The sequence below is a fragment of the Prunus mume genome, linkage group LG8 (assembly GCF_029339155.1).
Source record: "Prunus mume cultivar Tortuosa linkage group LG8, ASM2933915v1, whole genome shotgun sequence".
In the NCBI taxonomy this organism is placed as follows: domain Eukaryota; kingdom Viridiplantae; phylum Streptophyta; class Magnoliopsida; order Rosales; family Rosaceae; genus Prunus; species Prunus mume.
In genome coordinates this window covers 16,544,010-16,616,098 of record NC_142705.1, presented here as the reverse complement: position 1 = coordinate 16,616,098, position 72,089 = coordinate 16,544,010, and the positions used below count along the sequence as shown (strand labels likewise).

General features: G+C 36.4%; 1 protein-coding gene and 2 pseudogenes across 3 annotated transcripts in view; all 3 read right to left on the bottom strand.

The window, feature by feature from the left end:
• LOC148914865 (condensin-1 complex subunit CAP-D2-like) overlaps window positions 1-5,938 on the bottom strand; it is an 8,877-nt pseudogene extending 2,939 nt beyond the window's left edge. Inside the window, exons 1-10 of the transcript XR_016122949.1 lie at window positions 5,753-5,938; window positions 4,683-5,005; window positions 4,342-4,502; window positions 3,053-4,235; window positions 2,701-2,892; window positions 1,348-1,986; window positions 1,032-1,207; window positions 502-569; window positions 184-406; window positions 3-102 (exon numbers count right to left, since the gene is read on the bottom strand). The product of XR_016122949.1 is annotated as a condensin-1 complex subunit CAP-D2-like (transcript). The remainder of the gene's footprint in view (window positions 1-2; window positions 103-183; window positions 407-501; window positions 570-1,031; window positions 1,208-1,347; window positions 1,987-2,700; window positions 2,893-3,052; window positions 4,236-4,341; window positions 4,503-4,682; window positions 5,006-5,752) is intronic.
• Window positions 5,939-26,024: 20,086 nt separating this feature from the next.
• On the bottom strand, window positions 26,025-31,086 carry LOC103339320 (condensin-1 complex subunit CAP-D2-like; annotated as a pseudogene).
• Window positions 31,087-31,876: 790 nt separating this feature from the next.
• LOC103339311 (uncharacterized) lies at window positions 31,877-50,291 on the bottom strand. Of its 2 annotated transcripts, XM_089042842.1 has the most exons (27): window positions 50,022-50,291; window positions 49,614-49,928; window positions 49,449-49,508; window positions 49,257-49,349; window positions 48,325-48,553; window positions 47,891-47,997; window positions 47,193-47,255; window positions 46,071-46,171; window positions 45,570-45,664; window positions 45,435-45,455; window positions 44,137-44,232; window positions 43,906-44,026; window positions 43,575-43,718; window positions 43,162-43,358; window positions 42,113-42,384; window positions 40,796-40,897; window positions 39,683-39,859; window positions 39,390-39,578; window positions 38,649-38,890; window positions 38,430-38,576; window positions 36,861-37,077; window positions 34,957-35,085; window positions 34,740-34,856; window positions 33,379-33,453; window positions 33,117-33,296; window positions 32,819-32,878; window positions 31,877-32,521 (listed from the first exon to the last, which is right to left on the bottom strand). In XM_089042842.1, exons 1-27 carry the CDS (start codon window positions 50,025-50,027, stop codon window positions 32,447-32,449), a joined length of 3,630 nt encoding a protein of 1,209 aa, XP_088898968.1. In that variant the 5' UTR covers window positions 50,028-50,291; the 3' UTR covers window positions 31,877-32,446. The 2 variants fall into 2 exon arrangements, with proteins under 2 accessions (XP_088898968.1, XP_016651852.2); XM_016796366.2 differs by lacking the exons at window positions 49,614-49,928; window positions 50,022-50,291 and having other exon boundaries at window positions 49,257-49,344.
• Window positions 50,292-72,089: the final 21,798 nt, after the last annotated feature.

The following is a 72,089-nucleotide window of genomic DNA, read 5'->3' as shown; positions in this document are numbered from 1 at the left end:
ACCTTTCTTAGATAACTCATTAAAAAACAGTTTTGCCAGGTTTGAAATCCTCTCATCTTCATCTTCTAATCGTACAGCCATTTCATTTATGTAGCCTTTAACCTGATCAAGAAATAGCCAAAATTAGAGACCACCTATCATAGCAAAATAAAAGAAGAAGCAGTATTGCCAAGCCCTTCAAACCTTCATCATGTCATTTAGTATAAGGTGTGAAAGCACCAAAACAGCATTCTTCCTAACAGAAGCTGAAGGGTCTTGTAGCCTGGAATACATATTCTCTGTCCATGGTTCTAACAGATTAGGGAACCGAACAGCCAAGTCTCCAAGACAAATAGTGCAATTAGAACGAACAATTTCTGATGGCGCACTCTCCACGACTGTGAAGAGAAGCTGAAGATTTGCATCACTGGAAATTACACTTACAAGTCAGAGACCATGTTTGAATGTTCTAAATGAATCCATGCCCACCAACAGAGAGAGAGAGAGAGAGAGAGATCTCACCAGAAATTTGCATCAATAATCATAAACCGACATAAAGCAAGCATTGCAGACACTTGTAGTTCTGGGTACTGAAAGGATATGGCAGTTAGTCAATCTATTGAATTAGTTATAAATGAAAAAAAGAAGAAGAAGATATAACTAGGAACATACAAACTATACAGAAGTGCACTTTGTACTGTCTAAATTTTAATAATAATAATAATAATAGATACACACATACTATATTGTAACTATATACAGGACATCCATCCAAAGTTTTGGAATTAAAAATAAAAATTAATACATATGATCTTATATGTTCAATCACCTCCAGAAAGGTATTTTTCTAATATTGACTAAACATTAAAGGATGAATTCATTAGCATAATTCAAATGTCGTAGAAAACAAAAGAAATTTCCATTTCCACGTACACTACTAGCCAATCCTCTGTTTTTCTTTTTGGGTAGGAGTGAGGGTAATGACTGAATTATAAAGAATTTGATCATAAATTCAAGTGTTGTGGAAAAGCAAAGAAAAGCAGGGGAATCACCTTTTGCATTAAACTAAAATTTCTACAAAGTTTTGACAAGAATTGTGAACAATGTCCAATCAAATTCTTGTCAGTGGAACCCCACAAACTATTTCCTTTTCTGCTTTTTCAGAGAGTGTGTCAAGTAGTGCATCTTCAGAAGCAGCAAGTCCAAGCTCAGCATTGATACCATTTTCCTGTAGGATGGCACCAAAGAAGAAAAACATTTAAATGTACAATATATGTTATAGCACCAATCAATTTGGAAAAGAATACTGAATAGTTGCTAATAACAGTACCCTATTTCATTGATGATTCTAATCAAAACCAATCTCACCTTAGGGGTACCGTTACCGTGCTGATCAGTATCTGTCTTCTCTTTCCGAATTTTCTGTTTCTGAACTTTCCGAAGGCATGATTCAATGTATACCAGATGGTTCATGGCAATATGACTTATGACAAAGAGATATCTACTAAGTTTTGCAACCTGAACTGTGGTAAGTATGCCAGCACTACCACTGGTGATTTCACTCTGCAACTCCTCACCTCCACTACATTCAAATACAGAACTTAGGGATTTCTTCACTAGATTGGAAGCTAAAGTTTCCGGAGTTGGATGAATTGCATATATAGCAGCTATGGCTTTGTCAGCAGCAGCATACCATATGTTTTCTGGAAGCCAAAACCCAGTAACTAAGCTCTCTAAAATACTAAAAACCCGGCTTCCATTACTAGACAACAACTTTTTCCTATCTTCTTCAGACAATCTCTGGAGAGCAATGCATGCTGTCCTAGCAAGTAAAGGTTCCATCTTAGCCCAACGACCAAACCCAATATCAATAATGTCCTGTAAATGAGAGCCAAGAACTATACTGGATGATTTTGCTGCCATGCAAAGGACAGACAACGCACCACGACTTTGCTCGGCAGTAGTTCCACTTACGTTGAAGCAAAAGAAATCCCACAATGCTGATATCTGCAAAAACAAACACCTTGTAAGAAAGTTGGCTCTTTAAATAATGGGGAGACAGAATAAGAGATTTCAACACTGAGAGGAGATTTTTGGCTTTTAAAAATTGGTGAAAGATTTCAAAACTGAGTTGACTGAGAAGCACCACTGAAACATGTGAAAAAATAACATAGACCCATATTCTAAAATAGATACTGAGGTTGCCTTTTGGTATGAATCTTTTTTTCCTCATCTGTACTAACTGTGGAAATCACAATCGGATTCCATTTTATGTGTATGCATATACTTGCTTGTTTAGACTAAACCATGCAGGGAAAATATAGCTGCACATGATAGCAAGCCTACTACAAAGTTTTTATAAGAACCCACTTGGTAAAGGGGAATGGAAAACCCTTTTTTCTTTATTAAAATAACTTTATTTAAAATGTCAACCGAGTCATAAAGTTTTACATATTTAATATTTGGGTTAGTAGACATTTTATATTAACCCAGGTATTACAAACATGCCACCAAAACAATTTTATAATTTACTTGAAAATACTTGGCTTGGCTTCTACTTGCCTAAACTGATCTTTTTAGACCCATAGTAGAGTCAATTCTGGCAAGCTGAAAACATCAAGAACATGCGTATCTTTTCATGCAAAATAAAAAAATTATTATCACATAAATAGAAGCTTTCAACAAACTTAAGCAAGACTGTGAGAACTGAAAAGGACATACCGCACCAGTGGATATATCACCTTTAGACACCAAGGCACCAACTATAAACTCAAGAGCAGCTAGGTCTCCAATATTTGATTCTGTGGCAAGATTCATAAGATTCTTGGCTGTTTCTACTGGGCTTTTCTTAATATAAATTGTAATGAAAGCATTTTCCACAGCTTCATAGATGGATTTGTCCTGAGAAAATACCTGCAAAGCCGAGACACATTTAGGATCCTATACATCTCACGAACCAGCCAACAATCAAATCTAGAGTTTGTTAATCGAGATTGAACAAATAGGAAAATTATTGACCCAAATAAAACATTGCATCATTATTTCTAGAGCTTGAGTTAAAATAAAAACATACCAGTGGCAGCATCTTACGGAGACATGCTTCTGAGGCATCAATTTGAAACTGCTTGCACCTCATTAGCAAATGTATTGTGTTCTCAACATCAGTCGCAGAAGACGATGCCATCAATTGAACAAGTGTTGGTATTGTGGCAGATATACACTTTGAAAACCTTAATCCAGCCTCAAGTGATGCTACCAAGGCCCTAGTCTGCTCTAAGTTCCCTACATCTGGCACAGAGCCATCTTTCTGCACTATATTTTGTTCCATATCAGGCAAGCAACTATCAGGCAAACTGTCCTGCTGCTCCTTAGTCACATCTGCATCTGCATCATCAACCTCGCTATCTCCAGTAGTACAATCATCAGATGGTAACCTGTTCTTTTCACTTTCTGAAGATATATCTGGTTCAAGCTCTTTCAGCTTGTTCTTGTACTGTTGTAAGGTTGCTTCAAACGAAGCTATTCGAAGTTGTGGACCAAATGGGTTATGCTGTAACATCATAATAAGCAAATTTAGTGCAGATTTTCTAACCATTGCACTCTTATCCTCCAACCTCCCAGAAGCAACTTCTGCAAGCTCATTCCACAAGCCAATTGAAACAGAATGCTCTTCACATAGTTCAGTCCAAACCTGAAGAACCCGACTCCTTGTATAAGCTGAAACATCTCGACACCGCTCAAGCAAAATTTCCAACATGGCATGCTTGGTTCGAAGACGAACAGATTTAGAACTCACTTCACCTTCAACATCCTGAAAAGCCTTTGCAACAAGCTTTCCCAAGACCCCAACAAGAGCATTCCTTATCTTATAAGATTCCCCACCAAAATGTGGGACAATGAGGCCAATGTTGGTAGACACCAGTTTAGGTAGCCGATCAGAAAGTTCCACCAAAAACCGACCAACATTTTCAGCCCCAACAGTATCCTTGATGTAGTCTTTTGGATTCGTCCTCCCTATTTCTCTGATAAGAGAACTGGCTAGACTTCCATCTGCATACTTCTTCTCTGCCCCAGCAACCGCATCAGCAATGTGGGTAACAACAAAATCATATTTGTGAACTAGATGCATGATCGATGCACATGATTGTGCCATGTACTGGTATTTTGTGGCACAAGTCCCAATTATACGACACAAAGCATCTTTTGTGTCGGTGTCTTTCAAAAGTGCAGCATTCTCAAACAGAGAAAATGCATTTCTACAAAACCCCAAATCAAGAAGGAAAAAAAAATCAATTTGTAATTAACCAGAAAGAAAATCTATAAAACTAAATCTGATTGAATTGTAGCAGTTATCCAACTTACTTGGCAATGAACGAAATAAAATTTTCTTCCAAGCCTGATGAACCAAAGAGCAAGGCAAGCTTGATCTCTAATGAATTAGCAATCAAATTAAGTATGCGGCCTCTTTGTGGCTCCCAATTCCATGTGTTCTTAGGATGCTTCTTCCTGGTACTTGCTGTGACCTAAGTCCAAGCAAAAGGCTTCAACATCTTGGCACAAAAACTGGCAATATCGCACTCAATATATACATGTTTATAACATTTAAATTTATGTGTGCATGCTTGCACACAACATATACCGTGTTAAAGTAGTAGAAACAAATAGAGAGCGAGATAAAGAGATCTGTAGGAAAAAGAAAACACCTTCACATTGTTGTTGGAAGTGATGTTGGACTCCTCTGTGAGAACAACAGTAAGGAGGAAGAATGTGTAGATTTTAAAAGCATTACGATGTGATGCAACCCGATCCAGCACTGGAGTGACATCATCCTGACCTTGAGAAACCCGTGATAGTGAATCAACATTTGGGAGGAGAACACTGAGATTGGACCGAAGACTGTCTAGAAGATTAACCTTACAAGATGGGGGTAGATTATTGTAACCCCGAATCAATGAGTACACACGATCAAACACATCTTGCTCTTCAATACAAAATAGCTCCTTATCGGAGAGATCAAAGGATATGCCTGTTGGTGCCACAAAGGAAGACAAATTCAAAAACTGCAAAATTTTTAATCTCCTCATACTTAGTTGTTCTTGTAATTAGAGTATTTCATTTAAATCAGATAATACAGTTGACTGTTTGTCCTCTTATATTTGGGATCAGAATACGCGCATTCTCAGTCCTGCTTCCCTATTAGAATTTAAAAAAGAAAAAAGAAAAAAGAAGCCATGCATACATGGTTTTGCAAGCAGATACATCAATTTTCCATATAGCCAAAAAATGTGAATTTCCAACTCCAGGAAGCCAATAGTAGTTACAATGATTCTTGCTTAAAACCCAGGAAAAAAATGTATTTGTTAGAATAAATAAATTCAGCAAATAAACACAAAATTCAGCTAAATCCATTCTCGTTGGTTCAATGTTCTTGAATTCAGTTTGAATTTCAAATGTTTCTGCTTTTCTTACTAATCCCCACCACACTTTACCTTTTTCTATGGTTTCCTTAACAATAAAATCAGCATCTACTTGGTTGACTTGACACTTGAGGTGACCAAATGCTAAACATTCAGAATTAACTGAACCAGAAAATTATAGGACAGGGATCCACTTCTTATGCACATCAATTTCTTTAAAAATCAGGACTAGTGAAACAGTATAATTTGGAACTCGGAAGGTGAATTTTCTAGGCAACCAAACGGATGTTAAAATTGGAAAATGCGGTAGATTTAGTGAAACTGCGTGAGAGAGAGAGAGAGAGAGAGGGAGATACCTTTGACGAACTCTTCGAGTTGAGAGGGACGAAGAGAAGCGATGTCGAGCGGGTTCCGAGCGTAGAGGCGATTGTCTTCGTGTTCTTCTTCTAAGGCTCTCAGGCTTTGGGGAAACACAAAGGAAGGAGCCATAACACACAGCCTGAGAAGGTCTCTACGCTATTTGCTTCTTCTAATTTGCTCCCTCTCTCTCTTCATAGATTTCAAATGCAAATGAAAATTTTTGAACGAGCGGAATTTTTCGAAGAGAAAAAACCACAAATACCCCCGCGGCTGCGCCACGTGGCATACCCGTTTTGGGCATGGTAAGGAGCCCAATGCTTAGCTGCCACATGGCATACCAGCTCAATTTGGGTGATGACTTATTTTTCTTTTTCTTTTTTTCAATTTCAAATTGTGAAATTACCCTATGCATAGGATTAGGGCTGGCAATGGGTCGGGTCGTATCGTGTTCGTGTAGTGTCGGGATATTAAAGCGTGTCAAGAATGCTCAATTCAGACCCAACCCATTTAATAAGCGTGTAAATGTCGGGTTCGGGTCGTCTTTTTATCGTGCGGGTTTCGAGTCGTGTATGGGTTGATAAATAATAACATGCATGTTACAAAAGTCACAACTGAAAAAATTTAAATAAAAAAAACAGAGAGAGAAGATAAAATATAAGGAAAAGAAAGAAAAAAAAGGATAGAGAGAGGAGAGAAGAAAGAAGGAAAACAAAAAAATAGAGAGAGAGAGAGAGAAGAGAGAAGGAAAGAAATAAAAATAAAAAAGAGAGGAGAGAAAACTAAAGAGAAGGAAAAGAAAGAAAAAAAATAAGAGAGGAGAGATAACTAAAGAGAAGTAAAAAAAAAAGAGGAGAAAAGAGAGAGGAGGAGATAGACGGAAAAGAAAGAAAAAAAAAAGAAAAAAAAACATTATAAATATCAAAAAGCATAGTATATAATCACAAAGTTGTATCTAGCATGGTGGATAAGGTGTTGGAGAGTAGTGAGGATGGAGGGGGTTCAAAACCCCATATGTGTGTTTTTTGAAGTCTCTATTTTCCTACATTTTTTCGCGAGTTGGTGTGTCTTATACAGGTTGACACGACCCGTTTAATAAACGGGTTGACCCGAAAATTACCCAATTATTAATCGTGCGGGTTCGAGTCGTGTTTTTCCGTGCGGGTTTTGAGTCGTGTAACGGTCGTGTAGGAAATTACCACCCTATGATAGGATTACGAATAAAATCATTCCACCACCTCCGGTAACTTCCGGTTTCTTGAAACTCCATTGGAAGTTGGAATCTTGGCGAAGTCAGTTTTCCAGGCCAATTGTGAAACACCTAGAGGTTAATCTAGTCAATGGGATAGAAGATAATATTAATTACTTTATGTGACAGATAAATTCGATTTTTATATTTTTATATTCGAACTTTGTACTTTAATTACCTTTTTAGTAAATATATTTCAGATATAAATTTAGCAAACTTATATACTTAAACAAAATTTAATTTGATTAATTCCAAGACAGATTGAAAGCATGAGTAACAACATAACATGTTTCAGAGGAGAGAAATTTCTTCCGAGTGTCCATGATGCCGATGTGTCCTTGCAAAGCCTCAGGTTTCATGAGAAGTCGTGAAGATTAAAAACACCATACACGGGCAAATAATATGCAATTCACGACTGATTAACATAGAGGATTTGGGACCAGACCATTTTCCATCCCTCCCGGTCGTTTCTTCTTCACATGTAAAAGAGTGAAAATGTCTTATATTAGCAACTGACGTGAATAATCAGTTGCTAATGTAAGGCTTTGGGGTTTGGGTGTTCTGACTTTGGGCAGCTCAGACGAGGATAGGAAAAACGAAAGCCACCTAAGTTTTTTCACTAAATTTGAACGCATTTTAAACAAGGTTCCTTGAACCTCTTTCCTTTGAACTTTAGTTGATGAGTCTTTTGTTTTTGTTTAATTGTAAAACTTTATTCAAATTTTTTCTTATTTGCGAGCAAATCAATAAAAAGAAATACATTTTTAGTAACTAGATGTTTAACCTCGACTTTATAACCTTACAATTTATTTGATGTTGTTTGATTAAACAATAAATGAAGTTAATGTATAAGCGTCAAGAGTATAAACTAAATGGTTAGAATTTTTCTTCTTGATTACATGTTAAATAGAGAACAAAGGCCTTGTTTGGTGATATTGGATTTTCTAAATAATCATGCACCCTTGCTAGAGCATATGAGATTTTACCACCATAACCCAGCTAGAGCATATTGAATTTTACCACAAGATATGGGAAACTTAAGCTCCCATACCAACACTAGCGAAAACATTCTGCTATACTATTGCCCCCGAACCCTTTACCCTGCCCCAATAGTCTTTGGTTCTTTCCCTCACAAAACCAAAACCAATGGGGAAGATTTTTGAGAGCTTGGAAAAGCACTCCATCGGTTGTGGTTAGGGTTCAGGTGTTATAGCTTTGGGCAGCTCAGACGAGGAGAGGAAAAAGGAAAGCCACTTAGGTTTTTTCCCTACATTCGAACGTATTTTCAACAAGGTTCTTTGAGCCTCTTTCCTTTGAACTTTAGTTGATGAGTCTTTTGTTTTTGTTTATTTGTGAAACTTTATTCAAAAAATTTCTTATTTGCGAGCAAATCAATAAAAAGAAATATATTTTTAGTAACTAGATGTTTAACCTCGACTTTATAACCTTACAATTTATTTGATGTTGTTTGATTAAACAATAAATGAAGTTAATGTATAAGCATCAAGAGTATAAACTAAATAGTTAGTATTTTTCTTCTTGATCACGTGTTAAATAGAGAACAAGGCCTTGTTTGGTGATATTGGATTTTCTAAATAATCATGCACCCTTGCTAGAGCATATGAGATTTTACCACCATAACCCAGCTAGAGCATATTGAATTTTACCACAAGATATGGGAAACTTGAGCTCCCATACCAACACTAGCGAAAACATTCTGCTATACTATTGCCCCCGAACCCTTTACCCTGCCCCAATAGTCTTTGGTTCTTTCCCTTACAAAATCAAAACCAGTGGGGAAGATTTTTGAGAGCTTGGAAAAGCACTCCATCGGTTGTGGTTAGGGTTCGGGTGTTATAGCTTTGGGCAGCTCAGACGAGGAGAGGAAAAAGGAAAGCCACTTAGGTTTTTTCCCTAAATTCGAACGTATTTTAAACAAGATTCTTTGAGCCTCTTTCCTTTGAACTTTAGTTGACGAGTTTTTTGTTTTTGTTTATTTGTGAAACTTTATTCAAAAATTTTCTTATTTGCGAGCAAATCAATAAAAAGAAATATATTTTTAGTAACTAGATGTTTAACCTCAACTTTATAACCTTACAATTTATTTGATGTTGTTTGATTAAACAATAAATGAAGTTAATGTATAAGCATCAAGAGTATAAACTAAATGGTTAGTATTTTTCTTCTTGATCACGTGTTAAATAGAGAACAAGGCCTTGTTTGGTGATATTGGATTTTCTAAATAATCATGCACCCTTGCTAGAGCATATGGGATTTTACCAATATAACCCAGCTAGAGCATATTGAATTTTACCACAAGATATGGGAAACTTGAGCTCCCATACCAACACTAGCGAAAACATTCTGCTATACTATTGCCCCCGAACCCTTTACCCTGCCCCAATAGTCTTTGGTTCTTTCCCTTACAAAACCAAAACCAGTGGGGAAGATTTTTGAGAGCTTGGAAAAGCACTCCATCAGTTGTGGTTAGGGTTCGGGTGTTATAGCTTTGGGCAGCTCAGACGAGGAGAGGAAAAAGGAAAGCCACTTAGGTTTTTCCCTAAATTCGAACGTATTTTAAACAAGGTTCTTTGAGCTCCTTTCCTTTGAACTTTAGTTGATGAGTCTTTTGTTTTTGTTTATTTGTGAAACTTTATTCAAATTTTTTCTTATTTGCGAGCAAATCAATAAAAAGAAATATATTTTTAGTAACTAGATGTTTAACCTCAACTTTATAACCTTACAATTTATTTGATGTTGTTTGATTAAACAATAAATGAAGTTAATGTATAAGCGTCAAGAGTATAAACTAAATGGTTAGTATTTTTCTTCTTGATTACGTGTTAAATAGAGAACAAAGGCCTTGTTTGATGATATTGGATTTTCTAAATAATCATGCACCCTTGCTAGAGCATATGAGATTTTACCACCATAACCCAGCTAGAGCATATTGAATTTTACCACAAGATATGGGAAACTTGAGCTACAATACCAACACTAGCGAAAACATTCTGCTATACTATTGCCCCCGAACCCTTTACCCTGCCCCAATAGTCTTTGGTTCTTTCCCTCACAAAACCAAAACTAGTGGGGAAGATTTTTGAGAGCTTGGAAAAGCACTCCATCGGTTGTGGTTAGGGTTCGGGTGTTATAGCTTTGGGCAGCTCAGACGAGGAGAGGAAAAAGGAAAGCCACTTAGGTTTTTTCCCTAAATTCGAACGTATTTTAAACAAGGTTCTTTGAGCCTCTTTCCTTTGAACTTTAGTTGACGAGTCTTTTGTTTTTGTTTATTTGTGAAACTTTATTCAAATTTTTTCTTATTTGCGAGCAAATCAATAAAAAGAAATATATTTTTAGTAACTAGATGTTTAACCTCAACTTTATAACCTTACAATTTATTTGATGTTGTTTGATTGAACAATAAATGAAGTTAATGTATAAGCATCAAGAGTATAAACTAAATGGTTAGTATTTTTCTTCTTGATCACGTGTTAAATAGAGAACAAAGGCCTTGTTTGGTGATATTGGATTTTCTAAATAATCATGCACCCTTGCCAGAGCATATGGGATTTTACCACCATAACCCAGCTAGAGCATATTGAATTTTACCATAAGATATGGGAAACTTGAGCTCCCATACCAACACTAGCGAAAACATTCTGCTATACTATGGCCCCCGAACCCTTTACCCTGCCCCAATAGTCTTTGGTTCTTTCCCTTACAAAACCAAAACCAGTGGGGAAGATTTTTGAGAGCTTGGAAAAGCACTCCATCGGTTGTGGTTAGGGTTCGGGTGTTATAGCTTTGGGCAGCTCAGACGAGGAGAGGAAAAAGAAAGCCACTTAGGTTTTTTCCCTAAATTCGAACGTATTTTAAACAAGGTTCTTTGAGCCTCTTTCCTTTGAACTTTAGTTGATGAGTCTTTTGTTTTTGTTTATTTGTGAAACTTTATTCAAATTTTTTCTTATTTGCGAGCAAATCAATAAAAAGAAATATATTTTTAGTAACTAGATGTTTAACCTCAACTTTATAACCTTACAATTTATTTGATGTTGTTTGATTAAACAATAAATGAAGTTAATGTATAAGCGTCAAGAGTATAAACTAAATGGTTAGTATTTTTCTTCTTGATTACATGTTAAATAGAGAACAAAGGCCTTGTTTGGTGATGTTGGATTTTCTAAATAATCATGCACCCTTGCTAGAGCATATGAGATTTTACCACCATAACCCAGCTAGAGCATATTGAATTTTACCACAAGATATGGGAAACTTGAGCTCCCATACCAACACTAGCGAAAACATTTTGCTATACTATTGCCCCCAACCCTTTTACCCTGCCCTAATAGTGTTTGGTTCTTTCCCTTACAAAACCAAAACCAATGGGGAAAATTTTTGAGAGTTTGGAAAAGCACTCCATCGGTTGTGGTTGGGGTTCGGTTGTTATAGCTTTGGGCAGCTCAGACGAGGAGAGGAAAAACGAAAGCCACTTAGGTTTTTTCCCTAAATTCGAACGCATTTTAAACAATGTTCTTTGACCCTCTTTCCTTTGAACTTTAGTTGACGAGTCTTTTGTTTTTGTTTATTCGTGAAACTTTATTCAAATTTTTTCTTATTTGCGAGCAAATCAATAAAAAGAAATACATTTTTAGTAACTAGACGTTTAACATCGACTTTATAACCTTACAATTTATTTGATGTTGTTTGTTTAAACAATAAATGAAGTTAATGTAGAAGCGTCAAGAGTATAAACTAAATGGTTAGTATTTTTTTTCTTGATTACGTGTTAAATAGAGAACAAAGGCCTTGTTTGGTGATATTGGATTTTCTAAATAATCATGCACCCTTGCTAGAGCATATGGGATTTTACCACCATAACCCAGCTAGAACATATTGAATTTTACCACAAGATATGGGAAACTTGAGCTCCCATAACAAAACTAGCGAAAACATTCTGCTATACTATTGCCCCCGAACCCTTTACCCTACCCCAATAGTCTTTGGTTCTTTCCCTTACAAAACCAAAACCAGTGGGGAAGATTTTTGAGAGTTTGGAAAAGCGCTTCATCGGTTGTGGTTGGGGTTGTTATTCTGACTTTGGGCAGCTCAGACGAGGATAGGAAAAATGAAAGCCACTTAGGTTTTTTCCCTAAATTCGAACTCATTTTAAACAAGGTTCCTTGAGCCTCTTTCCTTTGAACTTTAGTTGATGAGTCTTTTGTTTTTGTTTATTTGTGAAACTTTATTCAAAAAATTTCTTATTTGCGAGCAAATCAATAAAAAGTTTAAATAAAAAGAAATACATTTTTAGTAACGTTTAACCTCGACTTTATAACCTTACAATTTATTTGATATTATTTGATTAAACAATAAATGAAGTTAATGTATAAGCGTAAGAGTATAAACTAAATGGTTAGTATTTTCTTCTTGATTACGTGTTAAATAGAGAACAAAGGCCTTGTTTGGTGATGTCGGGAAAGTAACCAGGAGATTTCACTTTGTTTCCTTGCCCATGTTTGTTTTGAGTAGGAATGGAAAACAAAGCTTGTATAATTTTCCAATTATACCCATATTAAATCAAAATAAAAAATAATGCATTTAATGATACATTGTAATTCCAAATTGTTCATGGGGACAAAATAGTCATGAAAATTGTGCATTGAATGTTGACTCATTTTCCCAAACTTTCCCATGATGAGGGAAAACAAAACCCAAGTTGAGAGGAGGGTTTCACCTTCCCCCGTACTTTCCCATGTGCCAGGCAACCATTTCCCACTTAACAAACATGAGAAAGCAATTGAATTTCCATTCCCAAGCCTCCTTTCCCATGAACCAAATGGGGCCCAAGTGTTATTGAACTTTGCTAAAGTGAAGATATTTATAGAGCAGGAAAAAAATTGAAGTTCTGTTTGTAGTCGATGTGGGACTGGCACCACTTGCAAAAAAACTCCAAAAGCCATAACATCACGCAGCAACACCCAATTGACCCTGGCATCAATACCACTATACCACCCATATCCAATCAAATCACCATCACCATAGAGAGAGAGAGAGAGAGAGAGAGAGAAGAAGAAGAAGAAGAAGAAGAAGGGAAAAAAAGAAGAAAATATTTTCACAAAGAGAGGAAGAAAGTGGAAAAAAAAAATACTTAGGGGACAGAGAGGAAGAAGAGGGAGGAAAAAAGAGACAGAGGGAGGGATTGAGAGATGGAGAGAAAAAGTAAAAGAGAGAAAAAAAGAGAAAGAGACGGAGACAGATAAAGAGAGGAAGAAGAAGGAAAAAGATAAAGAAAATGAGAGAGGGGAGAGATGGAGGTAGGGCCCAACAAAAGGAAAATGTTTTTATTTTTATTTTTTACTTCCTATATAGTATATATTTTATGTTACTTATAATTATATGTGTGTTTAGTTAATATAGGGAGCGAGAGTTTTTGTCTCATATAATTAAATGTTTGTTTAATTTTGGGTTGTATAAATATAACTTGGGATACACATATATAGAATATATAAGAATATATAAGTATACATGCATTTTTGTTATATAGTATGTTACCCCACATGCATTTTTGTAATATTCAAACAAGCATGTTATCCAAAAATACATAGTCTTAAAGTAATATATACTCCTATGTTTAGTATACTCCTAGTGTATGATTAAATGTTACCCTTTGAACCATGATCAATTTTATTGGATCAATTATTAATCTAGTGTGTGACCATGACATTTACCCTTAGTGTGTGACCATGGAATTTTTACCCTTTGAACCATGATCAATTTTATTGGATCAACTATTAATCTAGTGTATGATTTAATGTTACCCTTTGAACCATGATCAATTTTATTGGATCAACTATTAATCTAGCGTGTGACCATGACATTTACCCATGGAATTGTTACCCTTTGAACCATATTATATAAACAATTGTTATTATCCCCAAACCCTTTACTCTGCCCCAATAGAGTTTGGTTTTTTCCCTTACAAAACCAAAACTAGTGGGGAAGACTTATAAGAGATTGGAAAAGCGCTCTATCGGTTGGGGTTGGGGTTGGGTATTACGGCTTGGCAGCTCGGACGAGGAGAGGAAAAACGAAAGCAACTTGGGTTTTTTCCTCAAATTCGATCGCATTTTAAACAAGGTGCGTTGAGTCTCTTTTCTTTGAACTTTAGTTGATGAGTCTTTTGTTTTTGTTTATTTGTGAAACTTTCTTCAAATTTTTTCTTATTTACAAACAAATCAATAAAAAAATTTAAATAAAAAGAAATACATTTCTAGTGAATAGATGTCTAACCTCGACTTTATAATCTTACAATTTATTTGATGTTTTTTGATTAAATAATAAATGAAGTCAATGTATAAGCGTCAATAGTATATACTAAATGGTTAGTATTTTTATTCTTGATTATGTGTTAAATAGAGAACAAAGGCTTTGTTTGGTGATATAAATAATTGTTATTATTCCCGAACCCTTTACCCTCCCCTAATAGAGTTTGGTTCTTTCCCTTACAAAACCAAAACCAGTGAGGAAATTTTTTGAGAGATTGGAAAAGCGCTCCATCAGTTGGAGTTGGGGTTCGGGTGTTATGGCTTTGGGCAGCTCAGACGAGGAGAGGAAAAACAAAAGCGACTTGGGTTTTTTTCCCTAAATTCGATCGCATTTTAAACAAGGTTCGTTGAGCATCTTTCCTTTGAACTTTAGTTTACGAGTCTTTTGTTTTTGTTTATTTGTGAAACTTTCTTCAAATTTTTCTTATTTACAAGCAAATTAATAAAAAGTTTAAATAAAAAGAAATACATTTCTAGTAACTAGATGTTTAACCTCAACTTTATAACCTTACAATTTATTTGATGTTGTTTGATTAAACAATAAATGAAGTCAATGTATAAGCGTCAAGAGTATAAACTAAATGGTTAGTATTTTTCTTCTTGATTATGTGTTAAATAGAGAACAAAGGCCTTGTTTAGTGATATAAACAATTGTTATTATCCCCGAACCCTTTACCCTGCCCCAATAGTGTTTGGTTCTTTCCCTTACAAAACTAAAACAAGTGGGGAAGATTTTTGAGAGATTGGAAAAGCACTCCATCGGTTGGGGTTGGGGTTCGGGTGTTACGGCTTTGGGCAGCTCAGATAAGGAGAGGGAAAAACGAAAGCAACTTGGGTTTTTTCCCTAAATTCGATCGCATTTTAAATAAGGTGCATTGAGCCTCTTTCCTTTGAACTTTAGTTGACAAGTCTTTTGTTTTTGTTTATTTGTGAAACTTTCTTCAAATTTTTTCTTCTTTACAAGCAAATCAATAAAAAGTTTAAATAAAAAGAAATACATTTCTAGTAACTAGATGTTTAACCTCGACTTTATAATCTTACAATTTATTTGATGTTGTTTGATTAAACAATAAATGAAGTCAATATATAAGCTTTAAGAGTATAAACTAAATGGTTAGTATTTTTCTTCTTGATTATGTGTTAAATAGAGAACAAAGACCTTGTTTAGTGATATAAACAATTGTCATTATCCCCGAACCCTTTACCCTGCCCCAATAATGTTTGGTTCTTTCCCTTACAAATCCGAAACAAGTGGGCAGGGGCGGAGCCACAGAGGCGCAAGGAGGTGCAGGTGCACCTCCTCTCGTAGGAAAATGCGTTGGAGATGCAGGAATTTGCCCCTTTGCTTGTGCCCTCCAAGTGTTCGATTAAAAGCCTCAAAGATGCTGTTTTGTTGCTGCTGTGTGAGACCCTGAATATTTACCTTAGATTGTTGAGCTCAATCTCACGATCACGTAGGAGAAAAAGGTTCATCAATTGGACCTCCACAACCAAAGTTATAGATTTTAGAAGATTTTGAAAAAATTTCACTTAAGTTGCAGACACAACCAGCCGAAGAAGAAGATGACTTGTGTTTGTAGTTAGAATCCTGTGCTTCTCAACTTGCATTCCTTTTTAATGTGGTCCACTATCAGGGCGCCATGTGTCAAATTTTAATTAGACCAAATTTAGAAATTCATTAAAAATTCATATGTTCTCCAAAAAATTCACCGAAAAATACCCCAAACTCATAATCACATCTACTTTTATCTTGTGACCTCCAAATCACATGTACTTTGGGTTAGATTAATTGGTATTGATTTTGGTTAGATTAATGGATGATTTCATATGAATTTTGATAGACTAATTGTGTAATTGACATGCATTTTGTTCATATTTGATATTAATTTTGGTAAATAATTGTGTAACATGAATTTTGTGCATTTATTTTATATAGAAAATAGATTATAGTCAATTAGGCTTAGACGTAAAAGTCTTATTTATTTTAATTATGGATAATATTAGTGTTGTTTAAATTGTAAGGCTATTTGGTTATTATTATTATTTTTTCGGATGTTTTAGCCTTTTAACATTGTCCCTTCCCTGAAAAATTCCTAGATCCGCCACTGCAAGTGGGGAAGATTTTTGAGAGATTGGAAAAGCGCTTCATCGGTTGGGGTTGGGGTTGGGGTGTTACGGCTTTGGGCAGCTCAGACGAGGAGAGGAAAAACGAAAGCGACTTGGGTTCTTTCCCTAAATTCGATCGCATTTTAAATAAGGTGCGTTGAGCCTCTTTCTTTTGAACTTTAGTTGACGAGTCTTTTGTTTTTGTTCATTTGTGAAAATTTATTCAAAATTTTTCTTATTTACAAGCAAATCAATAAAAAGTTTAAATAAAAAGAAATACATTTATAGTATCTAGATGTTTAACCTCGACTTTATAACCTTACAATTTATTTGATGTTGTTTGATTAAACAATAAATAAAGTCAATATATAAGCGTCAACAATATAAACTAAATGGTTAGTATTTTCCTTCTTGATTATGTGTTAAATAGAGAACAAATGCCTCATTTGGTGATATAAACAATTGTTAACCTAAACCCTAAACCCTCTTCCCGCTCTAGTCGTGCTCATCTCATCGCCCTCATTTCCTCAGTCTGCCCTCGTCTACGTAATCGCGTTCAGTACAACGTCAACCTCTCTCTAGTCTGTCATCGCTGTGACTCTTCCCATTTTTCGGGTTCTGGTTCGATCACTTTCGGATTTCCCCCCTTGTTGTTTAGTGATTTGTTTCCTTGTGTTTGAGCCTCATCTCCTATGGTCTCTACCATGTATGCGGCCATTTCTAATGATGATTCCTTGGTTTCTAGGGTAGACTTCATGGTTCCTAGCATGTGCACTTATGCCTATTCTGACAAGCCTATGGGGATCGGTCCAGTGGGGTCTCGTGGGAGCCTTCCTTAATGTGTAATTGGAGCATTCGTGGGCTTGGCATCCTACGAATGATTTTGTGCATAAGACTTGGTTTTAGGCTAAGTGGATGAGGCCAATTTTCATATTGTCCCCGAACCCTTTACCCTGCCCCAATAGTGTTTGGTTATTTCCCTTACAAAACCAAAACCAGTGGGGAAGATTTTTGAGAGATTGAAAAAGCGCTCCATTGGTTGGGGTTGGGGTTAACAAGAGAGTGAATCCACTGAATGCGAACAACTAAAGATCTTGTATGGAAGTTTTACCTACATGTCAAACAAGATCTCCATAGTTGCAATAATGTAAATTAGTTCTCAACCTGAGTCATCACAGTTGACTTATGGAAGCATCGTGGAACTTCGATCATGCTAAAGTGTTGTGCTCCTCAAGGGCATGACCACATGTCATGATCATGACTTATGATCAATCCATGGAGGCAAGTGAGTGTACAACAAGGGATCTTTGTCCTTAATAAAGGTCAAGAATGCTATGACAATATGATTCGGCAGTCTACGACCGAAGCACTAGGTATGATTGGAAATCATACTTGTATAAGTCATATAAACTTGGAGTTTACATTAGGGGCTTGACATGTTTTTCTTGCCCTAATAATTTGAACAAGAGCATCGAGTTAAAGAATGCCCGTATTAGATTGTAGTTGCAATTGTATAGGTTCTCCACTTGAAACTACATTGGAATGTCACTCATAGTTTGTGAAACCCTGAGTATATGCCATAACTATGTCCTTATAATAGGGAAAACTAAAATTGGGTTTTAATTCACAATCGATTAAGGAAGAGTCTGAATCGCCCACTGCCATTAGAACCTAACAGATTGCACACCCATAAAAGTGAGAGATGGAAAATTAATTAGAAGATGATAAGCAAGGATCAATTAACTAATCAAGGCTCGAAATTTGTATCAGGCCTAAAATTCTCTTTAGAGGTGTGATGAGTTGTACAGGACAACTTAAAATAAGAAACACAAGAGGCCCAATAAGTAATGAATTTCGGCCATAGGGGAGCGTTGGTGGGTTTTGACCCACTTGATGACTCACATGGGTCATATTAAGTGAATGGGTCATGGGTGACCCAACTTGAATTCCTAATCTATAGTGATGGTCACTATCTATCTCTATGGTTTTGGGTGATGAAAGGAGAAAGAGGCAACACCATGCCCTATCTCCCTCCACCATGGCCGGCCACCACTAGAAAGGTGCTAGCACCCTAACCTCCTTGTGGTTCTTCATCTCCTTCTCCATTTTCTTCCTTTGGTGTGTATGAAGTTAGAGGCCATGTACTTGGACGGCTCTTTTTTGGAGAATCATTTGGTGAATGGCCTCCATAAGTGAACAACCTTTAGCAATGACCTCCATGAGTGATCAACCTTGAGCTTTGCTCAAGGAAGTTCCTCAAAGGTATAAACAATCCCTCCCTCCCTCCCTTCCCCCACCCCCCTCTCCCCCTCTCTCTCTCTCTCTCTCTCTCTCTCTCTCTCTCTCTCTCTCTCTCTCTCTCTCTCTTGACAAAGATAACCTTCAAGGATGACGTTTCCAGCTTAGTACTACAATCACAAGAGTGTTGAAATGAATTGCATATGTACTAAAGCTGAATCCCTTTCTCACAATCTTCCAGATTGTAGCACATCCCAAGAAAAACGTAAAATGTTACTTTGAACTTGTTAGCAAAAGAGTTTCGTAATTGACGCTTCAAAAGAACAGTTGCATCACAATTGTTTGTAAAGTTGTCAAGACCAAAACAATCTTAGGGGTCAATAGTCCATGATAAACTAAGAATGATTTGGATCATTAAAGAGTTTGAGAACTTATGCACTCAACTAGAAAGGAAACTAGCCTAAGACTTATTCCTTACCTCCCTTCCTGATGAATTCACAAAGTTCATGGTAAACTAGAAGCTACACTTTCTTCAAAGTTTTTATAGCAAGCATGATAGCAAGCATACAACAAAGTTTTTATAAAAACCAACTTGGTAGTGGGGAATGGAAAACCTTTTTTTCTTTATTAAAATCACCATTTAAAATGTCAACCAAGTCATAAAGTTTTACATATTTAATATTTGGCTTAGTTGACATTTTATATTAACCCAGGTATTAGAGCTACTCCAGCGGTAAGCCCAGCCCGAGGCTAGGGAATTTTTTTGCGTTCCAGTGAGCAGCCCGAGCCCCTGGAAGTGGGACCCACCAAGCGGTGGCGAAGGCAACTTCCGCCGAGGTCCAAAATGCGGGGTGACGTCACTCGGCGTCGACACGCGATAATCAAATTTTTTACCGTTTGCACGCCCTAGTGCTCCGATTTGATTCCACAGTCTTCATCCAACGGCTGGCGATTTTCTAGTAATAAAATTATGAAAAAAAATCGAAATTTTTTTAAAAAAAATACTTTAAAATTCTGATTTTTTTTTCCTATAAATACCTATAAATACCCTTCACTTTCAACTCCAATTCTCATACATTTTATTCTACTTCTACAATTACTCAACATTTTTTTCACTCTTCACTCAGCATTTTCATCTCTTTCACCTTGTATTTTTATTTCTTATTTTTATGGCTTCTTCTATTGAAACCGGAGGGGCGTGGAGCACCATGGAAGATGTTTCTTTGTGTGAGGCTTGGCTCCGAGTTCGTCATTGTCCCGTGACAGGCAATGAGATGAAAATTTTCCATATGTGGAAAAAAATCATGCCGAATTTTGCAAAAAATTCGGAGTCGCCTCGTACGGAAATGACATTGTCAGTAGGTAGAAACTTCTCAACAAGGAGATGGCAAAATGGAGAGATGCCTTGGCAAAAGCGATGAACTTGTATAGAAGTGGGGAAAATCGTACTAACGAGGTAAGTATTTTGTAATTTTCGTTTTATTAAGTTTAATGTCCTAATATATATATGTTGTTAATATTTATTGCATTTTCAATATTTTGTTAATATTTCTTGCATTTCAAATATTTTGTTAATATTTATTGCATTTTCAATATGTTGTTAATAATTATTGCATTTCCAATTGTTTCTTCATATTTCTTGCACTTCCAATTTATTTGTAAGGTTAATTGCATTTCCATTATTTTTATTTTGTTACTTGCATATCCAATATATTTTAAATATTTATTGCATTTCTATTTTTTTTGTTAAATAGCTCATTCAAGCACAGATGTGGTTCGGTGCAACCGGGGGTGGCAAAAAAAGTTTCACCCATCATGAATGTTGGGAGGTGGTAAAATATTGTAACCGCTTCATAATTATTCCCACGGGTCCCGACGTTGTGTTAAACGAGACGCCTCTCCGTGATTCAACGACATCGGATTCACCTCTTGATTCCCCTATGGTGAAGACTCACCCATCCAAAAGGAACCGAGGCCCATTGGCGAAAGGCTGCGAAGGCAAAGCGGGTAATTCAAGCAATCATAATTCAAAGTTTTGGAGGAAATTGCAAGGCAAAACACCATAAGAATTGAAATGGGCGAAGCTCCAAGATATGGAGTTGGCAATTCAAGCCGAGTGTGCGAGAAAAGGAGTATTTGCAAAAAAGATATGGAGAAGACGGATCGGGAAACCATGGTGATGGATACAAGTCATATGTCCCCTGAAACAAAACAATATTGGAAGCTAGAACGAAGGGATGTTATGAGAAGAAGACTTTTCCAGGATGATGGGCCTAGCAACACGAATTGGTTAAATGATCAAAACCATTAAATTAGTTGGCATACCTTTTATGTATTTTTATTTTTCATGTTTTCTATTAAAGTTGGTGTACTTCATGTATTTTATTTTAGTAGTAGTAATTCTTAGGGCTCGTCAATGGGCCGGGCCGGGCTAGCCACTCAAATTTAACGGGCTTAGGGGTGGGCAGTTTTTAGAAAATTAAAGCCAAGCCCGACCCATAGGTCGGGCTTGAGAAAGCCCATTGGGCGGGCTGGGCTAAGCCCAATGGGCGGGCCGAAACGGGCCTACTTCATTCGAAAAAAATCATAAACTTAATCATAAGGGCATTTTAGTCTAAATTTGAGATTAAACTCACTTAATTCCAATATTTTCACATCAAACCAAATTCATAAAATACTCAATAAAGTCACACAACTTAATAAGATTTTCCACAAAAATAATAAAACAAAGTATTATTTTTGAGGTTATTACATAATTAGACCATAATACGTTTTAAGAAATAATTTTAAAAAATAATAAGTATCAAAAAGATATTTTTTTTAAAGGATGGTATAAATAAATATGTAAATGTTTGGTGATGTGTTCAAGAAAAACATGATTATATTTGGTGGTAGTAGTACGATTATGTTTCGTGATATGATTATGTTTAGTGATATGATATATTGTTCATCTTATTTATATATATATATATATATAATTGTTGTATTAATAATTGACACAAATTAATGTGCTAATCATCCAATTATAAACTAGGAATGAGTAAAGAAAAGTAAATGAAATGAAACAAATTATATATGTGATTTAAGTGATATAATCATAATCCTAAACTCTTATTTATATATAATTATATATATATGCGGGCCTAACGGGCCGGGCTTTTGTGGGTGGGCGGCCGGGCTTTCTTGGGCTTAATCGGGCCGGGCCTATGGGCGGGCGGGCTTGCAAGCCCAAGCCTAGCCCGACCCAAGCGGGCGGGCCATCTCAAAGCCCATAACGGGCGGGCGGGCTTTTTCCAATGGGCGGGCGGGCCCCCATCGGCCCATGAGCCCGCGGGCCAAATGATGAGGCCTAGTAATTCTTATTGACTTGTATTGGATTTCTTTATTTAATAAACAAAACATTCAATAAAAGACCATTTTATTCAACATATTCCATACATCAAACAAAACATAATTAAAATTAAAACAAAAACTACAAACTAGGCACAATAATAAATAAAAAAACAACACAACCAAACGGTCAAGTTGATACGATCATCCATCATTCATCTTCATTCCCTCTCACCGCCCATATATGCTCCATCAAGTTAAGTTGACGCCTTTCATGAATATACGAAGATTGCATCTCTGTATATCGATCTATCATCCAGGTCATGATACGATCGTCCCTTACCAATTGTTCCGGCTCAAACGGTTCTCCATTTGGCCCCATGGGCCTTTCATAAATCCGGGTCAAGGCCGTGTTTATTGGATCCGGTTCATAGACCTCTCCAGCATCATAATCGTACTCATCCTCCACAATCATATTATGGAGGATGATGCAAGTCATCATAATGCTTCAGAGGATTTCCTCATCAAACATATGGGCCGCACCTCGAACAATCAACCATCGAGCTTGAAGGATGCCAAGACACCTTTCGACATCTTTCCTGTATCCTTCTTGATAGGTAGCAAATAATTTTTGCTTATGGGATTGGGGATTCGGAATGGATTTGACAAATGTGGTCCACCTTGGGTAGATACTATCAGCTAGATAATACCCCGTCTGGTAGACTGTATTGTTGACTTGATAGGTAATATTGGAGTCTTGGCCGCTCAAAACATCGTTGAAGACCGGAGATTAACCCAGGACGTTGAGGTCATTTTGGGCTCCGGCAACTCCGAAGAAAGCATGCCAAACCCATGTGTCGAAGCCAGCAACGGCTTCAGGATGATATTTTTTGGCCTTTTCTATTTCGTAATCACCTTGCCGGCGGTTGTGCAATTCTTCCATTGCCAATGCATGCATCAATGCTACCAATCATTCTTGAAATCCTCGAGCTTCGACCTTTTGTAGAAGCCGTTGGAGGTCCCAGGAGTAGGTCTCATAAGTAGTCCCTAGTGTCTGATTTTCAAGCTGCATCACAAAATCTTACCAAAGCCTCCAACGTAGTGGACTTCCCCATTCGGGCAACCTCATCCACTGATCAGCAGATACTCCATACGCCAACATTCGTATAACATTTGTAAGCTTTTGATCCATAAGAAGGCCCAAAACCCCAGTAGCATCATACTTTTGAACAAAGTATGCATCATAATTGCAAATATCATGCATGACTTTATTGAACAAATGAGGTTGCATTCTAAATCGCCTTCGAAAATCAACATTAGAGTACAAAGCAGTTGGGATAAAATAATCTTCCAAAAGATTCTTACACCGAGAATGCCTATGTCTGTCCACATTCCGGAGACGGCCAACTTGTGAACCACGGCGGTGACCTTGGTTCTCTTCCTCTTCCATTGCCACTGCTATGAAAACTTGTTCATCGACTTGTCTCTGCAACTCATTGATTTCATCGGCTCTACGGTTTCTCTCCTTTCTTTCTCTCTCTTGCCTCTCCAAGCATCTCCTATATTCTTCCATTGAGAATGAATGGAGTATGAATTCTAAACTCTAGGAAATGAAAATATTGAAAGATGTGGTGTGAGAGGTATGAGGTGAGCCTCTGGTTTTATAGAAAAATTTGGCAAGATAGAGATGCCACGTGGCTTTATTTGATTGGATGAAAATCTTATCTGAAATTTGAAATTCATCCGAAATTTGAACCCAAATTTATTTGAAATTTGAAATTTGAAATTCATCCGAAATTTGAACACAAAAATTTATCTAAAATTTTAATTTTGAAATTCATCCGAAATTTGAATTCAAAAATCTTATCCGGAAATTTTATCCGATTATGAATAGTCTTGACACGTAGGAATCCGGAAATCTTATCCGAAAATATTATCCAAATTAATTATTGAGGTAAAAAAATTTGTGAATAAAACAAAAAAATGAATAATGCGCCCTTAGCAAGGGCAACGGGTGAAAACACAAAATTCTGATTTGCAAGGGCAACCACTATTCACGTGAATAGTGGCTGCCCTAGCTCCCCCCTTGCCATGGCTAAGGGCAAATGGGTGGAGTTGCTACGTGTCAAGATTTACAATTTTATTCACAATTTTTTTGCCTTGACATGGCTGCCCTAGCTCCCCCCTTTGTTTTATTCACAATTTTTTTTACCTCAATAATTAATTTGGATAATATTTTCGGATAAGATTTACGGGTTCCTACGTGTCAAGACTATTCATAATCGGATAAAATTTCGGGATAAGATTTTTTGGTTCAAATTTCGGATGAATTTCAAAATTCAAATTTCAGATAAATTTTTGGGTTCAAATTTCGAATAATTTCAAAATTCAAATTTCGGATGAATTTCAAAAATCAAATTTCAGATAAATTTGGGTTCAAATTTCGGATGAATTTCAAATTTCAGATAAGATTTTCATCCAATCAAATACTCCTTTTCTCGTGCACACTCGGCTTGAATTGCCACCTCCATATCTTGGCGTTTCTGCTCCATTTCAATTCTTATGGAGTTTTGCCTTGCAATTTCCTCCAAAAACTTTGAATTATGATTGCTTGAATTACCCGCTTTCTTTGCCTTCACAGCCTTTCGGCCAATGGGCCTCGGTTCCTTTTGGATGGGTGAGTCTTCACTCATAGGGGAATCGAGAGGTGAATCCGATGTCGTTGCATCACGGAGAGGCGTCTCGTTTAACACAACGTCGGGACCCGTGGGAATAATATTGAAGCGTTTACAATATTTCACCACCTCCCAACATTCATGATGGGTGAATTTTTTTTTGCCACCCCCGGTTGCACCGAACCACATCTGTGCTTGAATGAGCTATTTAACAAAAAAATGGAAATGCAATAAATATTTAAAATATATTGGATATGCAAGTAACAAAATAAAAATAATGGAAATGCAATTAACCTTACAAATAAATTGGAAGTGCAAGAAATATGAAGAAACAATTGGAAATGCAAGAAATATTAACAACATATTGAAAATGCAAGAAATATTAACAAAATATTTGAAATGCAAGAAATATTAACAAAATATTTGAAATGCAATATATATTAGGTAAATATTGAAAATGAAATAAATATTAACAACATATATATATTAGGACATTAAACTTAATATAACGAAAATTACAAACTACTTACCTCGTTAGTACGATTTTCCCCACTTCTATACAAGTTCATCGCTTTTGCCAAGGCATCTCTCCATTTTGCCATCTCTTTGTTGAGAAGTTTCCACCTACTCGACAATGCCATTTCCGTACGAGGTGAGTTTAGAATTTTTTCGCAAAATTCGGCATGAATTTTTTTCCACATATAGAAAAATTTCATCTCATTGCCTGTCAAGGGACAATGACAAACTCGGAGCCAAGCCTCACACAAAGAAACATCTTCTGTGGTGCTCCACGCCCCTCCGGTTTCAATAGAAGAAGCCATAAAAATAAGAAATAAAATTACAAGGTGAAAGAGATGAAAGTGTTGAGTGAAGAGTGAAGAAAATGTTGAGTGAAGAGTGAAAAAAATGTTGAGTAATTGTAGAAGTAGAATAAAATGTATGAGAATTGGTGTTGAAAGTGAAGGGTATTTATAGGTATTTATAGGAAAAAAAATCAGAATTTTTTAGTATTTTTTTAAAAAATTTCGATTTTTTTTCATAATTTTATTGCTGAAAAATCGCCACCGTTGGATGAAGTGTGGAATCAAATCGGAGCGAGGCGTGCCGCGTGTCTTCCACCCGTTGGTTGGCGTCGGCGTCGCTGCAGTTCAAATTTTTTACCGTTGCGGTAAAAAAATTGAAATCGCGTGTCGGCGTCGACTGGCGTCACCCAGCGTTTTGGACTCGGCGGAACTTGCCGGCCAGCCCGAGTTGGTGGGTCCCACACCCCGGGCCTGGCTCTGCTGAACGCAATTTTTTTCCCCACCCTCGGGCTGGGCTGATGGATGGACTTGGCCTTACAAGCATGCCACCAAAACAATTTTATAATTTAATTGAAAATACTTGGCTTGGCTTCTACTTGCCTAAACTGATCTTTTTAGACCCATAGTAGAGTCAATTTTGGCAAGCTGAAAACATCAAGAACATGTGTATCTTTTCAAGCAAAATAAAAAAATAATTATCACATAAATAGAAGCTTTCAACTAACTTAAGGAAGACCGTGACAACTGAAAAGGACATACCGCACCAGTTGATATATCACCTTTAGACACCAAGGCACCAACTATAAACTCAAGAGCAGCTAGGTCTCCAATATTTGATTTTGTGGCAAGATTCATAAGATTCTTGGCTGTGGGCTTTTCTTTATGTAAATTGTAATGAAAGCATTTTCCACAGTTTCATAGATGGATTTGTCCTGAGAAAATACCTACAAACCCGAGACACATTTAGGATCCTACACATCTCATAAACCAGACAACAATCAAATCTAGAGTTTGTTAATCGAGATTGAACAAATAGGAAAATTATTGACCCAAATAAAACATTGCATCATTATTTCTAGAGCTTGAGTTAAAATAAAAACATACCAGTGGCAGCATCTTACGGAGACATGCTTCTGAGGCATCAATTTGAAACTGCTTGCACCTCATTAGCAAATGTATCGTGTTCTCAACATCAGTCGCAGAAGATGATGCCATCAATTGAACAAGTGTTGGTATATTGTGGCAGATATACACTTCGAAAACCTTAATCCAGCCTCAAGTGATGCTACCAAGGTCCTAGTCTGCTCTAAGTTCCCTACGTCTGGCACAGAGCCATCTTTCTGCACTATATTCTGTTCCATATCAGGCAAGCAACTCACAGGCAAACTGTCCTGCTGCTCCTTAGTCACGTGCATTTGCATCGTAAACCTCACTATCTCCAGTAGTACAATCATCAGATGGTAACCTGTTCTTTTCACTTTCTGAAGATTCTGGTTCAAGCTCTTTCAGCTTGTTCTTGTACTGTTGTAAGGTTGCTTCAAACGAAGCTATTCAAAGTTGTGGACCAAATGGGTTATGCTCTAACATCATAATAAGCAAATTTAGTGCAGATTTTCTAACAATTGCACTCTTATCCTCCAACCTCCCAGAAGCAACTTCTGCAAGCTCATTCCACAAGCCAATTGAAACAGAATGCTCTTCACATAGTTCAGCCCAAACCTGAAGAACTCGACTCCTTGTATAAGCTGAAACATCTCGACACCGCACAAGCAAAATTTCCAACATGGCATGCTTAGTTCGAAGACGAACAGATTTAGAACTCACTTCACCTTCAACATCCTGAAAAGCCTTTGCAACAAGCTTTCCCAAGACCCCAACAACAGCATTCCTTATCTTATAAGATTCTCCACGAAAATGTGGGACAATGAGGCCAATGTTGGTAGACACTAGTTTAGGTAGTCGATCAGAAAGTTCCACCAAAAACCTCGACCAACATTTTCAGCCCCAACAGTATCCTTGATGTAGTCTTTTGGATTCATCCTACCTATTTCTCTAATAAGAGAACTGGCTAGACTTTCATCTGCATACTTCTTCTCTGCCCCAGCAACCGCATCAGCAATGTGGGTAACAACAAAATCATATTTGTGAACTCGATGCATGATCGATGCACATGATTCCGCCATGCACTAGTATTTTGTGGCACAAGCCCCAATTATACGGCACAAAACATCTTTTAAAAGTGCAGCCTTCTCAAAGAGAGAAAATGCATTTCTACAAACCCCAAAGCAGGAAGGGAAAAAAAAATTGTAATTAACCCGAAGGAAAAGATATAAAACTAAATCTGATTGAATTGTAGTAGTTATCCAACTTACTTGGCAACGAACGAAATAAAATTTTCTTCCAAGCCTGATGAACCAAAGAGCGAGGCAAGCTTGATCTCTAAGAGTAGTTCCACCGCTGCAGCCCAGCCCAAGGCTGGGGGGGAAAAAAAAAAAATGGAGTTCCAGCGGAGCAGCCCAGGCCGGGGTGTGGGATCCACCTCCTCGGCTGGCCCGAAGGCAAGTTCTGCCGAGGTCCAAAAGCGAAGTCAAGCGCTTACTGATCGCTACGACTTCTGATGCATCGATTTGATTTTTTTCCTGTTGCCACGTGGCGTCGGGCTCTCCGATCGATTTTTCCTCCAATCCAACGAGCCAATTTTTTGCCATAAAATACTGGAAAAAATTCAGAAATTTTTTAAAAAATACCCAAAAATTAATGAATTTTTTTCTATAAATACCAGCCTTTTTTTAATTTATCGAAATTTGAAATTGAAAATTTTATCCGATTATGAGATATGAATAGTATTGACACGTAGGAACCCGAAAATCTTATCCAAAATATTATCCAAATTAATTATTGAGGTAAAAAGTTGTGAATAAAACAAAAAATGAATAGTAATCGCCCTTAGCAAGGGCAACGGTGAAACACAAAATTCGGATTTTGCAAGGGCAACCACTATTCACGTGAATAGTGGTGCCTAACTCCCCCTGCCATGGCTAAGGCAAATGGGTGGAGTTGCTCTAAGAGTAGTTCCATCATGCATGACCCAAGTGGGGAAAAAAATGGAGTTCGGAGCGGCCAGCCCGGGTGTGGGACCCACCTCCTGGCCGCCCAAGGCAAGTTACCAAGTCCAAAACGAGAAGTCTGTGGCGCTACAAGAATCGCTGATCGCTACGACTTCTGATGCATCGATTTGATTTTTCCTGTTGCCACGTGGCGTCGTCTGGGCTCTCCGATCGATTTTTTCCTCCAATCCAACGCAGCCAATTTTTTGCCATAAAATCTGGAAAAATTCAGAAATTTTTTTAAAAATACCCAAAAATTAATGAATTTTTTTCTATAAATACCAGCCTTTTTTTTTAATTTATCTGAAATTTGAAATTGAAAATTTTATCCGATTATGAGATATGAATAGTATTGACACGTAGGAACCCGAAAATCTTATCCGAAAATATTATCCAAATTAATTATTGAGGTAAAAAGTTGTGAATAAAACAAAAAAATGAATATAACTTGCCCTTAGCAAGGGCAAGGTGAAACACAAAATTCGGATTTTGCAAGGGCAACCACTATTCACGTGAATAGTGGCTGCCCTAGCTCCCCCCTTGCCATGGCTAAGGGCAAATGGGTGGAATTGCTCTAATGAATTAGCAATCAAATTAAGTATGCAACCTCTTTGTGGCTCCCAATTCCCTGTGTTCTTAGGATGCTTCTTCCTGGTACTTGCTGTGACCTAAATCCAAGCAAAAGGCTTCAACATCTTGGCAAAAAAACTGGCAATATCACACTCAATATATACATGTTTATAACGTTTAAATTTAGTGTGCATGCTTGCACACAACATATACCGTGATTAAGTAGTAGAAGCAAATAGAAAGCGAGATAAAGAGATATGTAGGAAAAAGAAAACACTTTCACATTGTTGTTGGAAGCGATGTTGGACTCCTCAATGAGAACAACAGTACGGAGGAAGAATGTGTAGATTGTAAAAGCATTACGATGTGATGCAACCCGATCCAGCACTGGAGTGATATCATCCTGACCTTGAGAAACCTGTGATAGTGAATCAACATTTGGGAGGAGAACACTGAGATTGGACCGAAGACTCTCTAGAAGATTAATCTTACAAGATGGGGAATCAATGAGTACACACGATCAAACACATCTTGCTCTTGAATACAAAATAGCTCCTTATCGGAGAGATCAGAGGATATCCCTGTTGGTGCCGCAAAGGAAGACAAATTCAAAAACTGCAAATTTTTTAGTATCCTCATACTTAGATGTTATCCTCATACTTAGTTGTTCTTGTAATTAGAGTATTTCATTTTAAATCAGATAATACAGTTGAGTGTTTGTCCTCTTATATTTGGGATCAGAATACACGCATTCTCAGTACTGCTTCCCTATTAGAATTAAAATTAAAAGAAAAAAGAAGCAATGCATGCAATGGTTTTTCAAGCAGATACATCAATTTTCCATAAAGCCAAAAAAATGTGAAGTTCCAACTCCAGGAAGCCAATACTTACAATGATTCTTGCTTAAAACCCAGGAAAAAAATGTATTTGTTAGAATAAATAAATTCAGCTAAATACATTATCATTGGTTCAATGTTCTTGAACTCAGTTTGAATTTCAAATGTTTCTGCTTTACTTACTAATCCCCAGCCACACTTTACGTTTTTCTAGGGAATCAGCATCTACTTGGTTGACTTGACACTTGAGGTGACCAAATGCTAAACATTCAGAATTAACTGAACCAGAAAATTATAGGAGAGGGATCCACTTCTTATGCACATCAATTTCTTTAAAAAGCAGGACCAGTGACACAGTATAATATGGAACTTGGAAGGTGAATTTTCTCGGCAACCAAACGGATGTTAGAATTGGATAATGTGGTAGATTTAGTGAAACTGCGTGAGAGAGAGAGAGAGAGAGGGAGATACCTTTTCTTGATGCTCAAAAATGGTTCGACACTTTTGAGCCCAACTTAGTGGTGAGGTGTGATGGATGATGGGTGAAGGTGAGGACTATCACCAAGTGTGTGAAGATTTGGGCAAGCGTGTACAAAGAAGTATATTCTCATTCTCATAATAATGTGTATTTACATTTGTACAAGGGATTGGACCCAAATACAAAGAGAAGAAGGCAGAGACTCATGATTAAAGATAAAGCCCAACCAAGGGGATCCAAGACCCAAGACCAAACGATCCAAAGATCAAACCCCCAAGACCCCTTTTTCTGGGAGAAGAGTAGTCTTCTTTTATAGGTGAAGGGGAGTCTTCACTTCTTATAGTCTTCTAATGTGGGACTCCTTGCCTTGCCTAGATTTGTGACTTGTGGTAAGGCTTCTTTAGCTAAGATGATGACCTCTTATGGCATGACACGTGGCTGATCTTGACTAGTTAGTTGCTCGATTAGTCACGATATCAACACCTGTGACGAACTCTTCGAGTTCGGAGGGACGAAGAGAAGCGATGTCAAGCGGGTTCCAAGCGTAGAGGCGGTTGTCTTCGTGTTCTTCTTCTAAGGCTCTCAGGCTTTGGGGAAACACAAAGAAAGGAGCCATAACACGAGAAGTTCTCTATGCGTTTTGCTTTTTCTAAAGGACATTTTGGAAAAGCAAAAGGATAGAGAAAATTTTAAAAGAAGCAAAAATGGAGAAAAATGCCTTATTTATTTTTAGATTTCTAAGGAATCCAATACATTTGCATGTCTTTGATTTGAAAGTTGAGTGGTTTTTGTCTTTTTGAAAAAGCTTTGGCTTTTTCCAAAAGTGAAAAAAAATTTATGTTTAAAACCTAAAAAACCTTTTTTCTTTTCTAATATGCTCCCTTTCTCTCTCTCCACAGATTTTTCAAATGGAAATGAAAATTTTTGAAGAAAAAAACTACAAATACCCCCACTGCTGCGCCACGTGTCATAACCGTTTTGGGCACGGTAAGTAGCCCAATGCTTAGCTGCCACATGGCATACCAGTTCAGTTTCGGTTATCATCTGGCGTTTGTGTAAATTTCTCTTAATTTGACTTCCGGTTACTTATTTTTCTTTTCTTTTTTTCAATTTCAAATTGTGATATTACCCTCATGCATAGGATTACTGAATAAAATTCGTTCCACTACCTATAGTAACTTCCGGTTTTACTGAGACTCCATTGGAAGTTGGAACCTAGGCGAAGTCAGTTTTCCAGGCCAATTGTGAAACACCTAATGGTTGGTCTAGTCAATGTGACAGAAGATAATATTAATTACTATATGAGACAGATAAATTCGGTTTTTATTTATTTTTATATTCTAACTTTGTATTTTAATTATCCTTTTTAGTAAATATATTTCAGATATAAATTTAGCAAACATATATTCTTAAAAACAAAATTAAATTTGAGTAATTTCCAAGACAGATTGAAAGCATGAGTAACATCATAACATGTTTCAGAGGAGAGAGTTCTTCCGAGTGTCCATGATGCCGATGTGTCCTTGCAAAGCCTCAGGTTTCATGAGAAGTCGTGAAGATTAAAAACACTATACACGGGCAAATAATCAGCCAAAATAAACAAAATGTTGCCCGTACATTCGATCTAATACTGGCTAAATTTCATGGAGCTGCGACATCAAAACCACAAGTGAACGGAGGAGAACAAACATAATATAATACAAACAAGAATTGTAAACGAATGACTAATACACACACTGGTTGATTCTTCAGGAACTCCCGCTGCTCTTAAAATATTGACCTACTTGGAGCTTCCAGAATGTAGCATCAAAGTAGGGATTGAAACTTCAAAGTCATATAGACAAGCCTACGGCCAATATGAGAACTTGAAGCTTTAAATATTGGAGCAGCTCTGATACTTTACGAAACCAGATAACCTTATAAGACAGTGCAGAACGTAGAATAGAGGATCAAAACTTTCTTGTACAATCTGCAATTCACGACTGATTAACATAGAGGACTGGGACCAGCCCAGCCATTTTTCCATCCCTCCCAGGGCGTTTCTTCTTCACCTGTAAAAAGAGTGAAAATGCCTTACATTAGCAACTGACGTGAATAAATATGCTGCCTCATCGGCAACAACGCAAGAGAATGACCATTCAAAGGGGAAAAAGAGGTCAAGATGAAAAATATAAATTCCTCTCTCATGGGACAAAAATGAGTAATCAAAAATAAGAAAATAAGGTTATCCAAAAATACAGTAATTGGCTGATTCTTGCTTCACAGATATTGGAGGACTAAAAAGCAGGAATGAGAATTTTCCTCTTTCTTTTTGTGTTTATTCAGTCCTATTCTCTCTATATACTTACATAAAACCAGCCATCCACTTCGTACTCGATTTCAACGTCTTCACCCGCTGTTAAATTTAACTGCACGGACAGAACCATATTAATCACCTCCATGTTTCAACTGAAACTGCCAGACAAGTCTGACTGAGACAAGACAGCAATAGTTCACACAGAGCAAAAGGCAAGACACTCTATCCAGTAAACTTCTTATCATTTAAAATGCAAATACCTGCTCAACTTTGGAGTGAGACACCTTTGGATCATAAAAATAAAATAAAAACTTTTAAGTCCAGATTGAATTGCTAGGAGTTAGACTTACTTCATCATCTCCACCAGCCGTGAAGTCATAAAGTGCCGTTCCATGTTGAGGATTTCCAGAAGAAACGCGTTCGTCATCTTGAGATTCAAAACTTTGGGATCCACGCCCAGCTAAAGGATTATCAAATGATTCAAATCTTTGTGCGGCAGGTGACGAGTATGGCGGAGGCTCTTCTCTAATCTGGAAACGAATTAGAAGAATTAAAATTCTGATAGAATCATAAGACTAAAACCTAGCTAGATGAGAGGCAATGAGCACTAACTGGAGATCCTAAACCCTCACTGAATGAGGGAACCCCCGTAGATGGATTGGTATATCTGTTTCCTCCAGACCTCTCCTGTTGCAAATAATTAATTCATCAAACAATTCAATCCTATATAGCAGATGACAGTGTATGCAAGTAAAAATCTATAATCCCCAGTAATATTTGGGGCATCAATCAGGCAATGAGTTAGTACAGGTAAAGAAAATGCTTTGATCTTAGCTCTTTTAAGATCTAACACAGGGTGTTTCTTTCTTTCATATATATATATATATATATTTTTTTTGTTCTTGAAAAACTGAAAGCACATTTTTGCACAGATTATAACATTATACAGCTTCAACCAAATTCCATAATCAAAAGTCCATGGACACATTTCTTCCCTCGTATCTAGGGTTCCGTATATGCCTCACATTTAGACCCTAAGTCAAGTCTTCATTAGCTCCAACTACCATTTAATCCTATCTATAGAACCTGTGGTCCATGATACTAAAAATTCTTTTCTCATTTTCCTCATAAAATTTTATATCAACAACATGTGCAGACAATAAAGGGTCCCCCGGCTAGAAGAGCAGGGGCTTAGAGTCTGGTTCTCCAACTAGGGAAGGTGATGGTCAACAGAGGTTGGATTTAATCCAACGGTAGTCTTGAGCCTTAAGCAAACAATAGAACTAATAACTTTTAATAGAACTTGACACATTCCAACAAAAATAGAAAAGACAAAAAGTTAATCGGTACAGACTCATTTTTAACTGTGCAGGCCCTCCCCTTCCCTTTGTCGCTCTCCTACATTTCCCTATCTCCCTTATCCATTTCTCTTTCCCTTGATTACTTTCCAAGACAAAAACAACTGTTTAGGTTATTTCATGTATATTATCAAAAATTGCTCGAAAATGAACTTCATCGGCAGTTTATGTGGAAGAGGGTAAATTTGAGAAATGAAAAATTCCAATGTTATATCCCACCAGTCTGATTCAAAAATTAAATCTTAAAGACATAAATACTACATTTCCATCAAGTCATGGTTGCACCAACTTCATGGTGCGTACATGCCATGGACTGTAACAGAATATTAGAAAAAGAATAACATATTTAGCATATATTCATGGTACAAAATTACTTGGTTTAAATTACTGATGAACCTTAACATGGTCATCTTCAGTATCTGGATCCTAGTGCTCATATTGTTAAAACCTAAGAACTTGGCACTGTATTAAAGTTCTAGAGCCTAAATACGCAGTCTTAGTACTAGAACCTGGGCAAAGATTTGTAGATGTTTAAAATACTGTAAAAACATAAGTAGAAGTTTATTAAAGGAAACCCCCAAAAAAAAAATTGAAATTGATCAATGCATCTCTTACCGGCTGTGAACTGAAAAGTGAAGGGTAGTTCATTCCACCAAAGTGGGATGATATGGAAGTTTCAACTGATCCCGTTGATTCTGGGGAAGATGTCCCAGATGACCTCCCATCATCCTCCTACAATCCAAATGAATACAATTAGTGACAACCTTCTCAATGTAAAAATGAACGCACCAGCTCTATTGCATGCAATGCCAACTCAGTCAGGAACACATACCTCTAGCTCAGAAGTCTCTAAAAGAGTCTTTGCCCACAGATCATCATAACTAACTGAAGGCCTAGAGATTATGTTTTCTTCATCAACATCAGGAGCATCGGTTCCAGCACCAGCAAGAAATTCATTAACCTAACAGGAAGTAGAGGTGAAATAATCATCCATTTGAAATGGATCAAGAGTAGCAAATGAATGGTGCATACAAGTTAAATACAAAATTTAACGACAATAGTCCAAAATCTACTTTCTTAAATCAATAAGTAACAACTCTGCAAACTATTACAAGAAATCAAGACTGGAAACAAATTGAGGAAGCCATTCTTTGAACTATAGAACAAACAGCCAGCCTGTGTCGGGGATCAAAGCAGAAGGCATCTGCCCCAACCATGTAACAATATAATATCTAACTAAAGACTAGATGACTCTATATTTTCAGCAGAAGAAAGGATAAATTGTGCGTTTCTATTAAACAGTTACATCCATTCACCAATTAGTATGTGATGGAGAAGCCAAGCTCTAAGTACCATGAATAAGCTCATCCAAGCACCGCATAATCTAGTCTTTGCACCTTTTGTGTAATTAATGCAATTTAGACGTGGATTTCAGGCCTATTGTTTTGGAGGCTTATGTCGTAGAGTCTTTCTATGCCTCATGATCAATGTCTTAGATGTCCTAAACTATGTCGGTTAGAATTCCCACGCATATTATTCTTTCCATTATTAACAGACCAAAAGCTCCTACATTACAAAATTATTTAAAAACTTCATATCTTTAGGTTTAAATAATTCAATAATATACTATAAGTTGTGATTATTTAATGATAGATGCCTTCTCATTTACAGATTTAAAGAAAATAAAGGATCATTCACTTAGTTGTCGGGTACTTACAAGACATTTTCACAAACAAGTTGATGTAGAACAGCCCATAGGTATTAGATTAAACACTTAAACGATAGAATAGAGAAGAATATTGGAGGTTGAGGAGACGAAAATATAGATCGAGAGGACGAAAGAAAGGACCGAAATCAGAGAACCGCGAAGGACAGAAATCACATAGTTTTAAGAGAAGATTTACTCAATATCCGAATCTGAATTTTAAAGAGCGACAAGGGGGTATTTATTGCAAACTAAAACCTAGAAATAATAGGGTAAAAATCCCTTGCTTAAACAGAAATCCTAACCCAAATAAAATAGGAAACTTAAAACTAGAAATCTGGAAAAGTAGAAATCCTACTAGAAATTGGAAAACTAGAGAATTCAGGAAACTAACAAATACATTAGGAAACTAATAAATTTAGGTCCTACACATCCTGCATCACAAGTCCAGCTGAATTATGGGTTTAAAGATGAGTGCAACTACCAGAAAACATAAACTTTGGACTATATGATAAACAAGGGTAGAAACTTATAATCTCTCAAATCTGAATTACAAATACTATTAATTGTCAAATTCAGCATGTGTATAGACAAAAAAGGGCTATCTAGAAAAGGTGATCAAGCCTGATTGTCTAGCAATCAAACAAAAAAGGACTTGCAAGAAATGGCCCAGATCCCTGAATAGCCCAAAGTCATAACTCTCCAAGTACAATAAAAGACATAAATTCAGAAAATTCTACAAATACCCTCACTCAAACTCCTAAAAGTTAGATTATAAGATACAACATGGGAAAGAACTTACAGTAATATGTTTATAGAACTCTCAATCGGAATTATATAATTACTGTTAATTTTCAAATTCAGCTTTAGTATAGAAACATAAGAGGGTAACATGTTCATAAATGTCTAAATATCAGTCAGGACTAAATGTATTTTAAAATAACAGGGTGATAGTGTTCTGTTTTTAGATTCATACTTCTATAAACAAACCAAAAGTTAAACTTTAATGTTAAATCAATTAAACTTGTTACCCTGCTCATTGCCGGTGCATTATTTCCTAGCAGTCCATCATCACCAAGATTTGCTGCCCAAGCATTTACAAGGTCATCATCAAGCATGTCAGACTCTTCAGCTGCTGGTTTAGATTCATAAATAAGATCAGAAATTCCAGTAGCAACAGCTGGATCACTCAGACCGGTTGATGCACTAATATTGTGCCGTGTGCGGTAGATGTCGATCAGTTTTGCACTGTCATAAGATTATGAAGGGGAACTAAATAAGAAATGCAGAGAAAAAAAAAGGGGGGTAAAACCCATGTTAACAAGAAATCTCACTTGAAGTTCAACTGGAAATAGAGTTCTAGTATGTATGAATCATCTCATAATATTTTAGACCAACGATGTTGACATAGTCAATCCTTCATTAATATGATTTGTAGGCAGAAATTAGTTGTAAATTACCCCCTTACTATTGAATCATGCTCATAATAAACAGGACATCCTTCAAATGGTTAGAAGGAATACTAAACTTTCTTCTGTATTCACCTCATAAAAATATTGATAATTAGTTTAATTTTTTTCTGATATTTCCACCAATATTTCCTCCGAAATTTGGACCACAATTATTTCCACTGACATCACAATTTTCAACCTTGGTTATTTGGCATGTCAGTTAGACACAAGAAGAAAGGGCATGGGAGAAATGGGAAGAACAAATGCTCAATAAATGTGCATTGAAATTGTGCGAAGAATGAAAGACATTATAAAATTAACACTGCTTAGTGAATAGATAACACATTTGAGGAATTCTGCTTCTACCTATATAACAGAGACAGAAAACTAAAGTCAACCATATCTGGGTAAAGCATTCTTACAAAAGGCAGACACCAATATTTCCTCCGAAATTTGGACCACAATTATTTCCACTGACATCGCAATTTTCAACCTTGGTTATTTGGCATGTCAGTTAGACACAAGAAGAAAGGGCATGGGAGAAATGGGAAGAACAAATGCTCAATAAATGTGCATTGAAATTGTGCGAAGAATGAAAGACATTATAAAATTAACACTGCTTAGTGAATAGATAACACATTTGAGGAATTCTGCTTCTACCTATATAACAGAGACAGAAAACTAAAGTCAACCATATCTGGGTAAAGCATTCTTACAAAAGGCAGACACCAATATTTCCTCCGAAATTTGGACCACAATTATTTCCACTGACATCGCAATTTTCAACCTTGGTTATTTGGCATGTCAGTTAGACACAAGAAGAAAGGGCATGGGAGAAATGGGAAGAACAAATGCTCAATAAATGTGCATTGAAATTGTGCGAAGAATGAAAGACATTATAAAATTAACACTGCTTAGTGAATAGATAACACATTTGAGGAATTCTGCTTCTACCTATATAACAGAGACAGAAAACTAAAGTCAACCATATCTGGGTAAAGCATTCTTACAAAAGGCAGACATTTGCTAAAGGAACTGAAAATTGCATCTCCGCATTTCATAACAAATTATTACACACACCAAAAAAATCACCCCTCTTATTCTCTCAAATACAACACCTAGGCTATGGCAGTGTAAACGAATCTGTACCTTATTGGCCCCAAAGGCAGATACTTTGCTCTTGGGACGTAACAGAACAGCGAAACAAGATCAAGCAACCGTTCATGAGCTCCGTATAGTTTCTTAAGTTCTTCATCTGTCCATTCCTTATTAGCATTGTCATGGTTGCGTATTTCCCTGTCCGTAAAGCAAACTAACGTGAATAACTAAAAAATATGACACATTTCAAGAAAATTTTGTATCACTTACTTGATCAAATCATCTTGTGCTCTATACATTTCATCAAGAACCTCTATCATGGGATTTATTAGAACTCCAAGGCCTGTGCCACTAGCTCCTTGATCTTCCCCATTACTGAGATGCATCTCAGAAAACTGAGACTGCACTCCCCCCTGTGCTAACGTGTGTAAAAATTCATAGATCTGTAGCCTAAAAGGTTCACCAGACCTTATTGCCATAGTTGTAAGAGCTTGAGCGGCAATAATACGAACCTGGAGAACCCAACGGAACGAACAACATATAAGAGGAACAAACAAGTAGAGGGTGAGTTCACAGTTAACAAATTTGTGTGTTCATGTGTATGGATTCCCATAGTTTCTGGGCGAAAAGCCATTGCCCTTTCCCAAATAAGTAGAGGGTGAGTTCACATGTCAACAAATTTGTTTGTACAGAAAAACAAGTGTGAAAGAACCAAAAATATGGTATAAGGAAGAAAAAGATTCTATGCAAAATTGATTAATTGAAGCTTCATAGTCCTAGAACCTCCAACAGGAAAGGTATAACAATGTTCTAACTACCATTACCATTGTCCCAATGCTTTAGAAATCATCCCTCAATAGATCATTACAACCCTTAACATTGGGAGACCTATGCTAGTAAAGGCAGGTTGGCTAAAACTAGTACTTAATTAACCTTTTTATCGTTCTAAGATAGAGGCAATAAACTTGTGTTGATATGATAAATGGCTGATACTGAGGTGGAAGCTAATACCTCCCAGCTGCCACTAAACGCGCATCTTTGCAGCCTAGTCAGTGCACCAGCTAGAGTAGGATTACGAGAGCTGGCAGCAGCAACCATTTTATCTGTATCTAGCATCATCAATGCAGTACCAGGAGGGGTTGCGGATTCCCAGGCATACTCAGAAGCAGCATAGTTTGCATTCTCTCCAAGAAACCATACCTAACAGTACATTTATTCATCAATAAATAAAATAAATTAGGTTACTTGATGGATAAATTGGAAGAGGAACAAATAAAGCATCTACTGATTATAAAGATGCTTACTGCTGCTTGTACTAATCTCTGCAATGCCAAAGCTGACTTTGGATCAGATGCAGATACCCTGTCCACAGATGTAAGGCCCAACATTGACCCAGGCTGTGGTGGCGGTAAATCAAGAACTATGGTAACCGCTTCTAAGGCAGTGTGTTTCCCATCAGGACCAGCTCCAACGAGACATGTCTGGAATTGGAACGGTTATAATAACCAATTGAATCAAACAATCACTAATATAATTTCACCATAAAAATAAAGAAAGAAATCATCACATTCAGGTTAACGATATGAAAAACACATCACAAAGTTTCAGTTCCAAGTCGGTTTTTTTCTTCTTTAGACAAGAAAGGAACTTTTATTAACACAAATCAAATGTTCTAAATGGTGGACAAGGATTCAATCATAAAGTACACACTACAACAAACAGAGCAGCACTTGAGACATAAAGTTTAGAAGAAACATAATTTTATTAAGAACAAATCTGTACGAAGCAGAAGTCCAACTTAACACCCGCAAAATCTGGTAAACTACCCGGAAAAAAACACTACAAAGAAACAATACAGGGTAACCTAATTGAAAATAACGCACAGCCGACTTCTAATGCAAATAAATATCAGAAAAATAATGGTCCTTATATTGTGACCGTGTGCTGGAATAACCCAACTCACTTTACCTCTCTTAACAAGTACAGCCACAAATTTAATGTTAGTGGGCAATGTAGGAGTACATGATCCGCACTTTCCCTAAGGCTCATTGTTAAAGTTGCAGTATTCTAATGTTAGAACTGTAAGATACATGCTTTACATATTTCATAACTGCACTGGTATCCTATATCCTCTAGCTCATTTTGGTTGGATAATGTTACCATGTCATCATAACTGACCCAAGCCTATAAAAGTAACAGTAAAACAAAGTGAAAAAGAAAAAAAGTAAGAAAAGCATATCATGATAATTGACTAACGTGTACAAAGCAGCAGTGGAAAACATACAGAAATAAATTACTTTCCATGAAACACCGACTTTACTAAAATAAATGCAAGGAAAATATACAGTGGAAAAGACATACAGAACTACATTTTAAGTAGATAAGAACTGCCTGTAGTGAGGATTGAAGGAAATTACCTTCCACAGTAGTTGTAATACATCAGCATCAATCTTCCCAGGAGCTTTAGTTGCAAAGATCCTGGCGATTTGAAGAAGAGTGACAGCCATATCTGGGGTCGCCTAATAACACATATTAAAAGCTTATTTAGACTTAATAAATGGCAAGTGCCCCACTAAAGAAATTAAAGAAAACCCTTATATTGGAATAGAGTTAGTTTAGATAGCCTTGTGCACCATTGATTTCACTACCAGAAAGATAAGTTAGACAGGGTATGATTAATTCCTGCTCCCAACCTCCCATCCAATTACTAGTGCTCCACTACTTCTATACTCAACGCCTAATAGAACAAAATATACTCTAAAATGTGAAATCCAACAGACAGTTGACAACCTACAATTTCAACTGGCTTCAATACTTTGATAATGTCATCACTGGCAGGTCATGTTTTTTCCTTTCCTCCAATCTTGATTCATTATTGTCCTTTAGCACTATACTACCATTCAATTTATTCTTCAATTGAACAATGCAATTGTAGATTTCAATCGTCTTACCCTTTGACATACCAATGTTACCTGGTACCAGGAACGATACAATACATGGAATGGGAATGGGTACGAGGCTTGCTAGTTACTATGGTACAGATTAGTTGGGTGTAGACATAGTACGGTATTTCAGGTTGCAATTCGTCCAGGACTTTAATTCGGGTCCTTGTTAATTATTACAATTTTTTTTATGTAATAGATGCTTTATATTATAAAATCAAAAATAGCATCCATTCCCATGATTATTCATTGAATTCTGACATATCAGTGCATAATCAATTTTCCATAGTAATGAATACTTCAAATTATAAGCAGCGGGAAATAAGATAGTGAAGTTAGTTAAAATTGCTCATGTAAAAATACAAATGCGTACCATAAATTAAAGTCAGAATTTGGTCATGCAGGGCTTCAGTTTCACATGATTTTTTTTTTTTTTTTTTTGAGAAGAAACGAAATTTATTAAGCAAAAGAACACGGAGGTGGATAAGGCAACCACAACTGAAGAACAACAACAACACAAAAAGAAACAAACAACACCAACCCCTCCCAAACTAACAGGGAGGAACAAAGCTTCTTTAGGGATCCCTCATTAGCTGTCATTGGATGTGCGAAATTGTTTTGTGGATGGTGTTTTGTATTTCTATTGTCAGTTGGTGGATAGCTTCGACTGCATCTTTGTACTGTGTTTGAAGTTCATTAATACAAGTTGGTATACATATATATAAAGATTTCTACACATATGCACTTCCAAACAAATGCCACACCATGAGTTACTTTTTTGTCCACACATACCTTAAAACGAGCATGCAATGTGAGTAAAATATCATTCAATAGTGTGGCTGGCCAAGCTGGATCAGAAAGCTCTGATGCAATAATAGATTCTAGTTGATCAAACGAATCATGGGGACTTTGCATCCAGATCAGCGCCTTAATTACCATTGCTCGAACATAAACACACTCACACGCCACAGTTGTCCGCACAACTTCCATCAATGAAGCTAACAAACTAGCAATTGTATCCTTGCCACCTACTCCAGTAGATAAAGAAGAAGTTCTTCGGATACCTATGTGAAAAGAAAATGTGGTGGGAAGGGAAAACAAGGAACAGAATAAGATCACAATCCACTTTACTACTTTCACTCCTTTGAAATTATATAAAAGCACAATCCTATTAAAATATGAAAGCAAACAATAAAATCCACCGTACTGGTTTCACTACTCTCACTCCTTTGAAAATTTATAAAAGCACATGCCTCACTCATCACTCCACAAAGAAACCACTTATTGCTTTTCCATATAAAACAACCTTTCAACTTACTAAACAATTAGGGTCTTCTTTTTTATATCAAACTCAGAATCAATAAAATTTAAAATAAAAAAAATGATAAGGTAGGAGGAATAGAAGTCCAGTGCAGTTACTGCAGAACTCGCAGCCTGTTTTTTTCTTGACAGGAAACGTATTCTCACTGATAAAAAAAATAGCGGTGCAATATAGGGGACAAGTTGTAAAATTCACAGCATACTCTTTATCAATTAATGACAATTTTACAAGCACTTTAATGATGCCCTATGCTTCTATGGTACCTATTACCCAATTAATGAAACATTTCCAGTGACTAGCCTGTATAGCTACATTAATCAACTAAACACCACATACATATCTCAGAAGGCCATTCAATTTTTTTGGCAGCCTAGAATCGAAATCATCAGAATATGATCAAGGATCTTCTAAACCATTACATGAAAGATCCTATGGAAGACATGGAGCAGTAACTAAAAGGTTACAACAGATCATGTAAAAAGATTTAAAAAACAAAAACAAAAAAAGGTAGAATAATTACTTTCGGGATGTGAGGTTTCACTACTATCCAAATCCTGTGAATCGAGAGTCTCAGAAAATGTATTGACATGCACTGTTTCATCAATATCCTGTATGCCTAGAGAAAATGCAGCAGCCCGACTTTTCCCCATCTCTTGCACAACTCTTGCTGCTGCATGGAGTACTGGCCTAGAGAAACTACGGAAAGAACTCTCCAACCTGAATAAACCAGGATGCATGGAATCAATAGAAGATGATTTAAATCAGTTTAAAAAGAGAGTCATTGAAGACTCCTACATATGAAAAGATGCTCAACCTCCCAACATTATTTCAGATGCTTCTAATACCAAAACAAGAGAGCGAGAAAGATAGACAAACAGACAGACGCCCAAGGGGGGAGGGAGGGGGGGAACACAGAGAGAGAGATCCTTAAACCTTCTCATTACAAGTTTAATAAGGGGTTGTGGACGCCTTGTCTTCTGAGCTTTATCTTTGGAGGAATCCTTAACAGAAGGTGCTTCTGGCAACTTGAGAATCTCCCTAGTTAATCGGTACCATCCAGCAGCTCGCTCTTCAGTCCTACATTATAAAATGGTAAAGAAAAAAATTAGAAATAAATCAATTTAAGAAAGAAAAAAAATTTATATCAGGGTGAATAAGTAGGTGGGTACAACACCAGTTATGCAACAATCTACCATCCAATTATAACCTTGTGATATGGAAAAAGGGATGAAATTGAAATATAAAAGTAAGGTTTAAGAGACACCTCTCTGCACTATCGTGTTTCCCCAATATACATAGGATTGCCTCAAAACAGACTCTTTCGCTGGGATCCAGTAGGAGTTGATAAAGCACAGAATTGAACTGAGATCGAATATCAGCTCTCTCTGTAGACATAAAATTTTCAAGAAACAACAAACATAAATCATACAACTTAAAGGGAAACAAATACATTAAATAAAGAAAGAAAAGTGAAGAATTCATCATATATAGATACCATCCAAGGCTCGTGCTCTAGAAATTGTATAGCACAACCTCGCTAGAGCAACTCTAGCAAGAACATCATGTAAATGGAGGACATCCTGCAAAGCCCCTGATATATAGAACAAAGCAAGGTACTAAAAATGAAGTAAGAATAATTGATTAAGCATATTAGGTTAATAAACTAATGTTTATGAAAATAAAAAATATTTAAAAAATAAAAAATAAAAAATAAAAACTTTCTAGATAAATGAGCAACCTAAAATGGCATCAAACCAGATAAGACCAGAAATCTCACAAAATTCATTGTAAGAACATATCTCGGAACATAACAAGTCTTTTATTTCTTCATTTTCATACAAGTACAAAAGGATAAACAATTTATTAAAGTGTAAAGTATAAACATCAGAGATAAATATTTTGAAATGTTCTAGTCACCTATATTAACAAACCTCCAATTAAAAGGATTGGCTAGAAAGCCCTGTCCCAAACTAAAGGCTCTTTTTCCATTGTAATAATTAGATCCCTTTGTCTTTTTCTTTTCCGGAATACGAAACAAAACTTAATTAAGCAAAAAGGGTAAAAATTAGACCCAGTGTTAATCAATCAACTTCTATTTTTCCAATTAATTACACAAATCCAGATTTCTTTCTTTTTCTTTTTTTTTACACCCAGAAATCCACCAATCCGCATTGCGGACACAATTTGAAAATGGGGACCCCAACTGAACCCTACAACGGGACCCCAACTGAACCCTACAACCTTTGGGAGGCAGGAAATGCTAGCAAATAGCTAGGTAGGTAACTATCAACGAGGGGTTACTTGAAATGCTCAAGCCTATGGTTTGCTCCCATGTGGTCTGAGGTTCAAAACCCCCAAAGGCACCGATCCTCCCAAAGATTGTAGGGTTCGACCAGAGGCCCCATTTTCAAAGCCTTGTCCTCTTTGCGGATTGTAGGATTTCTGGGTATAAGAAAAATATTTTTAAAAAACAGCTACATTTATGCAGAAAATTATGCAAATTGCAGCAGCCATTGACCAGATGATATATGAAATGTTTGCAATAAGTCAAGAAATCAGATGAGCAATGGAACACAGCCTGTTGTTTGAACAATGTAAGTCAACCATATACAACCCTGTCATTTGAACAAGGAACACAGCCTAAGATTTAAGAAATTTTGCTCTCAAATTGGGCATCATAATTAGAAATATAAAACTTTTTGTCTATGTAAATATCAGTACATGTCACATTGAACAAAGAACCCTTCTTAAAAAACAATAACAGAATAAGACAACAAAAATTGTGAAGAATACCTCCAGGCTCTGCATGTTTCCCTGCATAACGGTAAAACATTGTAAAGCATTAGAAGCATAAAAACTAATTATTCTCATAATTAAATAGCACAATAGGAATGCGAGATATTTGAAAGGTTAAAATAATCAAATCACCTAAGGCCATTGCAACTGCATAAGGGTCTTTTGTAGATAGCTCAGATAGAATTTCCAAGGCATGCCTTACAGCAATAGGATCAGCAAATGAAATTCTGAAGGTAAACACAAACTTGTTAGACTTGGAGAATCAATTTCACAATACAAGGGCCAAATTTCTAAAAATACCCCAGTAATCATGAAGTAGCTAAGAAAATAAAATCAATGTTGCAAGTTGAAGGATAAGTAAAAACAGATTGAAAGCATAAAAGAGGACATGAGGAAAACAGAAATCATAAATAAAAAAGATAAAACTGGTGGATCGAAACAAAGTTCTTCCACCAAAACTTCAACTCATGCATAATGAAGATACATATATGACCACAAACACCAAAAAAAAAAAAAAAATGGAAATGGTGTATGTGTCACATGCACCTATATAAGGAAATTGATACAGAGAAATGTTCCAAGCAACAACTTTATGCAATCAAATGTTGACTACCAGAATGAAGGAAAACATACCCTTGAACAGCACGATATAGAAATGCAGGGTTTCCTGGATCCAACGGAAGTCTCCTCAAAGCACTTAGGGCGGCATATTGCAAGTTAGTCCTGAGGATGAACTGAAGTTGAAAAAAAAATTAAAAATATAAGTTATCAGCATAGCTGGAGAAATTCATGGACCATAAGCTAAAGAACAATAAAAATGCAGGTGCATAATAGAAGAATTTTCTTGGGAAACTTGGCAAGACAGAGAGGTAATAACTTGGCAAGATGCTCAGGACCAATTGGATTAGGGTTAGCCTGAAGCCCTGACACAAAAGCTTTCTTCCAACCCTCTAATCTCCTCTCCAGCTATTCCACCACCTGATCCCAGAAGCCCACTATCTTTGGGTTCCCAGCAAGCAGCATCCCAAATATTTCATTGGCCACCTCTCCCATCTTAGGTGTTGATCCCCACAATTGAGCACTTAGCTCTATTAATTTTCAGTCTTGAGATATCTTCCCCTGAAAGAAAAATTATGTTGTCGTCCACAAATTGCAGATGAGATTTTGCCACTACTCTTCTACTGACAAACTCTTCAAAGCTGCACTTCGCTTGCTCTATCCACCATTTTGCTTAGCTCATCTACTACCAAAGTGAATATGAAAGGTAATAGTGGATCTCCTTGTCTTAGACCCCTTGCAGGGCCAAATTTATCCCTAGGTCTGTTCATAACTATTTCAAACATCCACTTTCTCCAGACTTCCCCTTTATCTTCTGAAACAAAATCCAAAAAGCACCAATCCACATGATGATAGGGCTTCACAAAGTCTATCTTAAACACCAGCCCATCTTTCTTCTTCTTCCTCACTTCCCCCACCACAGCATTTGCAATTAGAACAACATCCAGAATCTACCTTCCACAGACAAAAGCTCCTTTGCCGATTTTTAAAACCATGTACATAACTAAACAGAAAATTTATGAAAAACTTTGTGACCCGCTAATAAGTGCTGGCAATGAGGGGTGTGTGTGTACTCTAGCTCATAAGAATTAAAAAAACACTAATGCCACACAAGTAGAGGAACCCACCATGAAATACAACTCCAAGCCTTTCAGCAGAAAAATTAATAACAAGAAAACTTGAGGAGATGTACTTTACCTCCTTATCGCCACCTTTAGTCCCAAACACACCTTTCTTGCGTTTTTGTGGGCCATCAGCAACCTAAAAATTAATATACATATAAACACAAGGATTTAAAAGATTAAAAAGTAAGAAGAATATCTTCATGAAACCAAGAACAAAAAAACAGCATTACAGATAGCCATTATCTGTCTGATACTTATTCCAAGAGAGAGAGAGGAAAAAGATCAATATCTTGAATATTCTCTGAAGCAAAATATTGTATGTGTACTGAACAATATATGGTATTAATAGAAGTTAAATTCAATCTCAAGCCATATTGGTCTGCCTTATCCACAGGCATTCATGACCAGAACTGTTTGCTTACAATGAACAAAAATACAAGCCCTAACAATCTGCTTTTGATATCCAAATCCACTAGTCAAACCATACAAGATGTTCAATGCCCACAACAACATTAAGAAATTTGGATTTGCCAAAGGCATAAAGACAGGCAAATATGTTAGTAGCCATAACAACAGAGCTTCATAAAGCTTAGAGTTCCCTCTGACATCTGATCCTTTTGTTTGGCTATATATGGTTGGCTGGCCAATGTTACTCGACACCAAAATTAGTCTTCTACTATCAAGAACAAAATTCTACAGATGATTCAGACATACATAATACCCCTATGGCAAGAAACAAATGAGTTTATGTGAAAGAACCGAAAGTGATACCTTATCAAGAATGCCAAACACAATTTCGTACAATTTGGACAATATTTCAGAATTGGTCGAAGGAGCATATGTAAGAGCCTTTAAAGCTTGCAGTCTTCGGGCATGAACTTCAAAAAAAAAAATAATAATAATAATAACATTAATAAAAAAGAACCCATATATCCACTTTTAAAAACACACCCATGGCTAATTTTAACGACAAGGACATATTAAGAAATAATGAAATTACTTTTTTCCTGTTTAAGAATATGTTCCCTAATTCTCTCCCCAAATCCCACAATGTGTTGGAATACAGAACTTTGTGCAGTGAGTTCTCATAATAGACAACATTCCACTCTAAACTACACCAACAATGGAGCAACCATGAGATGCAGTGATAAAAAGAAGCTCAAAACATTATTAAAATACACGCAAAATCTAAAAAAATACTCTACATTCTGCTTCAGCATTTGATGCCTCTGTTGTTAGCTGATTTACTATTCTCGGTACAACATCAGCTCTCGTCACCCCTCCAACAGCATCAATGTCAGCTAAAGCATCCCAGTTTGGAGTTGGGATCCCACCACCAGTGCTCACACCTTGTGCACCAGTATCTGATAAAATTCTGGCCAAGTAATAATAGACATATCGCAGAACACTCCTATCCTCACACTGCTGATTGAGCTGCATCGTGAATGAACACTTATAAAAAAACATTGCTTTAAAACATACGATTGATTTATCAGTTATTAAATTCAATGTATATTGATTTTTTGGTGGATTTATTGTCACCGATTGTGCATATTGGTTTTTCGAAAAAAAATTGTTGTTAAGAGATATGCAGGACTCATGGTAATAAATTGTGAATTCATATTTTCCATTCTTCAGTAAACTCCAACCCAGTCCATCAAGTTCCATGTGCCTAACTTTAGCTATAGGGGACATGTCGTCCTCCCAGTACCACCTCATAAACCTTACATGATAGTTAAGGTCCTTTCAGACATATGGAACTGGCCTAACAATGTGGGGCTATTGAACTGGTGCTAAATAATTTATGTCTATGCCAAGTGCACAACAGAAGGAGGATAGAAGGACATATCTCATATCTACTTTGGCACTTGTGACTAGAGGCATCGCATTGTCATTAAAAAAAGAGCATGGCATAATGTGGAACTAGGGGAAGGGAAAAAACAAAGCAAACGAACAATTTACAGATTTTCATATAATCACATTGGCTTATGTGTAACTGCATCCCAGCAATAAGCTAAATACGTGCATATATCGGAGCTTGGACAAGCTAGAATAATTAAAAGAACAATTGCAAACCCAATTTAATATCATATGAAGGACATTATATGCAAATAACATGTGAATGAGAGAAATATACCATGAGAAGGGATGGTGCAACCGAAGGGTCAACAGAATTGTACACCGCAAGCTTGGGAAAGACGTGATTCACTAACTGCTTCTGGGAACTTTTCTATTCACAATGAAGAAAAATGGAAAACAAACAAAACTTGAGTTTTCGAATAAATAAAAACGAAAGAAAAATCTACAAAAATAGGTGAGCAATGGTTACCTGATCGGATGCAGCAGCTAATTCGTGAATACTCCTCGCAAGTTGTGCATATGAAACAGGCTGCAATTGCAATTAATACCAAATCCTAAACAGATGAGAACTGAGAGACAATTCTAGAACATATGAAGAAAAAGGATAAGCGAAGAAGAGGTTTCGGGTTTGGACCTTCTTCTGCTTCTGCTTGTGCTTCTGAGGCAAGATGTTGATGTTGGTGCGTACGGGATGCAACGCAGCTTTAGCGGCAGAGATGGTGTCGTTTTGGATCTGCATCAGCGCAGCCCTCTTCGACCTTTTCTCTCCAGCTGGCTTCCCCAAAGCCGTCGGAAGACCACCGGAGCTGCTTTTTGGCGGCGAAGCTGCATAACCAGAAGACTGAGCCGGCTGAGTCGACGCCGAAGACGACGTCGTTGTGGAGGCGGAGGCCGACGCTGTGGATGGGTCCGCCGTTATCAGATCCATCAGCGTCGTCCCTGACGAGTCCTGAAGAAAAAACACCATAAATTCTCAAATTGGCAACAAAAAGAAAGAGGAAAATGCGGGAGTGAGAGGGCATCTCGTGATCAGGTGCTTTACCGCCATGGCTAAGCTGATTTTGCAATCACGGAGAGAGAGTGAGAAGTACTTGCTGTTCCACTAGGCTGAGATGACAGAGAGAGAAGGGAACTGGGGAAGAACGTTGTTTTGAGACCTTTTGACTATGCTGAGATGACAGAGAGAGAAAGGCCAGTGATCGGAGATGATGAGAGAGAGAGAGAGAGCCGATGTAAATCTGGCGGGCCAACGAAGGGAGACTGGAAGGGGAAAGCTGGTAGATGCCGGGGACGTAACCAATTTTGTTTCTTTTTTTTTTTAAATTTTAAACCTATTTTTTACAGAAATTTGGGTGAAGTTCGAAAATTTAAGAGTTGAGAGAGATGGGCTATTTCTATATAGTTCGTATCCTCAGGAACAAATAATTTGGGAGTTAATTCTCAATTGGATGATAATTTATGGGGCAAAATGGCAGTTTACTGCTTTTTCTTTTTGATTGGCAGTTTACTGAATCTTGTAAGCCATATCTCCTATCTTGTAAGCCTGTAATTCAGTAAACTGCTTATATATCTCCTATCTTGTAATTCAGTAAACTGCCTACATCAAAGAATAAACAAATATTGAATGTATAAAAATAATGGTATGAATTAAATGTAATGAATTTATGAACATATATGAATTTGAAAAATACTTCAAAAAACTTTTATTAACATAAGTATAGGCTCAGTGAGAATGCTTACAAAAGATAGCTTTCTAATTCACGCTCATACTTAGCTGTTCTCCAGATAGGATGTCTGAAAGAACAATTTGAAACTAGAAAACTAAATTTTACATTCTGATTTCCAATGAGGCCGAAGCCTCCTTAAATAGAAAGACATAACTCTAGGGAAAAGAGTAACTCAAGTAAACTAACTCTAGTGCAATAATTACAGGTGACTTTAACTCAGATGCTTTTACTTTCACTCGGATGCTTTCACTTTCACTCAGATGCTTTCACTTTCACTTAGGATGCTTTCGCTTTCACTCAGGTGCTTTTGCTTTCACTCAGATGCTTTCACTTTTACTCAGATGCTTTTAATGATTCAACTTTCGATTTGTCCGCATGGTGAATACTCACCAATTCGGATCATAGGCGTAATAGGTTTCAGCAGGTCTTGACCATGGGGATAGTCGACCATCTCATCGGGCGATCGGGACTAGGGCTCAAAGGCCGAGGCCGATGGAGGAGGACTCAGATCCATTGTCTTCATCATCATCTTGCATTTCTTCAAATTGCAAAGTAATCAAGCGAGATCTCTCACCAACTTTAGATTTTCCTTCAGTAGAAATTTGGGAAGACTGAGAAGAAGAAGGCTTAGGCTTGGGCTCAGGCTTAGGAGGTAGTGCCGGGAAATCTCTGTAGAAATATTCGGATATACGGTGGACATCAAAACGATCCCACCATTTAAGCAAAATGACGAGAAAAGAATCTCTTCTCCCAATCTGCATGATAATTCCATTTCATAATCCAGTATTTTGTAACGGGTAAAAATAGCAAGGGTGAAGGAAAAATAGATCACGCTCAGGAAGCTTAACTCGAGCAGAGAATGTAGTAATAAGCTCAGTGATTGCAGAGGATGATTTCGATACAGGACCATGAGTATCCCACCAGTGAAGAAACCAGTAGGGAAGCTGATCATTTTTAAATTTATTATCAAAACTTATAAACCAGGAATGTGAAAATTCAGGGGTTTGGTGTAGGAAAATATAATAGAAGGACTCAACATAATCTGCATAATTGTATTGAAGCTTGGAAGGAAGGGATCTTAACTCATAGGGGTGAGGACCCCAACTCTTTTGACTCAGGACTTGATAAATGTATAAGGAATGGTAGATTATTTTCTGGGGATCAATTTTATCACGTATAGGCTTAATATCTACAGATTTTGTTTCATGAAGAATTTCTCTGTAATATTTTAAGGACTTATAAGGACTATGGGGAAGGAAATGAAAACCAGGAGGAAAATGATTTAAAGCTATTGCAGCAGGATTCATAGATGCAGTTATATGAGACTCAAGAACAAATAAATTAGTAGTGCATTTAGATACATAAGGAGAAGACTTAGGTCGAAATGTAGAAGAAGATAGAGGGCTTGCATTTGGAGGCAAAGGATAAGGATCATAGCTGGATGTAAGTGCAGACTGGTAGTTGGGTCTTATCTGGCTCAAGGTAGATCCTAAAGGATTAAATTTATTATCTATAGGAAAAGGGGACAAACCAGGAAAAGGTGTAATAGATGTAGGCTCAAGTTTAGAAAAAGAAGAAGATGCAGACTCATGTTTAACAGGGTATTGGCTCAAGGTGGCAGGGAGGATTCTGGGTAATTGGGGGCTCAGATTGTGTTGTTCTTTATGCTTATCTTTTTCTTTCGTTTTTCTTCCTGCCATAATTGTCCTGTAAAAACTCTCTGGTAAGAAAATCAGGAATAGAATTCTCACTGCCTTTAATAAATTCAATATCAAAATCAAATATGCTTAAAAGTGCTTGCCACCGTGCAAAAATCTGTTTTGATGCAATGTTTTGAACATCTTTTTCAAGAACATGTTTAGCAGATTTGCAATCAACACGAACAAGAAATTTTTGATTTAATAAATCATCTTGAAATTTAGTAATGCATAATACAATAGCTAGTATTTCTTTTTTAATAGTACTGTAATAAAACTGCGATTTAGACCAAGTACCAGAATAGAATCGAACTATTTGCTCAGAAGAAACAGGAGTAAGTTTTTGCTTAAGAATACCACCATATCCTATATCAGAAGCATCAGTCTCAACAATTTTAAAAGAACTTGTAGTAGGAATGCCAAGACAAGGGAGTGTCTTAACATGACATTTAATCTGTTTAACAAGCTCAGTATGAATAGAAGACCAAGGAGGAGGATTAGTTTGTAATCTATCAAACAGGGGCTTACATTGTTTTCTCAGATTCTTATAAAAATCAGAAATATAATTGAGTGATCCTAAAAATCTCTGTAATTGATTCTTATCTATAATTTGATCAGGAAATTTATCTGCAAATTGTATGGATCTATCTATAGGCTGTATTTGTGATTGACTTATATTAAATCCAAGAAATCTAATATGCATTTGGAACAACTTAATCTTTTAGCAGAAACAACTAATCCATTGGCTTTTATGACATGCAAGAATTTAAATAAATGTTTCCAATGCTGCTCAATAGACTCAGAGAATATAAGAACATCATCAATATAAACAATAGCAAATTGGCTGTAAGAATTAAAAATTTCATTCATTATATTCTGAAATTCACTAGGAGCATTCTTTAGACCAAAAGGCATAACATTCCACTCATAATGACCAAAGGGAGTGACAAAAGCAGTTTTATATCGATCAGACTCAGTAATCTGGATTTGCCAAAAGCATTAGGTAAATCGTAACATACATCAGTAATTAATTTCTCTTCAAATTCCTTAATCTGTTTTTGCATTGAAGGTGAACTTAACTGAGACTCAATTCGCTTATTTTGAACTTCTTCCTGTAAGTGTTTAATTTGATTAGTTTTGTCAAAAATCAAAGATGTTGCTATAGATGTAATACTTTTTTGTGCAGTCTTTAACTCATGTAATTCAGATCGAGTAAGAAATTCAAACTTAACTTTTTCACCTAAAGGACAGGCAACAACTCCATCAAATTCAACTTGTAAGAGGATATAAAAGACTTATAAAAGGTAAACCTAAGATTACTTTATCAGTTATATTTTTGACCAAAACAAACGAAGTTTTAAAGCACACTTTATTTTGGCAGATATGGGCTTTAGGAATCTCATAATTCAAGTGTAGCATTTTACCAGAAGCAGTACTTAAAGATTCAGTTGATTTTGTATAATATTTAGTGGGAACTAATCCTTCTTTTATGCAGTTCAAATCAGCACCAGAATCAAATAAGGCAATAGTATCAAGCTCAAAATCTTTAATAATTATAGTAATTTTAGAATACCATTTTCTAAAAGGAATATGATTAATTAAACTAATAATGTGATCAGTTTTCTCATTTTCTTCAGAATGGGTAGGGCTACTTGGCTGACTATCAGACTTAACCAAATCTTTTTCTAATAGAGAATTCAAACCTTGTCGGATATCATAATTTTCAGCTTGTAGTTTATGACTTAATTGTCGTAATTCAATTATTTCCTTTTTTACGGCCTTTACCTCAGAGTGTAGATCATGCAAAGTAATGTCTTTTTTCTTACTAAACCTTTCTAATGTAGAATTTAAACTTATAACAGAAGAAGGTTGAGCTGTATTCATATGGCCTATAATTTTTCTTAATTTCTTTAAATATTCAGATTTCAACTCAGGGTGTTCTATTTTACTAATCAGATCAATTAACAATTCTTCTTGTTCTTCTTGCTTAGTTAAAACAGAAACAGACTTAAGAGTATTACAACACTTATCTTTACAACCTATTTGAATATTAGGTGAACTCAGGTAGGAATCAGAAGACTCATAGTTGGATGACTCAGAATTACTTACCATGGTTAGATCACCTGACTCAGAATCTCTTAACTCAAGGACTTTAATTAATTTATCTTTATCTGCATCCGTGATCTGTAACTGTTTAATAGTATCTTTAACTTTACACTTATTAGCATAATGGCCAAACTTTTGACATTTAAAACATTTAACTTTACTCATGTCGGTTCTTTTCTTAAAGGTTCTACTTTTATTCTTTCTATTAGGCTTATCCGACCATCTTTTCTTAAAGCGGGACTTTTTCTTATAAAACTCATCATTAGATTCAGTAGAATGTCTTTTACGCTTATAATGACGTTTTTTACGCAGATGACTAGGAGACTTAACCTTATTTTTTCTAGAAGGAGGAGTATACAAGCCATATTGTTCACAAAAACTGCCTAACTCATATCTTGCAGATTTTCTTTCAGACTGTATTTGTTTATTTATTTTCATATCAATGCACATTTTCATACCTTCTTGATTAATTATACTAATTATATTACCATAAGTCAGATTATCATAATCTATATGACCTAATTCATTACTTAATACAGTTCTAATTTTATGAGCAAACAAATTAGGCAATCCATTTATAAACTTTTCTTTCCAAAAGGCTTGATTACTGTCTTCTCTCAGCATTACCCGGGAGATAAAAACATCTTTATACCACCTAAAATCACTTAATTGCGGACATCTCAAATTACTCAGTTGATCATGTATTCTAGACTGTGTATGACTCGGGGTTCCTATAAAATGCTCAATTATTGTATAAAGCAAAGTATTAACACTGTCTTCTATACCTTGTCCTATATTTTCATTAAACAAAGGCAGACCTTCAGCGTCTAATTTTACTGCATGTATAATATTATTTCGGGACTCATCAGTTAAATGCTTATCCCACCAAGATCTCAGAGTTCCTGTAAAACCAGTTTCTAACAGGGGAATTATCTCAGATTGTCTTAAATTATGATTAGTACTGTAACTATTAGCAACCATAGACATGTGGGTTAATTTATTCATAATTTCTTGCTCAGACAGGCCATCTATATTCCATTCATATAATTTATCAGGAGAAACAGAAAATTGGCTTAGATTATTTCTTTCTTCAAATTGAATGTCAGCGGTGTAGGCTTAGGATACCAATTTCTGGTTAGGCTAGTAGGATTAGTTAATTTCTTGACCTTTAGCTCAGATTCTAATTCTAAGTTTTTAAATGCATTCTCAATTTTAGAAATATTACTAGACTCAACAGATTCTGTAATTGATTGGACTCAGTTTGACTGTGTATCTAAAGGGACGGATGACCCTATAACTTTAACTCCAGATTTTTCAGGTTGTTCAGTTTTTAACTGCTTAAGCATTTCTTCTATTTTGTCAACTGTAGAGGATGTCTTAAGGGCAAACTTAGGCTGTAAATCTTGGAATTGGACTAGGGGCTTTTCTGCAGGCTTAATGGTAGGCTCAATAGGCAAGGATTTATCAATTTTTGTTTCAATTTTATCTAGCTGTTTTCCTATAGTAATAAGACTCTGATTTGTATAGTTATTCTGTTCTATAAGGCGTTTATTGGGCTCATCATTTGGATCTGTTAACTTAAATGGGCTTGCAATGACATTCCTAGATCCATGTTTAATTTTAATTGTTTCTGCAGGGGGGTGACTAGATATTACTTCAGACTTATCTAATTTCATCCATTTTTCTTTAGTTATAGTTTTTAATTCAGTAGGACTGTAACGGCTTTCTATAAAATCAAGATAAAACATTTCTTTTTTCTCAGATCTCATATAATTTTTCCATTCAGCAAATATTTCTTGTCTTTTACAAGCATCAGGGACTAGTTGATGATATATATCTCTTCTAGGCTGGTTAATGGGATCATGCAGATGCTTATCTAGGGCTTTCCAATCAATTTTAAACTTCTCAATTTGTTTAAGAACTTTTAACTGATTATCTAGACCATACGCATGAGCTGCAGCTAATTCACTTGCTAAGAAATCAGATTGAGTAGGGGACATAGGGGGAGACTCAGGTTTAGGCTCATTTATAGGCGGAGTATTATAACAAGGATGACTTACTTGGGCCTTTTTTCTCAAGGATTCTAACTTTAGGTCTATAAGAGCTCGTTCAATTTCTAAGTCTCTTTCTTGAATGGAAGACGAAGCAGATGAATTTCTAGCAGGCTCATGACGCTTAGAAGGACTTGGTGTAGGCAATTGCTGTAATTGTACATTAGACTTAGGTTGATTTCCAAAATTAATTTTAACAGTACCATCTAAATATTGCTGTATGTAATCTAAATTATTTAAGCTACGTTGTATCGGTGCAGGTTGGGATTCGGTAACTAATGTCCAATCTCTAGGTAGATTTATTTCAGACCATTTAATAGTATGGGGAATACTTATATTAGCATCAGGTGTACGACTTTGTATTAATAATGTCTGATCCCTAGGACTCTTATTCAGGGCTTGAAAATTCATATTTGTACCTGTAACTTTATAATAAATTCTATAAATTAAAGCTATAGGCTGGGTACCAGGCAAAACATTATAACCAGAAGTTTTAATATTCAAAGTTAAGGTTTTAAGAATATGTGGATCATTCAAACTGATAGTAAAATTAGGATAGCAATCAAAATGTACAGGACCATTGCAAAGACTCGATTCAATCATACCAAGCACAGAATCATTAAATACTGTAAATCTAGCATCACGTAAGCATAACAGAATAGAAGCTTGTAAACCTAATCTAGTTAATGGCTTAGCAGCAACTTGTACAAGACCAATATGCAGAAAATTATTACCATCATGCTTATGTTTTTTAATGGCATCTAAATTCAGTAATTGACAAGACTCATGTTCTTTACTTAAAGCATACACTTGTTCTACAGTTTTAACATGTGTAGTAGTATTAAATGCATTCAAAGACCATTTTTTCCTATAAATATTTTTATCAGGTACTTTAGGTATATTCCAATCTCGAAAATCTAATTGCTCATTATCATCATTAGAATTATACTCAAATTGTTCTTCATTTACTATCTCGGGTAGACGACCTATAGTGGTTCTAGAGCTGCTCGAACTACAAGAATTTGTTCTAAAGAGACGACTCATCTTACTCAAGTGTATGGGGTTGGAAGAATGAAGAAGAAGATAAATAGTGACTCCTAAATCTTACTGTTTATTCTAAAAGAAACCTATCAGTAATCTTCCTAATTTTCTGTCTCCTGCCCACCTATGCGTGCCTTACCCCGGGACTTATCGACTGGAAAAAGGACTCACGGGTCAGACCTTAAGGAAGAAAACCAAGAAGTAACTTAAAGAACAAAAGAAAGAATAGAAAACACTAAGAACCTCAACTCAGAAATCCTAAACCAGCCACTTGGGTTGGATGAGTTGTAACCTAGACAAAATTCTCACAACTCTTACGGCTCTGATACCAAAAGGGGTCTAGAACCAAGAAGGATTAGTATAGACAGTAAGGAAACAAACGTATAAGAATAATCGCAGTTTATGCACAAATCTAATCAAAGAATAAACAAATATTGAATGTATAAAAATAATGGTATGAATTAAATGTAATGAATTTATGAACATATATGAATTTGAAAAATACTTCAAAAAACTTTTATTAACATAAGTATAGGCTCAGTGAGAATGCTTACAAAAGATAGCTTTCTAATTCACGCTCATACTTAGCTGTTCTCCAGATAGGATGTCTGAAAGAACAATTTGAAACTAGAAAACTAAATTTTACATTCTGATTTCCAATGAGGCCGAAGCCTCCTTAAATAGAAAGACATAACTCTAGGGAAAAGAGTAACTCAAGTAAACTAACTCTAGTGCAATAATTACAGGTGACTTTAACTCAGATGCTTTTACTTTCACTCGGATGCTTTCACTTTCACTCAGATGCTTTCACTTTCACTTAGGATGCTTTCGCTTTCACTCAGGTGCTTTTGCTTTCACTCGGATGCTTTCACTTTTACTCAGATGCTTTTAATGATTCAACTTTCAGATTTGTCCGCATGGTGAATACTCAGTCTGAATAGGCAGTTTACTGAATTACAAGATAGGAGATTAAGGGGGTATATTTAATTAAAATTTTAATATATTGTAATTACAAGATTATAATGTAATAGATTTCAGCAGGATTTGTAATTAGAAGATTTTAATATAATGAAATTACATGATTTTATTTATGATTTTAATAGATTGCAATTTCACTTAGGATTTTTTTGCTGCTTGTGGCATAATCTCATATTTGGTTTGCTTGTAGCGTTTTGGGCAACTGATACTTTCGGATCTGTACTCCTTTGTACTTCACCCTCATCTTTTCTCATATTTTTCATTTTTCTTTCTTTCTTCCTCGTTTTCTATATTATTTTCTTTCCTTTTTCCTTCTCTTCTTCTTCCATCATTTGTGTTTTTTTTTCCTTATTTGGCTTTGGTCAATTATTGACGTGCCCTTCACTGGAGGTAATGTGTTATACATATAGTGGCTGATTCTTCTTTCAATATTGTCATCTCTGCTAACTCTCTGACTCTCTCTCCTCCCTTGGCTTTCTTCTCCATCCATCAATTTCTCTATGGCCTCCTTCACCCTTTCCTTTCTCACCACCACCATAACCTTCTCATCTTCTACCCACTTCACTTGAAATTCCACACAAACTCTCACCGTAATATTTAGAATCTGTTCAACAAGTTTTTCATTCATAACTTGGAGGTCTGGGCAGCTAGATGCCCAATTTTGTGGGTCTTTGTCCTTCAAAACAATGACTCCCATGCCCTCCAAGGAGTTAGTTTGCTGGGCTAGGTGATTTGACGTGCTTCCAGTCTGAAGACAAAATTTATTTTTATGCCTAGTCTGGTGTCGTTTTTTTATTCTTTTCTGTTATCTGCTCTGGTGTGTTGGTGGTTCTTTTCATTAGTTGTGTTGGTGGTTCTTTTCATTAGTTCTTGTTGAGGGCAGTGCGTGGGTTATAAGAATCAGGCATGTAAGGGTGAGATTTGTTATGAGATTTGGTATTTATATACCCACTTAAAAATCTCACACAATACACCACATAATGAAATACTTTAAAATCGATAAGTTTTTGAATGCCACAGTACTTTTTTTGACTACTTAAATATCCTAATTGAATACCAACGTACTTTTATTGATTACTTAAAAATCCTAATTGAATACCACTTGAATTTTAAGCTTCAAAACAATCTATTAAAATCTCAATTCAATACACCCTTATGAATATGAATATGATTAAGTATTACATTTACAACATATGAATAAATTACAAGCACTAACTACAAATATTTAAGACATAAGTCATATAGAATTAAAAAGGGTAGAATGCTAAAATGTATGGTGGTCATCCACCAACTCATGCATTTACAACACTCCCCCTTGGATGTCCACCATACACTTGACATAGTTGCCTCATTAAGAACCTTGCTCGAAAAACCCAGTGGGATAAAACCTAAGCAAAGGGAAAAAGAGTGCAACATTCTTCTGGATTATTGATATGGTGTTGGACGCGCTTATGTTGCCTCGCTAAACCTTGATAGGAAAAACCTGTTGGGACAAAAACCTAGTCGAAGGGAAAAGAGTACAGCGCATGTGTCCTATATGTAGAAAATTGTTGAATCCTCCCCCTGATGAATTACTACTCCTGATGACGACAAACTTGAATTATTTGAAGATACAATACAAATGATATTGATATCTCATTTTCCTCCGACAAAGCGATCTTTGGTAATGCTTTGTATAAAAATTTCTTCAATATCATCTATCAAGGATATATATGTGTCATTCCTTTGTATCTCTGTTGAGGTTAGAGTAATACCAAAAACATCTAAACCATTTTCAAAAATCCTTTCACATTAACAATTCTTAAAATAACATCATATTTTATAACATCATCAAGATTCCAAGTTTCTCTACGAAACCAATAACAATCATCATCCAAACATATAAGTTTCTAAGTAAATAGAAAATTAAATCATAATAGTTATTACAAACCCGTGGCAAAATGCTTTTGACAAATATGTGAGCCTCAAAGCCGCTACCCCATTTAGATATGAAAAAGATGCAGTCATCTGAGCCCTATGGGGCAATGCCCTTGAAGTATTTGAGGCCTCATTAGAGTCTTTCAAAATGAAGGTAGATTTGTTTCTCTCGGAGTCCAATGTGGTGATGCTCAAGCTAGAGGACGGAACTAATCTCAGCGCCTCTTCGAGATGCATCGTGACCATCATATGGCAACATTGCTCGGTCTATCCGAAGAGACGCTGAGATTAGTTGCGTCCTGTAGCTTGAGCATCACCACATTGGACTCTGGGAGAAACAAATCTACATTCGCTTTGAAATGCTCCAATGAGGCCTCAAATGCTTAAAGGGCGTTGTCCCATAGGGCTCGGATAACTGCATCCCTTTCATATCTAAATGGGGCAGTGGCTTTGAGGCTCACATATTTGTCAAAAGCATTCTTCCAAGGGACGTAACAACCGAAGGTTTCTATTTGACGAATAAATGTTCCTATGATGCTCTCTAAAAAGTTCGGGATTAACAAAAAGAATTACTAGTATTTCGGTGATTCTTTTGTCCATGACTTGGGTTGGGAATGAGATGAGAATGGTTGGGACTGGGAGGAATGAGTTGGATTGGGAGTTGGCACTACTACAAAAGTGGGCTAAAGGCACGACCCAAAGATCACAAAAACAAAGTTCATGCATTTTTGAACTACATTTTACACAAATATGTAGTATTTGTGTGATATGTAAAGAAGACACAATAGTTTTGTGTCCAATGACAACAGAAAAAACATGTTTCTTGTTACTTACACTATTATGGCTTAGTATTGGGCACAAATATTGAATTTTGTGGCATTGTACCGCACACATTCAAAGTATGATAGTCTTTTTTTTTTTTTTTGTTCACAATCAAAGTATGATAGTCTATACTCTATAGATAAAGCATAGATATTGAAATTTGTTGTTTATAGGTGAGTTTATGAATGAATCTTGAGTCCTTCATCCACTGTATTTTTCTATACGCTCATTTTAGCAGTTTCTTTTTTTCTTTTATAGTGTGTGAAATATTAAAAGGGATAATTAGTTACACCAAGCTGAGATATATTATGCATTTGCAGTTGTAAGAACAACTTCTCTCCTTGATTCCTTGCATTGTCCTTTCGAAAAATCAACCAAAACAGATGCATAAGAATATCATATTAACCAGAATATTATATTGTACAAAATAATGAAGTAACATGAAAACATTAGAGAGTTGAAATTACCCATTCCATGCAAATCGTGTCCGCGCAGGTATTTATATCATCCATCAACCTCATCAATAATTTTTTGCAAAAACATATTTTTAAACTAAATCAAGATTCCAAGTTTCTAAACGAAACCAATAACAATCATCATCCAAACATATAAGTTTCTAAGTAAATAGAAAATGAAATCATAATAGTTATTACAAACTCATGGCAGAATGCTTTTGACAAACATGTGAGGCTTAAAGTCGCTACCCTATTTAGATATGAAAGGGACGCAGCCATCCGAGCCCCATGGGACAACGTCCTTAAAGCATTTGAGCCTCATTGGAGCCTTTCAAAACGAAAGTATATTTGTTTCTCTTGGAGTCCAATGTGGTGATGCTCAAGCTAGAGGACGCAACTAATCTCAGGCGTCTCTTCGAGATGCATCTTGACCATCATACAGCAACATTGCTCGATTTGTTCGAAGAGACACATGAGATTAGTTGCGTCATGTAGCTTGAGCATCACCACATTGGACATCAGGAGAAACAAATCTACATTCGCTTTGAAATGCTCCAATAAAGCCTCAAATTCTTCGAATGTGTTGTCCCATGGGGCTCGGATGGCTGCATCCCTTTCATATCTAAATGAGGTAGTGGCTTTGAGACTCATATGTTTGTCAAAAGCATTCTTCCAAGGAACGTAACAACTCTAAAGGTTTCTATTTAATGGATAAATGTTCTCATGATGCTCTCTAAAAAGTTTGGGATTAACAAAAGGAATTGATAGTATTTCAGTGATTCTTTTGTCCATGACCTGGGTTGGGAATGAGATGAGAATGGCTGGGATTGGGAGGAATTGGATTGGGAGTTGGCACTACTACAAAAGTGGGCTAAAGGCACGACCCCAATATCACAAAAACCAAGTTCATGTCTTTTTGAACTACATTTTACACAAATATGTAGTATTTGTGTGATATGTAAAGAAGACACAATAGTTTTGTGTCCAATGACAATAGAAAAAGCACGTTTTGAAACGACTGATCCAATTTCCACTTTGGAATCCGGTCGAAACTGCTTAAAACGACACTGTACAGTCGTGAGTCGTAAATGACCAAAATGCCCCAAAACAAAGAATATAAACCCCGAGCCCTAACTAGCTACGCCTGATAAAGGTGCCTATGTACCCTTACCTTGAGAGATCAAGCCACACGTAGTTCTTTTCTCTGCTCTCGACCAGAATCGTTTGTTTTACTATAAACCTCACTCTAGGGCTGACATTTCGAGTATCCGAGACTCGCTTTACGATCCGTCAAATGCTATACGATCCTGAAATTACCTAGGTCAATATATCCGAAAATGGTTACAATCCAACGGTTCGAAACTATTGAACCCGGAAATCACACAATATACGAGATCCGTTCGGGGTTCAAACGTTAACCAAATTGAGATCCGTGAATTCCTACGTGCTCGTGACGACCCAAGGATCATTCTAGAATTGAAAGTGTTTTCTACCAATCTGCCCATGCGTGGGTGGCTTGATTAATTTCCGGCGACCGGAAAAACTCCAAAACACAGGCCCAAATTCCTAACTTAGGTAAAATACCACATTTGGAACAACTTTTGTTCTTGGATATACCCCAAAAATTGGCCGAAAGTGGCTGAAAAGGACCCAAAATCTACTGAAACCTAACTTAAACAATCGAATGATCTACGCTTGAAATCTCTGAAATCCTACCCAACCAACAGCTAGAGCATGAAAAATAGCTAGAAAACCATACCTCCCTCGTCTGATTTGGTGGCCGGAGGCTTCCAAACGAGATCCCGAAAGTTTACTAAAAAACTGCCCACCACCGCATGTTTCGTGGCTGATTCCGGCGACCACACCGGCGGATCACGACTGGGATGGGTTGAGACTGAAAGAGGGGAGTGAGGTGGTTCGTTTGGCACTGGTCTTGCTCAATTTGGTGGTCGGAGCTGAGAGAAATCATCTCCAAAGTCACCGCTCGAACTCCGGAGAGGGAAAATCTGGTTTTTCTGGATTTTAAAATTGAAGTTTGAAATATTTACGGTTATGCCACTGAACTTCTTTTAATCGTAACTCCTTCGTTACAACTCCGATTTGAGTCAACTACGTGTCTACGGACTCATCTCGCTGCGCTCTACACAACGGTATAACTGAAATCCTAAAATCCCTTCCCGGTCAAAAAGTCAATTTTTAAACTAATAAAATATTCTAGGGGTATAGTGGTCTTTTATTAGAATAAATTAATAATTAAATATTAATTAAGGACCGAGTTGTTACATGTTTCTTGTTACTTACACTATTATGTCTCAGTATTGGGCACGAATATTGAATTTTATGGCATTGTACCACACACATTCAAAGTATGATATATATATATATATTTTTCATAATCAAAGTATGATAGTTTATACTCTATAGATAGAGCACGGATATTGAAATTTGTTGTTTATGGGTGAGTTTATGAGTGAATCTTGAGGTCTATTTTTTTGAGAATTTTGTTATGCCCAATATTTTGATATCAATTAAATTTGCTTTGATTTGATTTTTGGTAACTTTTTAGCATCTTTGTTTTTGTTCACTGAATCTGATTGTATGCAGTTTTGAAATGGGAAGATGAAGATGTTAGAGAAATTGGAGGAAGAAAGCAGATCTAGATATTAGACGATGATATTTTCAGGACTCATAAGGGACTTTATTGCAAATTATGTGGGCTGTACTGCAAATCAAGAAAATACGGAGATACTCAGAGTTGTATAAAATAATTGTTGTAACAAAATTTATTTATTTTTGGTATCTGAGTATTTTATTTCATTTTTTCATTTTTTTTAAAAAAATTAACAATAAAACAATTAATAAGAAATACTACGTTTAAATACAATATAATTAAAGGGTATCGTCGCTCGGATATACTATTGCGTTTTTATTATATAAAAAATATTATAGCCGCACGGGCACTAAATTGGCCAAATGATTAAAATACATTGACTATTTTGACATTTAAGCCTACATAATTTGCACATAGGAGGAAGACATGCAACGATCAAAACCACTTGAGCCACTTGTTCCTCTCTAATTGATCTTTCACTTTTCCATTGTCAATCTATACATAAATAACATGAGATGAGACAAAACTTAAACATATACTTTTAAATTTGTACTAATCAAATTTTAGCATAATTTGGGAACATGTATACTCACCTACGATTTTGATAGTTTATCCTTTGCTACATGTCTACTCCAATTATCGGAAGAAAACTATACAAAAAATAGTGTCATTTTCAAAAGTCAAGAGACAAAGAAAAGCCTTTTGTTTCTATATAAGAAGCCAAGTTTAACAATAAAACAATTAATAAGAAATTGTTAGAGAGGCTTTAACAATGATAAAGAGACAAGAGACAAAGAAAAACCTTAACACTATGATAAACACAATTTTGGGTCTAAAGAGGCTTTAACAATGTAAAATAGGAGGACTATATGCAATTATGTGCTACCTTAACACTATGATAAACACAATTTTGGGCCTAAAAAGGCTTTAACAATGTAAAATAGGAGGACTATATATAATTGTGTGGTAATGTAGAATGGTAATTTTTTTTTAATTTAAGTCTTGTCACAAATACTATGTCAAACAATGACGATTATCTAGTGAGAATACCTATATGAGAACATTACATGAGAACACCGTTGGATCTAATCTAACGGCTGCATGAAAAGCAATTGTAAGTGTAAGTGTTGTATTAGAACGAGACATTCTTCTTTCTCATCCCTCCAAAACATCCAATCGAAAACAGACGTCCCCACCAATCCAGCTGTTCAGTTTGTTCAATTAGGAGACAAATTTTTTATCAGCTTTGATTGAGGAAGAGCAATAACACTGAAGAGAGAGCACCCATGTTATTCCTTATTCGATTTGAGGAAGAACACAGAAGTATAGCCCTCATTTTTCTAGGTTTCTGATTCAGGAGAAACAAAGTGTTTGTTTATTTTATATTATCATCTTTGTGGTTCGGTCTTTTTGGGTTGAACATTCGTCAATCCTTGAGCAACGTCGAAACTGGTGAGTGCGACCATTGTGGTTTTGTTTTCTTTGTTTTGAAATCCTTGAGCACGGTCGAAACAAGGATTGAGGAAGATGAAAAGTGTTTCAGGTTGACGTCCAAATCTAAAACGGCAACATTATCACAGAAATTTTGAAGTTGGAAATGACTTACGAGGTAAGTGATATATTATATTTGTCAATTTTAGTGTTGGGCATAAGCATGAGTTACGTTAGTTTGTATGTAGGTTTTAATATTTCACCCGAGAATCATTTTCATATCATATGTTAGTTAATATATATTTTAAAGATCTTTGAAAGCATGTGTCAATGTTGGTATGATGGTGGTGAATTTATGGTTAAATTGCAAGAATTGTGAAATGGAGTGTGAAGGACAAGTGACACCGGAAGTAAGTTCGGAGTTGAAACCAAAATTGGAACTTGAATTCAATTGTTGTGACGATGTGTTCAATTTCTATAATAGTTATGCTGCGAAATCTGGATTCGGCATTTGGTGTTCTACAATGAGAACGTGCACATTGATAGGAGAGGTAACAATGAAGGAATATGTATGTTGTAAACAGGGGTATTTGTTGACAAGCACTGTTAGTCGTAAGAGAAAATGGTGAGGTTGTACTCGAATTGGTTGCAAGGGTAAACTTGCGATTTTGAAGGTAAAAGACAAGAGTAAGTACATTGTTGTAGGATTCAATGAGGTACACAACCATGACATGACCACAGTTGATAAAGTCCATATATTGAGATCTCACCGTAACTTAACAGAGTCTACAAAGGTCTATAGTACATATATGAGCAAAGTTAATATCCCTGTACATAAACAGGTAAGCCTTCTTGAGGTGCAAGTAGGAGATTGGAAAATGTTGGGTTTGTTAAGAGAGATGTTTATAATTATGTGAGGGATGTGCGTGGAGAGGTGATTGGGCATGATGTAAAGCTGCTTAAGGAGCATTTTTTGGTTGAGTAAGAAAAGAATGAATCCTTTTATGTCAATATGGAGGTAGATTCGGAAGGAATGACGGGTAATGTTTTATGGTTAGATGCAAGGTCAAGACGAGCTTATAAGTTTTTTAGAGATGTTGTGGTATTTGACACGACGTTCAACACGAACTGATAAAGGATGGTCTTTGTGCCTTTGTTAGGCGTTAATAACCATCAAGAGACAGTGTTGTTTGGTTGTGCATTCCTAACTAGTGAAACCACGGATTCACTTGTATGGTTGTTCGAGGAATTCAAGAAAGTCATGCCAAGTGAGCCACCCAAAATTATCATCACTGATCAAGATGCAATCATGTCAAAGGCAATTGTTGTAACTCTCCCGACAACATTCCATAGATATTGCATATGGCATATCTTGAATAAGTTTACAGAGAAACCTGGCATTGGAGAATGTTTTTCGGAAATGTGCAAATGCATATGGGCTATGAACACGAAAGAAGAATTTGATGTGAAATGGGAGGAAATCATCACAAACAATGGGCTGAAAAAAACCATCCATGGCTGAGCTCAATTCATGCTATGTGGGAGAATTAAGTTCCATCATATGTAAAACATGTGTTTTAGGTTGGGATGTCAAGTAGTTAACGGGCCTAAAGTTGTCATTCATTTTTCGAACAATATATTAACCAGAAAAACACATTGATGGAATTCATTGTACGTTTTGAAAGAGCTCTTGATTCACAGAGACACAAGGAGTTAATGGCTGATCATGTTGATAACAATGAAAAGTGATATAGTCTAATCATTGTGAAAAAGTTAGAGACCCTACCTCGTGTCCATGAAGCTAAAATGACGAAACTACCCTTCGAAGGTTGCCGGGTTCTCTCCCGTCCCTAGATTTGAAAAAATAAATAACATAAAAGAAATTAGAAAAATCAAATTTTATAAAAATACTTTTTTCTCTTAACATAGAGAGTGCACCCCACACTCCAAGCTAAACCCCTCAAAACAACCTGAAACCTATACCATCGGACTCGGATCAAAAAATCGAGTTAGATGGACTAAAAATATGGCTTCGAAGGCTGCCGGAACAACCACCATGCGCCGCCACTCTGGAGCCGTGAGTGGGCCTGTTTCCGGTTCTGTTCATCGTCTTAAAAAAAATCCAACTCCCTCTGTTTTCCTAATTGAATCCTAGATTTTGTGAGACATTTTGACCAACCAAAAGTTAACGAAAATGGGCAAACTTGTGATGTTTTAAAGCTTGATATCTCTAGTTTCTAACCCAACAAACCACGTTGAAAATGGAGCTAAAACGAAGGAGAAAACTAGCTCCAAAATTGGGCTCGAGGCTAGTTTTCTGTAGAAAACATATTTTTTTCCAAACTTTGCACAGTGTTTGACCTATCAAAACTCAACCAAATTCGACGAAACCATTTTTTTCCTTGCCATGTCTAGGTTAAAACCCAACGATTGACTTCCTCAAACACTCAAAGTATTTGGAGAAAAAGAGAGCCAAAGTAAGGCTCGCGAGTTGCAAATTTCCAGAAAATGACATTTTCCAGATTTGGTTCGAAGTTGTTTCCAACCATTCTAACATCCCCAGATTGTTCCTAAGGCTGCCAAAAACTCTTCTAAACTTCATACCTATCATAGAACTCATCAAAAACCCAAAATGAAACCAAAATCAACAACACCCACACTTGAAAAATTGCTTTATCCACCCAATCCGAAATTAGAAATTCAACCTCTTCCAATTCAATTTTTCCTAACACTCATATGACTGAAATTATTCTTTAAGAGAATAAAATCACACAATCACAAGGTTAAAACCAATTTTTTCGAAATTGACTCACCTTAGAGATATTTTTTCTTCCCTTCCTTCAATTCTCCTCTTCCTCACGCAAATTTCATTTCTCTCATCCCTAAGCTTATCTTAGCTTATACAATTAATATCCTTAACCTAGACTAGGTGACTCACCTCCAATAGATGAACAACTCATCCCAAAATCAGATTTTTGAAGTGAAGGTAAGAGGGAAGGGGGGAAGAATGGAAGGAAGAACAACGGCTTGCTTACACGTTGCCTCTGTTTTTAAAAAATATATATATAAATAAATTTTTTAACTCATAATTAAGATTAAATAATTTTTTTTTCCTAGATGTAAGAGAATCCACAATGGGGGGTGTATGTTAAATATATACCCCGAGTCACCGGAATCACCCGCAATGGGGGGTGTAAATGGATGTACATTTACATCACCACCATGGGGATCTAAAATAAAATGTATATTTACATCTAATTTTACATCCCTTGCAGGCGGGACCCACCCTAGGAAAGATAAGAAAAATGAGTAAAAGTCAGCATAAAAGCATGGGACCCACGGCTACAGTATCTTGCTGGAAAAGAAATCACATGCGAACCAGTTTTTGGTTGTTCTGTTCCCCCAACCCCCTAACGGCTAGTTTTATGAATAATCAGCCCAAGGAGCTTGACTTTTCTATTTCATGAAGAATCTGGCGGCAGCAGACTTTTATTTCATGAAGAATCTTCAAAGACTTTTATTTCATGAAGAATCAGGCGGCGAGTTTCAGTGACTTTTTATTTCATGTCAGAAGCAGCTTTTTTTTTTTTCATGAAGAATCATGGCTTTAATAGATGCCTTTGATTTTTCAAACACATGCCAAAGCAGTTTAAGGCAGCAGCTTTAATAGATGCCTTTGATTTTTCAAATGCATGTCAAACAATTCAAGGCGGCAGCAGATTTAATAGATGCCTTTGATTTTTCAAAAACATGCCAAACAGTTCAAGGCGCAGCTTCAATTTTTCATGCATCTGAAATTAGCAGGTCCAACGGCTAGTTGATCCAAGGCCAAGAAAATTTCAGATTTTCTATATATACCCACCTCTTTGTTCATAAAATCACAATTCTTCTTTACTCACAATTCTTCCTACGTTTATTTATTATTGTTGTGCTTTTCTATTTTTGTGATCATCAAAATGAGTGGAATTGGAGAGGGTTCAAAGAGAGCTAAATTGCCAAACTTTTCCACTGAGGAAGATGTTGCTCTATACCATGCATACCTAGCAATTAGTGAAGATCCAATTATTGGAAACTCCCAACAAGCTAATGCATTTTGGGCTAGGATTCATAAACAATTCTTTGAATTGTGCCCCTCAATCGAACTTCTAACAGCCTCAAATGCCGATGGAATTTCATTCGCCACGATGTCAAAAGTATTGGGAGTGTCTCGTTGAAGCGGATAGGAAAAATAAAAGTGGATCCAGTGAGCTGAATAAGGTATATCTATTTTGTTATTAATCTCTAAATGTTGTATTTTTTATTTACTAATTTTGAATTTATTTTATCATTCTATAGGTGGACCTAGCAAAAACTTTGTACCATGAGAACGGCCCTCCTTTTCGTTTGGATCATTGTTTTGCAGTTTTGAAGAATGCAATCAAGTGGTCAACCGTAGATGTTGATATGTCCCCACCGGCCACTATGTCTCCAAACCTTGATGTTAACTTAGATTCTGTTAACTTAGATTATGATGAGTAGGGTGAGAGTGTTCCAGAGACCCAGTACAATAGTGAAATCCCAAGGCCAAAAAGGAGGGCAATAGGAAGGAAGGCTGCTAAAATTGCCAAACAAAAAGGCATTGCAGATAGTGAAAGCAGTGTTAAATACAACTCTGCACTCTCATCGTTCAATGCAAGACGTGAAACAATGGATGAGTATAAAGTCATGTTGGTAGAAACAAAGGATATGACTCCAAATAGAAAGGCGTATTGGAAATACCAGCAAAAAAAAATTATGAATGCATGTCAAGCTTCTCGGGTTTTAGAGTTCGATGATAATGTGTATCGTCCTGACCCCCCTCCTGGGTTTGACCAAGAATGAGTTTTATGTTTATGTTGTACGTTATGTTTATGTAGCTTTATGTTTAAGAAATAAAATGTAGTTGTTAATTGAACTTTATGTATTGAAGAAAAGTTGGAATGAAAAATTGAAAAAGGATGTAATAGGAATTTATAAATTTGGTGTTCGAGCTCTGATTGGGGTTCATGATACCTTCCCGAAAAGGGAACGACGTCACGAGTCATACTCACTACTTTGTTGTGCCATATGGTGGATTTTTGGCTTCTGAGGTCGTTTGGGCTTCCAAAACAGCATTTAAAAGTTGGATTTTAATTTTTAGGCTTTTTGTTTATTTTGTATTCTTTTTATTTATTTTCTATTCTTTTAGACAGCATGTAATAGTATTTAACAATTTTTTTTTTCCATTGCAAATTTTAAAAGCACACATATGACTGAAATGAAGATACATAATATTCTAACACTGCAAGGACATTGCTTGTTAGTTATTGAAAGCATAAAATGCATACATAACATACTACATACTAGATTCTTCATTCTCCCCCTTCCTTATCCCACAAGTGATTAATAAGATCATTTCGAAGAGCATGGTGGCAAATTTCATCTCTCATAATTCTTCGCCTACCTAAATATGCTCCAAGTGGTGCTGCATCTCGTTGCACTTCGATCTCAGGAACATCTGCAGGGTCATAATATGAAGGTGTAGGACCCATAGAAGTTGCATCATCATCATCATCATCATCATCATCGGAAGCATATTCATCACGCTCATCCTCCACGATCATATTATGCAAAATGATGCACGCATTCATGATTCGCTCAAGATCTTCTTGATGCCAAAAGCGAGCAGGGCCTCTAAGGATGGCAAATTGTGATTGAAGGATACCAAATGCTCGTTCCACGTCCTTGCAATACGCCTCTTGTTTCCTTGAAAAAAGTTTTTTCTTCCGACCTTGGGGTTGAGAAATTGTTTGAACAATATTTGACCATTTGGGGTATATCCCATCAGCAAGATAATATCCCTGGTTGTATTCAGTACCATTGACAATAAATTGAACATTTGGTGCACGCCCCTCAAGTACCTGCACAAATAAGGGTGACGAGTAAAGCATATTAAGGTCGTTGTGTGAACCGGGCATTCCAAAATAAGAATGCCAAATCCATTTGTCAAACGAAGCTACAGCCTCAAGAATAATAGTTGGACGACCATGGTGGCCCACATAAGCTCCATGGTGAGCAGTTGGACAATTCTTCCATTCCCAGTGCATGCAGTCCAAGCTCCCAAGCATGCCCGGAAAACCGCGCTTTTGCCCTTTTCTCAAGAGCCTTGCAAGGTCAGCCGGTGTCGGTGATCGAAGGTACTCTCTGCCATATATTGCATGGATTGTAAGACAGAATATCTTCAAAGTCTCAATAGATGTGGTTTCTACAATTCTTA

What these genes read in the sequence shown, in the direction of transcription:
- LOC103339311 (XM_089042842.1), bottom strand. An exon ending in GAAACATGCAGAGCCTGGAG is followed by an intron (nt 44,233 to 45,434) that starts GTATTCTTCACA and finishes TCTATATATCAG; the next exon opens with GGGCTTTGCAGGATGTCCTC. An exon ending in GTGAGGGTTTAGGATCTCCA is followed by an intron (nt 33,297 to 33,378) that starts GTTAGTGCTCAT and finishes ATTCGTTTCCAG; the next exon opens with ATTAGAGAAGAGCCTCCGCC.